Source organism: Puccinia triticina, chromosome 12A (genome assembly GCF_026914185.1).
Source record: "Puccinia triticina chromosome 12A, complete sequence".
NCBI classification, from domain to species: Eukaryota; Fungi; Basidiomycota; class Pucciniomycetes; order Pucciniales; family Pucciniaceae; genus Puccinia; species Puccinia triticina.
Window position 1 is genome coordinate 1,076,668 of NC_070569.1, and position 71,718 is coordinate 1,148,385.

The 71,718-nt window shown below is 46.5% G+C and overlaps 6 protein-coding genes across 6 annotated transcripts; 4 read left to right on the forward strand and 2 right to left on the reverse strand.

The window, feature by feature from the left end:
* Positions 1–910: 910 nt before the first annotated feature.
* PtA15_12A106 (uncharacterized protein) lies at positions 911–1,348 on the forward strand (the record flags this gene model as incomplete). The annotated part of the gene is made up of 3 exons (XM_053161683.1): positions 911–1,013; positions 1,087–1,231; positions 1,312–1,348. The coding sequence occupies 3 exons, from the start codon at positions 911–913 to the stop codon at positions 1,346–1,348; spliced, it is 285 nt and encodes a 94-aa protein (XP_053025676.1).
* A 16,913-nt stretch (positions 1,349–18,261) lies between these two features.
* PtA15_12A107 (uncharacterized protein) lies at positions 18,262–22,717 on the forward strand (the record flags this gene model as incomplete). Its single annotated transcript, XM_053161684.1, has 8 exons — positions 18,262–18,285; positions 18,358–18,447; positions 18,535–18,752; positions 19,799–19,899; positions 21,968–22,266; positions 22,373–22,382; positions 22,471–22,604; positions 22,661–22,717. The coding sequence occupies 8 exons, from the start codon at positions 18,262–18,264 to the stop codon at positions 22,715–22,717; spliced, it is 933 nt and encodes a 310-aa protein (XP_053025677.1).
* Positions 22,718–26,259: 3,542 nt separating this feature from the next.
* PtA15_12A108 (uncharacterized protein) lies at positions 26,260–26,615 on the forward strand (the record flags this gene model as incomplete). The annotated part of the gene is made up of 2 exons (XM_053161685.1): positions 26,260–26,353; positions 26,518–26,615. The coding sequence occupies 2 exons, from the start codon at positions 26,260–26,262 to the stop codon at positions 26,613–26,615; spliced, it is 192 nt and encodes a 63-aa protein (XP_053025678.1).
* A 136-nt stretch (positions 26,616–26,751) lies between these two features.
* Positions 26,752–27,263, reverse strand: PtA15_12A109 (uncharacterized protein; the record flags this gene model as incomplete). The annotated part of the gene is made up of 3 exons (XM_053161686.1): positions 26,752–26,860; positions 26,988–27,058; positions 27,132–27,263. 3 exons carry the CDS (start codon positions 27,261–27,263, stop codon positions 26,752–26,754), a joined length of 312 nt encoding a protein of 103 aa, XP_053025679.1.
* A 13,238-nt stretch (positions 27,264–40,501) lies between these two features.
* Positions 40,502–40,829, forward strand: PtA15_12A110 (uncharacterized protein; the record flags this gene model as incomplete). The annotated part of the gene is made up of 2 exons (XM_053161688.1): positions 40,502–40,609; positions 40,665–40,829. 2 exons carry the CDS (start codon positions 40,502–40,504, stop codon positions 40,827–40,829), a joined length of 273 nt encoding a protein of 90 aa, XP_053025680.1.
* Positions 40,830–69,427: 28,598 nt separating this feature from the next.
* Positions 69,428–71,145, reverse strand: PtA15_12A112 (uncharacterized protein; the record flags this gene model as incomplete). The annotated part of the gene is made up of 3 exons (XM_053161689.1): positions 69,428–69,537; positions 69,658–70,815; positions 70,923–71,145. 3 exons carry the CDS (start codon positions 71,143–71,145, stop codon positions 69,428–69,430), a joined length of 1,491 nt encoding a protein of 496 aa, XP_053025681.1.
* Positions 71,146–71,718: the final 573 nt, after the last annotated feature.

The window sequence follows — 71,718 nt, forward strand, 5'->3', positions numbered from 1 at the left end:
TCGCAGGAGTATCAGGCCATTCTTTCCGGGTGGGAGGCGCATCTCTGCATCACGCGAAAGGAGTGAGACTAGAAAGCATAATCAACTTGGGAAGGTGGACCTCAGACTGCTACAAACTATACATCAGGGAATACTCCGAGCAAGAGGTGGCCGAAGCAAGGTCCCTATTTGGCGAGATGAAGAAGTTCTGGAAAGTGTAGAATAGAGTACATACCCACATTCCTAGGAAAAGGCCATGCCCGTACTTCTCACTCTCTCAAGTTCTAGAGAACCTAACCAAAGAGCCATACCGGTGAGCATGCCAGTCTCCCGGCTCCCGCATCCGTGCGTGAGTTGTGGGTCTAGCGCCTGGCCCTCACACCCCTGGGTGTGTGCCTGCTCCCGGAAGGCCCGCTCCGCGATCCTCCCTCCCTCACGTGCACAGCCCGGCCTGGGAATCCCCTCCCGGGATCCATGGCCGAGGCACGGCACGGAGGAGAGGCTGGAAAAGTGGATCGGGGATCACCCCCTTCCCCCGACCCACACGTGGGAGCCTTGGGAAGCCGGTACTCGGCTTCCGGGGCTCCCTAGGCACCTAAAAGGTGCTGAACACGTGAGCAGTGTCCAGTAGGACGACAGTAAAGGCTCGCGCCTCCCGCGCGGGAGAAAGCGCAAACCGCGCCGCAGTCGTGAGACGAGGCCGGAGCCGCACCAGAGGGTCCTCCCTAGGCACCTAGGTAGAATGGATAGATCAAACACGACACGAAAGTCCCACTTAAGAGACGACTGGCAGATAAAATGACATTCATAAGTATGATCACACCCGTCAAGCCCCCTGATTTCTTCGCACAGATTTCTCATCTTCTGCACCTTTGGCCTTCATCAACCGAGTGTGACGCTTACAAATTTAATAATGAAGCTTGCTATTTACATGCGCTGGCTCTTCGTCCTCGCCGTTCAACTCTCTTGCTTGTATTCCGGTCTGAGTGCTGCACCGGCTATCGGAAAAGCGATTGACGGGTTGGGCTCTGAGGGTACTGTGGATTGTTCTGGTCTCAAAGTTGGTTCTAAACACTCGACTGATTGATTTTTAAGTTGCACTTGCAGAATATGATCCATCACTCTTCAGACTGAGCGATCCACCTGCGATTCCGGGGGCAATACCGACGCATCCGAAGCCCTCTGCCAAACCATTGACGTCTGACCCGCCATTACTGTCTATCAGGCCATTACCTTCTGCTCCGCCATTACCGTCATCCAGCACATCAGATAGTGCCTTATCACCGATTCACTCTGGCTCGGATCTAATATTTGGTGACCTATCTATGGCAGGAACAGCCCCTACGGGCCTGTGGCAGAGGCCTATTAGTGAGTAAAAGCCATTGGATTTTTTCACTCTCCGGATCTATGCTCATTGCGAATCCCATCTCTACGGATTTGATGCAACCTGACTGATAAAAATTCCCTTCAATCAACATAAATCAGTTAATCCTTCCATAGAATCAAATATTGCACCAATCCAAGCTATTCCCACCTCACATTATCCGCCTGATCCTTACATCTAGTTTTCAAATGCCGGATATGGACATGATACACATGTAGCAGGACCCCCATATTCCTCCTTTCCTGCGCATTCAGGAACATGAAATGGTTTGTATTTTGGGATTCATTTTTTCTTCTACACCTCTGAATAAGCTCCAGGCTGATCAATAAATCTTACTTTTGATTCATATCTGCCAGCTCCAGCAGGTTGGGCTCAAACTGATTCCCATCTCTGTGCATTAATATGTGCCAACTGACTTATAAATCTCCCCTTAAATCAAAACGTATCAGTGTATCTTCCCATGGCCCCGTACATGGCGCCAAACCAAGTTACTCCCAGTTTATATTATCAGCTTAATACTTACTTCCCAATTCCAAATGCTGGTTATGGACATGACACACCTGTAGCAGGACACCCGTATTCATCCTTTGCCCCACAGGCAGGAACAGAACATGGTTTGTAATTTGGGGCTTATTTCATTCCATACACACATCAAATCTGAGCAAGCTTCAAATTGACCAATCAATTTCACTTTTAATGAATAATTACTAGCTCAAGGATATTGGCACCCACCTTCTCACAACCCAGCCTTAATTCTATATCCTAGCTATCACAATCCCAGTGAAACTCAGGCACATTCTTCTTATCCAATGGGATCATCAAATCAGCACCAACCCAACTTTCAAGACTTATTCCTTCCAGGAGATCCATCAGACCCAAAATATGGTACTAGTAGGTTTCAGCTTTTCTCCCTCATTCACATGATGGCATGAATACTCTAAATGCAAAATATTGAATATTTCTGTTGTTCCAATGATTAGGTTGGAGCAGAGCCTCATCAACACCGTATGTGCTGCTCTCCATCATCAGAATTCATGTGTCACAATCTAATGGCCCTGTCCTCTTATCCTTACGTTTTCTTAAATAACCTCAGGAAGTAACACATGCATTGGATTTTTCATTTTCCTTCATTTACCCCTTTTCATTCTCACTCCTGAAGGTTAAATTCAAGCTGCCAAATAGCCATTTTGAAATCAAATATCAGCATCAATTTGAATTTCAAATGGTCAGGATCCCAATGGCCCATCATAGCCTATTTTATAAATTCTCCAAGGAACTCCTCCATTTTGAACCACACCCAATAGGGGGTTTCAAAGTTTCAAATCAGGTGGCGCAGGTTCCAGGAATCAGGAAAAAAATGGACCTGGAACCTCTCCTGCAGACCTGATTTCCTCCTTTGAAAAAGGCTCCAGAAGCAGGAAAAAGGTCAGAAACACTCCCTTGAGGGTGTTTTCACCCATCCCCAATCACAAACGCATACCAGTCATCAAGTGTGAGCCAGCACACACTCAACCAGTCATCATGTGATTACACACGTAACTCAATTACAGGTCATGTCTGTACCGGCCATTGAGTGATACAACACTCAATGGCTGGTGTGAGAAATCCTGTTGGGAAGGTGTTGAGGTTTTACTTGGGAAAGATGAGGTTGAGAGGCGAGTAGGAGGGGTTGAACAAGGAGCTATGATTTTGAGGACTTGGGGACAGTGGACCTTGGATGTTTGTGAAAACCCCAGCTCCACTGAGGTTTCACAAGGCCTCACGGGCCATGTCACATGACAGTGACTGTAGTTCACCCTGTTCCCCTTGCCCCATCTAGTCCGGCAGAGACTCCGGACCCCACTCTCTCTCTGCTTGGGCTAGGTAAGGATTTCCCTTTCTCTCTCTCCCTCTCTTTCTCCTTCCACTCTCTTTCTCTAGTACATAGACTAACAAGAGACTCCGGACCCCACTCTCTCTCTGCTTGGGCTAGCTCCTGCAATTCAAGCTCCCCAACCGTTGGTTTTAGAACCGCTAGGCCTCTGAGCCCTTTCCAACAAGCCTCTCCAACCTCTGAGCAGTGAAGGGTCTCCCAACCCTTACACTTTTTTTTCTAGATCCACCAACCCCTCCCGGCATTCTGACACAAATTTTTTGGATCACTGTTTCTTACCGGGAGCTTAGTGGGAGGTGGGTTGAGTCCATGGGGACCGCCCAGCTAGGTCCTGTACATACCAAGCCCCTGCATTGCACGCAAGGAGGCAACAAGCGGCATCACGCAGCACTGACAGGAAGGCGTATGATACAGGACAAAAGGGGATGCGAGGGGGCAAACTCCCACTTGAGTCCTTTCTCCCCCTCTTACCCAGAACTGCCTTCCCACAGCAAACTTGGGCCTACCTCCTTTGCCATCCTCCTCTTTCCAACCATCCTTACTCACTTACCGGCGCTTGCCTCATAACCTCCCATCCCGATTTTTCTCGAATTTCTGAATTACCCTACCCTTCTCCTTGAAATATCCCCTGTTCTCCAAAAAAAGTTCTATCCTTTAGACTCTTGATCCCCAGACTCCAAATTCAGAACTTCATTCCAAACAACAACACAAACACAGCAAATCCTCCAACTTAGTTAGATTTCCTTTCAACACGACTCTCACACTTCCAAATACATGATTTCAGGCTTGAATATCCAAGACTCTAGCAATAGTGTTAAAGCCGCGGCTCACCAAAGCGCTCAAGCAGCCGGAGAGACCAGCCAAATGGCGACCACAAACCCCAACCCAACCATTGAAATAGACACAGATGTTAATTCGTCGTCACAACCGGCATGTGAAGCCCCCCTCGACAACAGGGCTCCACACAAAGGGTCACGGGATTACGTAACCCCCCACGCACAGAACACTTAGCCTGAGCCACTCGCTTCCCTAGTCCGGCAGAGAGTCCTTCCTCTCTCCCGGCTAGGTAAGCCCGATTTTGATTCTCATTCTCTTTTGTCTGCCTCCACTCTTGTCTTGTATTTAGACTAACCAGAGAGTTCTTCCTCTCTCCCGGCTAGCCCCTTGAAAGGAAATTAGAGACCGTTTGGACCTAGAATCACGAAGGCGTAGCGCCTCGTCCCCCTGTGCCCCCCTTTTCAAGCCATCTCCAGTGAGGGTCCACGTGACCCTTACACGTTTTTTTTCTTGTTCCAAACAAACCGACCATCGTGGTCTTATCACAGACTTCGCACACACTTGTCGACCTCGCCAGTTTTTGATCCATCATCCAGCTCCACCACCCTCTGACCTCGCCTTCGCCCTCGCTATCGTCTTCTGCCCTTGCCTTCGCCCTTGCTCTTTGGAGCCTCAACCTCTGCCTTCGACCTCGCGACCCTAGTACCTTCTTGTACTCGATCTCGTAACCTGACACCCTTCGAACTTCTATCTGGTTCTCGTGCTCGTCTTCTTCTCCCTCTACCCTTTTGGACCCATACGCCCCCGCCACTTGCTCCTGCACCAAGGCCCTTTGCCCCTCTCATCCCCGCCGACCGACCGTCTACGCACTCGTCATTGGTTAATTACCACAAGGAGAGCTAACGAGCCCCTCCTCCCGGCCGCAGACCCAGAAGAAATCCTCCGCGCAGCCCGTCGACGTGCTCGACTAGACGCCCTCCGCACAAATCCCAACCCAATCTCGGTCCCATTACCGCCATCCCCGACACTAGACGTTACAACACAAGTTCTTCCTCACGTCCCAATGGCAGACCCAAATCCCCCGGCCCAGGAGACCGGAGAGATGTCAATAGCTGATTGCTTCAAAGCCTTGATGGCAATTCAGAAGACTACGGCCTTGCAACTCCAGACCGTACAACAACAAGCGGAGAAGGCTCAAGCAAGAGCAGACAAACAGCGCCGCTCCGACCGGGAGCAAACTAAAGCCTTGGAAAAGGCCATTCTGTCCTTGTCTATAAAGAGGGAAGCTTCCATCTCCCCTTTGGCTCCAGCGGATGACTGCATCGACCTCGCGAAGTTCAGGACCTCTGACGGACCCCGTTTCAAAGGCCCCATTCAAGAGGCAGAACTTTTCTTGACCTGGATGCGCAGCGTCTCGATTTTCTTCTTGACCAAGGGAATCAAACACTCCGACGACAAGATCCTAGTACTTGGCTCTCTCATTGACGACACCATTCTACTTGCATTCTACGAAAGCGAGTCACCTAAGTTTATAGGCAAGACTTGGGACGAGTTTAAGTCTAGACTCTTTGGGTTCTGTCTACCGGAGGACTGGCGTGCCGATGTTTGCCAATTGATTGTTCGCCTCGAGATGCCAAACACCAAAAGTTTTCAAGAGTATAGCAATTGAGCTCGTACCCTCCAAAGCCTGATCAACTTTGATATGATCATATTCAACGACTTCTCCATAGCTGAATTCGTCGTCCTCGGCCTACCCCACGCACTCCGGGTGAAGGTCAAGGATTTCCAACTCCTGAAGCAAAAACCGTTCAACTACGGCGATTTCAAGAGCCGAACGAACGGATTCTATGCTGATCTCCCAAAGACCCGTCAGCCCTCCTATCGATCTGTTGCCACGGGTGCAAATGCCACTCCTCTCGGCTCAAATCGACTCGAACCCGACTTATACCTCTGGCGAATGCATGCGTACCTCGATTCAGTAGGGAAATGTCACTTCTGCAAGAAACACTGCGGTAACCCTGCCGGAGCATGCCCCGCCCCCCCGGACCGATCAAAAGTCTACATCCCACCGGCATTCCAAGTCCCACTGAAACCAGCCAATTACGTGGCCCCACGGGCCTGGTCAAGCGCACACCAAAAGCAGCCCGGCCCTACAACTGCGGGCAGACCCACTGGCAAACCGGCAGGAGTAGCAGGCATGGATGAAGCCCCTCCATTTGAACAATCTCAAGTATCCCTGATCTCGGCGATCGACGGCCAACTCAAAGCGACCGCTCTGGCTTATGGTGATCATCCACTCAGTGAAATCAAGAAGGAGGACCAGCTAGCCCCGAAGTCGGACAATGGTTCCTACCTGCTCCCAGAAGAGCCCTCCGACACATCCGACCTTATTGATGTGCATGCGGTCAACAACGAAGTTGAATCAATCCTTGACAAGTGGTTCCTGGTGGACAACGACGGGACCACAGAGTATGTGCCCATTTCCACTGCTCATCCTTCCCATTCCCCCACCCGGAGACTCCATGAATTCCATGCTGGGTGACGCTTACGCGTGCTCACTCCCGCAGGACCTCGATCACAACTGAAGATTTTTTGAACGACATCACCGGTGGCTCCGTTGCAAACCAAGACTCCTGAAACCATTCACCTTCCCCTTCACTCGTCCGTTCCCGGCTTCTTGATATGCCCAATTTTTCCCACTCCCACCCCCCAGTTCTTGGTTGTCTCAAAACGACAAGAAGTGAGAGAGACGCAGGCGACGCAACCCGAACAAGATCAGTCTTGCAGACTTCTGTTCAAGAGGCCAACGACTCATCGCCACGACTCTCATGGCCGGACCGCGTTCCCCTGATTTTTCCGTCATTGTTCCTTTTGCCCCCGTTTTCCTTCTCACAAGATTCCATTTCCTCAAGCTCATTTCTACCGGTTTCCCCCCTTCCTTCGCTCATCCCAACTCGGCCCACAATGTTATCCTCATTCTTCCTCCCCTTATCTTCCTCTTCATATAGGAGGGGAGACTGTGAAGCCCCCCTTAACAACAGGGCTCAACACAAAGGGTCACGGGATTACGTAACCCCCCACGCACTGAACACTTAGCCCGAGCCACTCGCTTCCCTAGTCCGGCAGAGAGTTCTTCCTCTCTCCCGGCTAGGTAAGCCCAATTTCAATTCTCATTCTCTTTTGTCTGTCTCCACTCTTGTCTTGTATTTAGACTAACCAGAGAGTTCTTCCTCTCTCCCGGCTAGCCCCTTGAAAGGAAATTAGAGACCGTTTGGACCTAGAATCACGAAGGCGTAGCACCTTGTCCCCCTGTGCCCCCCTTTTTGAGCCATCTCCAGTGAGGGTCCACGTGACCCTTACACGGCAGTCCCTGACTCAAAAAACCCAAAAGGTGAGCCAAACACAGACATCTTCCAACAAGTCGTAGACAGCAAATCCTATCTGTCAGAAACTCTGCAGGTTCAAAAACTGCTAAAGGCGGGAAGCCAGTTACTCGCTCCGCGAGCCAGAACCTGTTACCCGCAAGCGCGTCATGCCCAGACTCAGAGGAGACGCCCAGAGGGTTGATTAAAGATCCAGAGATAGCGGAGATCTTTGGTAACCCAAGCAGTAAGAGAGCAGTCACTATCTAAAGAGACGCAGCACGTGCCTCAAGAATCGTAAGAAGATGCCAACCAAGATGCACGGAGGTTCCTAATGGAAAAGATCATGAAAGCTGAAAGAGCCAGCAATGACGTTAAAGCCGTGCGTTACACATTGATGTACGAGGCGGTCCTGGCCAATCAAACACCAAAGATGAAGAAAGTTGCAATCAACAATGACGTCACACTTTTGGCAACAAATCTGGTGATCCCACGGAAGAGGCCCGCAACGGTTGAGGAGTTGACCCAAGTAAGAACCATCAAATAAATAGGAAGTCATACGAACTCTCACGACAACGGCGGTTCCACCCCGTACTTCCACAAACTTCTCCTGGAGTGCAAGGGCCCACTCTCCTTGACAATCTTCAACCAAATATGGCAAGAAAACTCCCTATCCTATCATTCAAAGAACCAAAAAAAGACTGATGAAACGGCAGCCAAAAAGGGACTCTGTTACCACATATACCCGGTCCCAGACGTTCTCCGATTGGACACTCAACCACTGATGTTTCCACACCACAATGCAAGATAGATATAATTACCCCCAACTTGCAGAATGGATCTTAGTCCACAAAGATCACTGCGACCAACGGTGGGCCGCTACGCTACATTTAGTCCGTAGTTCAGCGCAGCGTAGCGGATCTAAACTACAAATGACAGGGTTTTCCGTTAGCGGGCAGTGATTGCCCACTACCGCTAACAGGCACCCCTTGAAACTACAGGGCCTCTATCGCCACTTTCAGCACTAGCAGTGCTATTCAACCCCTAAAAAAGCTGATAGCGCTGTTAGCGCCCGTTAGCGTAGCGTAGCGGCCCGTAGCGGGCGCTACAACTAACGGCAATGTGTCAGGAACTACGCAACGCTAAAATAGCGGATAGAACACGCTACGGATAGTTTAGCGTAGCAGCCCACTGTTTCTGCGACCGCCTCCACAGGAAACACAGTTTCATGGTGGCTCTCTGTTACGATGTTTGTATCCGGAACAATGCCTTTGCATTCAGGGTGGAAGAAAACGGTGAAGAATTGTTCTCAGACTGTGGGGATTTCGACAGAAGACCGCAGCACAACACACAAAGATGAGCCTTTGGGCTCAAGAGGGGACAATGAGGTGGAGAAAGCTCACCGGATTGGCTCAAATAAGAGGCGCGGACAGATAGAAGGAAGAACCATCAGGTTGATTGCCCTGAACTAGACTATGGCAGATATAGGCTAAATACACAGGGCAGACTTGTGGTTTGGAACACAATGAATATGCAAAGAAAATAATGGAAGGTGATGGAAGGTGATGGAACTTGGTTGAAGGAAACAGGTGACATTCTCACTATCACAGACAGAGCGTGCGCGCATATAACAGACACAGTAGATCAGGAAAGCTAGACAACAAATCAGAACAGGGATCAAGGTCACAGGCTGAGGTAGGAGGACGGCATGAGTTGAGCTAAAAGGAGAGCATGTGGTTGACAGGAAGTGAGGATAGGAGTAACAGCTGAATTGAGGATCATGAGGTAGAAGGAAGTGAGATAGAAATCCAACACAAACATATTGAAATTCAAGCGAGAAACGGTAGATGAAGCAATATCAACATGCCAAGACTTTAACGAGATAGGTCTTGCGGAAAACCCCTATGCCATTGGCGATAGCAAGGTTGGAGGAGACCCAATCAAGGGTATCAGACCACAAAGAGCCAGCCGTCCAGTCCAACAAAATCAAACGGTGTCAGCAAAGCCAAAACCAACCGGCAAGCCCAGCTCGGAAGAAACCCCTACCTTATCCCTCCCTCCCAAGCCAAGCCAAGGTCCCCCGGGAAGCGGTTACAGAGGAAATAACTTCAACCCCAACCACATCGGCGGAAGCGTTAAGAACTGCAACCAAGACCAGTAAGTACAACTCTCCCACTTAATCAGGCCCAACCTATTTTCCTACAACCCCCTGATAAGAATCTCCCCCCTAACCATCACCTCCACCCAGGACATCTCCCTTCTGAATATTGGCCAAGCCATCAGAACATAGTCCAAAAACCTTGCCAAGACTCCGTTCTATTTCCCTGCCTCCTTTTGTTCCTCTTTTTTCTTCTTGTTTTTCCCCCCCCGCTCAAACTACCCCTCCCAAACTCCCAATCCAAAATTGTTTCCTCCTCTTTCAGCCTTATTTCCCCAAAACACAAGACAAACTATTTATGTGACATAGATATGAAATGGAAATGATAGATGAAATCTAACATGGGCCTCTTGTGTCTTCAGGGAGACAGAATGTGAGAACTCAATACCCTATGAGCCAGAACAACCTCAGAGCTCCAGAGAGATAGTAAAGGAGCTGTGAAGACCTGGAGGTTTCACGAGAAGATCACAGGCAGATTACATCAGCAACTCGAGAGTACTTAGTTCAACTCTCCCCGCGCCCCACCTAACTCAGCAGAGAGAAGCTGAACTTCTCTCCTGGGTTAGGTGAGCACCTTCTTTCCTATCTTTCTTTCTCAAGAGTGTACATAGTCAGCAGAGAGAAGCTGAACTTCTCTCCTGGGTTAGGAATATAAAACACAAGTGGTTCCTAGAATTTGAGCCACGTTGGCATTGCGCCAACCCTCGTGTCTGCCCAGTGAAGAGTCCTATTGAAGGACGCTTACACTTTTTTTTTCTCGAATCCACTTTGCGCCGGTCCCTTTGTAATGGACCACTCGAATTCTTCGCTTCGCATAGCCCCGACTCTCGTTTCGGTCTTGGCTACATCGTCTATCTTGTCTTCAAAGAGCACTTTGGCTCATCTACGTTCATCGCCAAATCACCTTTCCGACTCTTTTGACCCCTCTCTAACATCTGTCAGACGGGCCCGCATTGTCATCCAATTCAAACTCGCGGGTATCTTTGTGAAGGCCCTTATTGATACGGGTTCGGAAATTGAAATCATTTCCAATAAAGCATTGACGACGCTGCCCTCGAACGCCGCGAACTCGCACGCCCCACAAGGGTCAGGTTGGCTCTCGGAAATGGCACCGACATACCAGTACCCATCCAACAGTATGCGGTAGCGACCTTGTGGACACTCAAACCACCGAAAGCCTTTGAGAACGTAGCCCTGCGGATTGGACCAATCCTAGGCGACTACGACATTATCCTTGGGACCCCCTTTCTCGCACGTTTTGGACTCTCAGTGTCTATCAAAGATCAAGCGCTCAAATGTAAACGTTCGAATCTGTCCATCCCAGCCTATCGACCGCTCGCCTCGGATCCAGACGGGACCGCGGCTATCGAAGCAGATCGACAAAGCAACAACTACCCATGTGAAGCATCCGAGAAGCAAGTACTACAAGACTTTGCCAATCTCTTCCCAGACGACATCCCAGCGGTCACGGACGACATCAATGCTCCAGAGCTCCCAGTGTCCTGCTCCTTCCCGACCAAGATGCAGTCGATGGCATCTAAGACTTAACACAAGATAATTCTGACCTTGCCGGATGTGGTCATCAACGAGCGCCAATCCCCATACCCCCAAAAACACCTGACCGCCTGGCAAACACTCCTGCAAAAACACCTCGACGCGGGCCGCATCCAACGCTCGACTAGCCAGTACGCTTCGCCCAGTTTGATTATCCCAAAAAAGGATCCGACGGCACTTCCGCGGTGGGTCTGTGATTACCGCAAACTCAACAGCCTTACGGTTTGGGACCGCTCGCCCCTACCCAATGTCGACGAGCTGGTGCGGATAGTGGCGTTGGGTAAGGTCTTCTCTGTATTGGATCAGACGAATGCCTTCTTCCAGACGCGCATGCGGGAAGCTGACATACCGTTAACGGCAGTAAAAACGCCGTGGGGATTGATGGAGTGGGTGGTCATGCCCATGGGACTCACAAATGCCCCAGCAACCCATCAGGCCCGACTCAAGGAGGCTTTGGGGGACATCCTCAACAGGTTCTGTGTGGTTTACTTGGACGACATCGTCATCTTCTCGGATTCATTTGAAGAACACGAGAAGCACGTCCGCGCGGTATTGTCCAGACTACGCGATGCAGCCCTGTACTGCAGTTCAAAAAAGACAAAACTTTTTTGACAACGTATCAAATTCCTGGGTCATTGGATCTCGGAGGAAGGGATTGAAGCAGATGACGAGAAAATCACGGATATCCTATCCTGGCCTTCCCCCCAGTCACCAAAGGGAGTCAAGAAGTTTCTGGGGACAGTACAGTGGATGAAGAAATTCATCTGGGGCCTGCAACAATATGTTGGCACTCTGACCCCTTTAACGAGCTCAAAGCTTGATCCGAAGCAGTTTAAGTGGGGCGAGAGAGAAGAGGCCGCCTTTCAAAACATCAAGCAAATTATGACATCTCTACCTTGCCTCAAGAACATCAACTACGAATCAAACAACCCCATGTGGCTTTTTACGGACGCCAGTGGATTGGGACTGGGCGCGGCACTCTTTCAGGGTGAAGAGTGGAAAATGGCGGCCCCGATAGCTTACAAATCGCATCTCATGACTCCCGCCGAGCGCAACTACCCGGTACATGAGCAGGAATTGCTGGCAGTGGTACACGCCCTACAAAAGTGGCAAATGCTTCTCCTTGGCATGAAGATCAATGTGATGTCGGATCATCACTCACTTGTCCACCTCCCGAAACAGCGCACGCTCAGCAAGCAACAAGCCAGGTGGACGGAATTGCTTGCCGACTTCGACCTTACTTTCAACTACATCCGCGGCGAAGACAACACCGTCGCAGATGCACTATCGCGGAAGGATCTCGTGGACGATGAAACAAACCAACGCCACCAGATCGCCTGTGTAGCAGCGCTGATCGAATTCAGCACAGTTCTTTCATCCTCTCTTAAACGGCTTGTGCAGGACGGCTACCCCCACGACCAGTTCTGCATGGCCCTACGGGACGCGCTTCCACTACGGGACAACTGCCGTGAGGAAGAAGGTCTTCTGTTCATCGATGACCGGCTGGTGATACCAGCGAACCTCGCCCTGCGCAGGGAGCTGGTGGAAGAGGCCCATCAACGGCTGGGCCACCTCGTTTACCTGAAAACAATAAAAGAGCTAAGGCGCGATTTCTTCTGGCCACGCATGTCTGCCAACATCAATAAACTCGTGGAACATTGTGAGACCTGCCAGCGCACCAAGGCGCCAACAACATTACCGGTGGGAAAGATGCTCACGCCTTCCTTCCCACGTAAGCCATTGACCGACTTGGCTATTGACTTTGTCGGCCCCCTCCGGCAGGCCACACATTATGATATGATCTTGACGATCACGTGCCGCCTGTCGGGTTTCATTCAAATCATTCCGGTACTTCAATCAGATTTGGCGGAGAAAACAGCAACTCGTTTTTTTAACGGATGGATCACAAAATTTGTCCCACCCGCCTCGATCATTAGCGACAGAGACAAGACTTGGACTTCCCGGTTTTGGAAAGCGCTCATGAGCAGATTGAACATCGACTTTCATATGTCCACGGCTTTTCATCCTCAAGCGGATGGACGGCCGGAACGCTCCAACAAAACAATTGGGCAAATCCTTTGCACATTCACATCAAAGCGTCAAAGCCGTTGGCTGGAGTCCCTGCCAGCGGTTGAATACGCAATTAATTCAGCGATTAACGTGGCGACCGGGACTAGCCCCTTTGAACTCCTTTTTGGTCGCAAACCATCCCTCTTCACTTCACAACCCCAGGCGGATCTTGGAGAGAACGCGGTACCGGCGCTGGAGAAATGGATCAAGTCCAGGGAGATGGCCTGGAAAGAGGCGCGGGACACACTAATTGCGAGCCAAATCCGACAGGCAACACAACACAATAAGCATTGGTCAGGAACACCGACTCTCAGGGTGGGCGACCCGGTCTTTCTCAATTCGGCGGATTGGCGGGGAAAACATCAAGGTGGCGTGGACAAGCTCAAGGAGCGCTTCGAAGGGCCGTACGACGTGGTGAAGATCTTCAATGATGGGATTAACGTGGCCCTATCCTTGCCAACAAACAACAAACGGCACCCTGTCTTCCACATCTCGAAACTCAAGAAATTCCAACGACCGGTGTGGTATACAAAATGGGAAAAATCAAAAGTTTTTCTCTCATTTGCGTAATTAGTCATAGAATGCCTCATGGTACGACCATATGGACCCCAGAAATGGAATCTACGGCCAAATTACCCCCTAGTATCCACTGAAAGTGTAACTGTAGCCCCACTGCACTGGAAGTTAGACCCTCCGGACAACCTGTAGCACCCTGTTGACCCCTGTCACGCACCTCAAGCCACCTTTCCCTACTCCATGGTATCTCCACTGCATATATTATTTTGCCTTTGTTTTCTAGCTGCATGACATCATCCAGCACTGCCACTGCAGTCTGTGCCATTGTTCTCCGCATTCTAGAACTTTCACCTCCACTTTTGTTTGGTTTTATTGCATCACATGCCATTGTTCCCTGCATCATGCATGCACCCCTCGCATAAATTGTACACAGCGCAGGCCAGCTAAAATCCCTCACTGGGGCTGCCCTGGAGCTAAAATCCCTCACATTTGTCTATATAAGGGGCTCTCTCCCCCTCATTTGTAGCTCCTCAGTTTATTACTCATCAGTGATTCACTCACCACCTTGTACTCTCAACACTTACAACTATACTCATAACAACCCTTATATATCAATAACAAATCTTTATAAAGTGTATCGAATAAACTCATCTTGAGCATTCACTCCTATCACCTAATTAAAGCTTGCCAAGCTGAGCTTGGTGGGTCTTGTAGCTGGTAGTATAGAAGGGCAGAGCTTGCAACTCCTTCATCCCCTTCTCCATTCAGCAAAAGGGTTTCACAACCACTTTTGAGTCTTACACCGGAGGATGCCTTGACGGAAGAGCCCGACACCCCTGACGGGTGATCTCCCCTTCCGTCTCATTATAGGGGGGGAGACTGTGAAGACCTGGAGGTTTCACGAGAAGATCACAGGCAGATTACATCAGCAACTCGAGAGTACTTAGTTCAACTCTCCCCGCGCCCCACCTAACTCAGCAGAGAGAAGCTGAACTTCTCTCCTGGGTTAGGTGAGCACCTTCTTTCCTATCTTTCTTTCTCAAGAGTGTACATAGTCAGCAGAGAGAAGCTGAACTTCTCTCCTGGGTTAGGAATATAAAACACAAGTGGTTCCTAGAATTTGAGCCACGTTGGCATTGCGCCAACCCTCGTGTCTGCCCAGTGAAGAGTCCTTTCGAAGGACGCTTACAGGAGCACCCAAGGTGGCCAACCAAGGTGGTCTGCGAAATGAATATTGAGGAATGGGAGAGAGCCTTAACCAAAGCAGGACTCCTACAAGATTACAGCAATGTGATCAGAGGTTTCAAGAGAGGTTTTCACCAAGGTATACCGGAACACAATTTAGGACCAGACATCCCATACTATACCCCACTGAACCACCAAGGTGCCCTCCTAGCCAGAGAAAAGATTGAAGCAACCATTGCAAAAGAGATAGCGGCAGGGAGGATGTTTGGCCTGTACACGCACAAACAACTGATGACAAGATACGAGTTTTTTTTGGTCCAACCCCCTAGAGGCAGCGGTCAACGGAGATGGATCAGTAAGACCAATTAACGACTTATTGTTCCCGCGGAACGACCCCAACGTGCCCTCTGTGAATTAATTCGTAGACAAACTAGACTACTTAACAACTTGGGACGACTTCGAGAAAACCTCTAAATATTTTAGAAGTCAAACCCAACCACTCCTGCTTGCTATCTTCAACTGGGAGAAAGCCTATAGGCAAATTCTAATGGCGTTATCTCATGGTGAGAGACTTCAACGGCGGCATCTTGATTGACACCAGGATCACATTTGGCGGCGTAGCAGGATGTGGCTCATTTGGGAGGCCAGCTGATGCCTGGAAAGACCTCATGAAAAAGGAATTCAACCTAGTGGAAGTTTTTTGGTGGGTTGACAATAACCCATTGGTGAAGACACTCCAATCAACGGTAGAAATGAGTCACATTGTAAAAAGATCAGAACAATTAGGAGTCAAGACGAATGCAACCAAATTCTCCCCCTTTAAGGAAGAACAAAAATATATTGGATTTATCTGGAAGGCAACGAAGAAAACAGTCTGGCTCCCAAGCAACAAGAAATTCCAACGTGTCCAACAGGTTAAAGCATTCCTAGTCCCAGAAGCAGAATTCTCTTTTGCACAAGTCAAACAGCTAGTGGGTTGTCTAAATCACGTCTCATACATCCTCCCCCAGCTCCGCTGCTACCTAAACAGTTTATATAGATGGATGAACAACTGGGTGCACCGGAACAAGAAACGGACTCTCCCAAAAGACGCAAAAACCAACCTAGAATATTGGCTATCAACATTGCTTCACTACAAGGACACAAGAATGATCCAGAACCCAGACCCAGTCGAAATTGGGTGGGTGGGTGACGCATTTACTGGATTTGGAATAGGAATCCTCATTGGAAGAAGATGGGCCCAATTTGACTGACAGAAGAATGGGACAAAGGCCCAGAACCAAAAAGGGAAATAGCCTGGCTTGAAACAGTAGCGATCAGGCTTGGATTAATTGCCTTACAGCAACTGGGCATTAGACCAGGGAGAACTTTGATAGTCTGGACCAACAATACAACGACTGAAGACACAATACGGAAACGGAAATCAAAACACCACGCGGTCAATGAGGAATGGAAAATTATCAAAAAGACTCTAGTAGAGATGGAGATTGATATTGTTTCCAGACGTGTAACATCAAAGGAAAACGCCGCCAATGCTTTATCAAGAGGGGATAGATCCAAACATGACCTACAGTTTCAGGTTGTTATCACAGTCCCCTGGGACCTGGAAAACAGACTTTTTCAGGTCTGATAAACATTTTCCCAAGATTATTTTTGTTTCAATTAGACTCAATGAGCAACTACTTTGTATCCCAATGCAACTTCCCCCTTTTCCGCGGGTTAATAAGAAGACTCCCATCCTCTCTCTTCTATTTTGTGCCTCCCCGCCTCCTTGCAAAAGCCCCTTACCCAGATGGCAACAGCAGACACCTTATTGAGTTTAACTGCCCTAGCCAAGAGAGGCTCATTCCCTCAAGAGTTATCTACCAAGTTATCTACCCAAGACAAACACTTTCTACTGGGCTATAAATGGAATACCCTCAAATGCTACAACTCGGCCGTAAAGAAGTATGTCAAATTTGCAGAGAGCAACGAGCGCACTCCCTTTTCACTTTCCCTATCCAAGCAAGACATATACGCTTTCTGTTGCTGGGCAGGACAAACTTTTGAGTCCCCCGGCCCCCACAAAGTCTCTTTGGTAACCCTAGCCAAATACATTGCAGGCCTGCCAATGTGGCACACAATGCACGATGCAAAGTATCCCTACGCCTCCAAGTGCAAAGTTGCTACCTTCCTCAGATCGTCAGCCTACATAGATGCAGAATCCAAATCCAAAACCAAAAAGAAGGCAGTGATGATTAGACACTTGGAGATGATCACTAACACGTGGATCAACGGCATGGAATTCCAAAAGGCCCTCCTACACTTATTTTGAGTGGCTTTCTGGGGAGTAGCCCGCTTAGGTGAACTAGAGATGGAAAGAGGAGAATTACTTGAGATTAGTACAGAGGATCGGGGACATAACTTCCCCCCGACCCACACTCGGGAGCCTTGGGAAGCCACTCCCTGGCTTTTGGGACTCCCAAAAAGTGAGCAGTTAAGATGAGTTAGCAAAGCTAAGATATCTGAAAGGCCGGCGCAATACAGGTTTAGAGCAGTAGGGAGCCAGAGCTGCCGGAACTCTCACATGAAGGGGTGTGCGCAGCTGGAAAGAGAAGACCCAAAGACATCCTCGTGGCGTCTAGGTCAGAATGGACGTCTGTTCATCTGCCGTCAGTCTTCAATCTGTCCATCCGTCTGTCCTGTCCGTCCGTCCTCAATCCCTCCGTCCATCCTCAATCCGTCCGCCCGCCCTCCGTTCCATCCGTCCTGTCTTCCGGCTCAATCCGTTCCGTCCGCATCATCTATTCCTCCTCTCCCCTCTACTCAAGATTACTGGCCCTTCTCAAAGACTCCCACTTCCTCTGCAAGCTTTGTGAAGCCCCCCTTGACAACGGGGCTCCACACAAAGGGCCACGGGATTACGTGACCCCCGCGCGCCATGGTACTTAGTCTCAGCTCTTCACTCCCTAGTCCGGCAGAGAGTTCCTCCTCTCTCCTGGCTAGGTAAGCTTGATCTTGTTCCTTTTATCATTTCCCTTCCTTTGGTATTTAGAACTGATGAGAGAGTTCCTCCTATCTCCCGGCTAGTCGTGCAATCAAAATCCCACCAAGTTTGGACCTAGAAACCTCAGGCGCTCTGCCCAGTGGTTTATCATAGCACGGGGGGCTGTCAGGTTGTGGTTCTTCTACTCTTAGCTTTATCATACCTGCTGGTGTCACTCATTCATGACCTGTCATTTACAGGTCTTCCCCTCAATTAGGGATCTTCATGTGACACCAGTGGATGTTCATTGACCCACCTGCAGCTATTCATATCCAAGTGTCCTTAGTACAGTGGTTAGTACACTTGACATGGATATAAGAGACATGGGTTCAACTCCCATAGGACACATAATATTTTATGGAGCATCACATCAAAGTGATGCTCAAATTCAAATACTCCATTGTGCGTTCCCAACATCTCCTCTTGTTGACTGACTACCTCAGCCGACTAAACACTACTCTCACTGAATAAAAGGACAACCTATATGCGTACGGTTTCATAAAATCTGCTTTGCTCCAACAATTGAGAAAGCAGCAGCAAGGCGCGAAGTCCTGGGGGACCAAAGTGAGTCCGCGCCCGACCCCTTCCGGCCCCACAGGTGATCTGACAGGCCCTGCTTGCTTCCCCCTGCGTGTGTTTGTGTGTGTGAAGTATGGGAGGTTGGAGGACTCGGAAGAAGACAACAAGGGCGCCGGGTATGGGGCCCAGGAAGAGGACACCGGCTCGGACAAATCAGCAGCCGACGCAAGCAGCATTATGCAGCTGGAATCAATCCAGATCACAATTGCCATCCATTTGCGCCAGTTCACCGAGCTCAGGCTTGACATCATCTCCGCGCTCTCCACCCAACAAGACTGTAAACCCCCCCTGTACTTTCCTCCATCACACTTTCTGTGAGCCTCAGTATCCATAGTGACAACATGACACAAGAAAATTGGGGGCAATATTTGGATTTCTTTGGATGAAGAAAATACAAATATAAAAGAAAATACAAATATAAGAGAGAGAGAGAAAGAGAGAGAGAAACTGATCAGATTCAAGATAAGCAGATATTCAAGGTTATTCTGGTGGGAATGCACTTCCACTGGCAATGCTACCTCTTCAGAAGAGTGCTGCCAAGCTGTGCTTCAGAGTGCTACAGCCTCCTCTCACCAAAGAAACGTGGAGGGATCCTGGATTAGACAAGTTTAATCCAGCCACAATTTTTTAGCTTCCTTCTGGATAGTCAAGGTTCTTTGAAGGGAAACCTATGTGGTTTGTTTCTTGCAAAAACCACAGAAAAAGAATGATGTCAAGCAGAGACAGCCCTGTGATCAAGAATGAGGCAAAGGCCAGCAAAGAAGAGCAGATCAAGCAACACACAGAGTTGTACCTCTGAGATAAACAAGGTTCAGTGAAAGAGGTTACTTACTGTCAATACCCTAGGCGCCTGTGACGGTAGGTATACTGGGAGTGTTGTAAGCTCTTTGGTGGTGATCCTGGGGTTATCTGGGGTGTGATTCTGGTGTGCTGAAGTCTGTGTATCCGCCTCAGGAAAGGGGGATCCAGACTACGAAAATTTTCACAGTTTGCTTATGTAATTTACATATGTACATGTGGTTTGGCACGCCTGGTAGCGCTGACACGTCACAACTGCGCATGCGCGCCACAACTCAATAACTCAGGGAAGGAGTGTAGTTACAAAGAATTGGTAAGTTGTAACTAGGGTTAAAATTGCGTGAGGAAACAGAATATGAAGTCAAAACAAGGTTATCTCTTAAGATGAAAAATATATGAAGTAATTCATATGTAAAAAGTATATAAAGGCAGACTTTAGGTCAGCTGAGTTGACTCTAAGGCTGACACTTTCCACAATGCTCATCCATTGATTTTTTTGTTTTGCTCAGAAAGCTGACATGAAGTTCCTTGCTGCCAGACTCAACTTCTCCGTGTTCTGCATTCACACCACCAAGACCTCCTCCAATTTGCTGCCCTCATCTGCTGTGGTTGTGCCCCCGCCAGCCTTGCAGACGCCGGGTGCTCCAAGCAATCATCTGCTCTTGTCCCATCTCCATTGAACACTTGTCAGACTACGTGATGCCAAGGACAAACCCTTCTAGCTACATGTGGTGCAAGAATAAGATAAAAGAGTATAAGACAAAAGTATAAGGGATAATTCCAATGGACACATTGGTAATTATGGCGTAAAATATGTGAAAAAAATGGTGTAATTATATTAAAAAAATTAATCCAAGTTTATTAAAGACACAGTTTTTCCACAACTGAGAAAAAAAGATCAAGGGTTCCCCCTGTAAATACATAAAAACAGGGAAAAAAAAAACATCAAGGGTTTCCCCTTATTATAAAACACAAAAAAAATTACAAGGTTTCATCTAAATACAACAAAACTGGAAAAAAAATGAAACCTCAAATGCCCCCAAACAACACCAAAGGTGTTGTGAACAGCAATGGCTGTTGCGTCTGGGCCAACCTCCAGCCCGCGTCAAGCGCACAGGTCAAAAAGGAAGGGCGTTGAAGGTTCCCATCCCGCAGCAAAGGCTTCAGAACGCGGGGGGGCCCCACTCTTCAGCCCCTCAAACTGTGCAAGTGCAACAGCGGAGGGGGTTAAGGACAAACCACACGCTGGAAGTACAGCCGCAGAGGACGCCCTGCGGATCAATTTAACCCAAGAAGAGCTCCTTTTATATGTGATCCACCAGCAAGGTTGCCGCCTTGCCCTTGCCAATAACGCCACCGCCACACCACTGATGTATGTTTATCCCGCACGGCACTGACTTCATGTGTATTTATGTATTTATGTATGTAACCTAGCTGCATTGACCCTGGGCCATTTGGCTTGCTCGCCTCACTGACCTCACCCAATTCCCAAACAGCAGATCACTACCGGCCCAACATAAGCACTAACCAGTCCGTGATAGGGCAACTGTCTCTCAACAATTACTCCTCCAAAGCATGTAAGGTGTTGACCTAAGGATCTTTGGGAAAGCGCAGCTCCAGACCAGGCCAGGGGAACAATCTGGTAGCCCACGCCAGCTCACTCCGGCCCGCTCGCCCAATCTTTGCAAGAATCATCCAATACTGACCATGTCAGCCTTAGAGTCAACTCAGCTGACCTAAAGTCTGCCTTTATATACTTTTTACATATGAATTACTTCATATCTTTTTCATCTTAAGAGATAACCTTGTTTTGACTTCATATTCTGTTTCCTCATGCAATTTTAACCCTAGTTACAACTTACCAATTCTTTGTAACTACACTCCTTCCCTGAGTTATTGAGTTGTGGCGCGCATGCGCAGTTGTGACGTGTCAGCGCTACCAGGCGCGCCAAACCACATGCACATATGAAAATTACATAAGCAAACTGTGAAAATTTTTGTAGTCTGGATCCCCCTTGCCTGAGGCGGATACACAGACTTCAGCACACCAGAACCACACCCCAGATAACCCCAGGATCACCACCAAAGAGTTTACAACACTCCCAGTATACCTACCGTCACAGGCGCCTAGGATATTGACAGTAAGTAACCTTTTTCACTGAACCTTGTTTATCTCAGAGGTACAACTCTGTGTCTTGCTTGATCTGTTTTTTTCTGCTGGCCTTTGCCTTCTTTTGATCACAGGGCTGTCCCTCCATAACTGCTGGCCTTTGCCTTCTCTTGATCACAGGGCTGTCCCTCTATAACTGCTGGCCTTTGACTCTTATTGACCAAAGGGCTGTCCCTTCATAACTGTTGGCCTTTGCCTCATTCTTGGTCACAGGGCTGTCCCTTCATATCTGTCAGGATCCCTCCACGTTTCTTTGGTGAGAGGAGGCTGTAGCACCTTCTAGCACAGCTTGGCAGCACTCTTCTGAAGAGTTAGCATTGCCAGTGGACGTGCATTCCCACCAGAATAACCTTGAATATCTTCTTATCCTGATCCTGCTCTGTTTCTCTTTCTCTTTCTCTCTCTCTTTGATAATTGTATTTTCTTTATCCAAAGAAATCCAATTATTTCATCCTTCTTTCTTGTTTCCTGCTGTCACTATAGAGACTCAGGCTCACAGACCATCTTCACGCGCAGGGGAGAGCGGATGAAGACAAGCCAAGCAAAATCAAGGACAACCTGGCCTTTTGGTCCTCCAGGTCCGTCGCCTGGACCTCCATACTCCCGCCACCACCTTTGTCAAACTCATTGCCAGAGCTGACATCCTTGCCCTCCCGCCCATTTTCTCCATCAACTTTGTCCAGCGCTTCTTTGCCTACCATGTCGCCGCTGCCCTTGTCCTCCTCTTCGAGCACAACATGCATCCCCTCCCCGACTCACTTCTCGCCAGAACTCGCAGGCTCAAGCTCTGCTTGGACACGCCCTGGGAGACCTTGCAAGCTACCTTCCTCAAAGCTGTCAGTATCCAATGCTTGTAACAAGAAAACTAATTCCTCACCCTTCTCTCAATCACCGTTGAGTCCCATTGGCTGACCCTCTTTGGCCAGCCCATTTTCATCACAGGCTTGGTTTGGTTAGTTGACCCTAGAGGAGGAGACATAGTTGACAATGGGGGATGGATGGCAAATGGAGCTTGAACCATGCGCCAATGCTACTGCAAGCCCTGACCGCCAAGTATGACGGCGCAGCAGCAGCCTCCTTCTCCTTGTTGGAGGGGGATGGGGAGGAGAAAAAGATCTTCAACAAGATTGCCAAGATCTTCATCTGCCCTCACAGCTCCACCTGGCTCCTCGCTGTCCTACTTGGCCTTCTATCCTAGACCACGGGGCGCTGATCCTGGGCCTGTGCGAGTTGTTTTGGAGCGTGGTCAAGGGCTCCTATGCGCTCAAACGACTAGCCAAGAGCTGATCACAAATTCTGCTTCAGGCAGACCCCTCCGCATGGTCCCACGCCCACGTCCATCCAAATGACAAGATTCTGCAGAAAAAGGAGAGGGCTGAGAAGCTTGCTCATGATTCCCTTTGATGGCTCCAGCATTGGCTGATTCTCATTGTTGATGCGCATAAGCTCTGGCTCAGCAACAACCTCACTCACCATCTATCTGGGGAAGAGGAAGAAGATGGATACTCAGAAGAATAACACAAGAAGCTAACAGTCACCTGCATTTGTCCCCCATTCCCACAAGTTTTCCTTCCCAAATAAGAAGAAGACGCGAAGCCAAATGTTGAGCCAGACAAAGAACAGGAAAATAAGGGGCGCCCCAAGCCCCAAAAACAGCACGTGGGCATGGCTGTGCCCACCACCCAACAGACGCTCCTGCTAAATTTCAAGAAACGGCCCGCCAGACTCTCCCTGCCCTCCACGCTTCGCCGCCACTCCAAGTCTCTTGCCCCCAATCCCCTACTGGTTCTGGTAGGGTTTTGCAGAAGCCGTTGACAATCTGCAAGGATGCCTTTTCTTTGGTTTTTTCACTGTTTCCACATGTGTTTTTATCTGACTTGCAATTCTAAGATGAACTCTTTGCATTGAACTCTGTAGAAGACCCTCTTATGATTTAATAGGTGAAAAATAAAAGATCAAGAATAAGTTTACTAAAGACAAAATGATCCCCTTAGAGATAGGTCAATTTGATTTAATTGATAATCCGGTCAAACATCAACTAATTATTGTAAAGTTTGGCTAAACTAAGATCAAACTGAAATACTTGAGGGAGCATATTTACTTGGAATTTTGAGCTAAATAAGAAGAATGTCACTGCAAATTAGACATTGATCAAAATCCAAAGGGTGAACAGATTCTGAAGAGCAACGATATCCTTATCTTCTCTATGTTTGTACATTTGTATTGGGAAACCCCTTTTGTTTCTTGTGGCTTTTGAAAAGGGCAAACCCATGATGATTTTTGTGAGATTTCGATACTTTTGTAGGGGCCGGGGGATCCTAGAAATTTATTCTATGATTTACAGGATTTTAATCTACTTATTTGGAACTCATGCTGCGTTTTGGAGCAGCTGGGGAAATCAAGCAATGCACTACATGACTTCTCCAATTTCCCAAAACTTCATTTGACTAATAGCACATTAGAAATCTTGTAAGGGGTGGGTGGAAGGGATAAATCTTCCATGTTGCAAATGTTTTTAGGGATAGGACCAGGACAAGTCATGACTCATCTGGTCCTAGAATGTGCAGCGGCGCAGCCGCCTTGGCCTCTAGTGTAATTAAATAAAGAGGGGCCTGATAAAATCAGGGGTGTCCAATCCCTCAAAAGCAAACACTGGGGCCTATAAACAGGTGTGGTTTAAATCCCAGCAAGGAATGGCGGAGAATCTCAAGAGAAAGGGTTTAAACTTACTAGTAAAAAGCCCTTAAAGTCTTGAGGTTCTTCAGGGTAGAAACTGGGCAGTTGGAAGCGCTTGAAGAGGTTGATTCTGAAGGCTGGGTGGACACTGGGCAGTTTATGGCGAAAAAATAGGGCTAAGAACAACTACTAAGGGACTTACCAAACTAGAAACAGGCTATTGAGCACATGTTGAAGGCGGGTAAATTATACTAGGTATGTAAAAGCGTGAGGAAAAGCCTTTTGGGGCGGCCAGAGGGCCCTTTAAATACCTGTGGCAGCTCTCTGGGGCGCCTGGGGGAGCTACAGGGCCACTGGCCAACTTGTGGGCGCTTTTTGGCCAGGCTGATGACAGCTAATTCTTCTTTGGGAAGATTTACTAGCCTACTAGAGGCCAAGGCGGCTGTGCCGCTGCAGATTTCAGGGAAAGTTACCCACCTCACAACATACCAGCTTTTAGCCCCAATTAAAAGGTCACCAAATCCCCCCCACCAGGGGAAAACTTGGCTATTATTTTTTCTCCCTGTTTGTTATTTCTCATTGGCCACCCCTAGTGACTGGATTGCCATTAATTAATTTTGGAATATAATATTTTCTAGCAATGGCCTTGCGGTACTGGTTTGGGGGTGCCTGGACTCGGGTTGTGCTTGGGTACTCCAGTCCACTGGGGCCATCTCTAATATGTTGAGATTAGACCCAACCACTATAATTTTTCCCCAAACCAAATCTTCACACAGAACCTTTGTATTTTGGATTTTAATATAGCCAAACCTTTTCCCTTCCCAAATTCATACATGATGGTAGTGTTTGGTCATGTCCTGCCAAATTGACATTCCAACTCCCAAACTATGTTGAGGAATTCAACTTCTGACTTCCAACAGTTCTCTGGACCAATTTTTGTTCTTTTTTCTGCTCATGTTTTTTGGCACATTGAAGAGAGAAGATGTAAGCAGTGAACATGGAGGTTGCCTCTTTGAGTTCGTAGTAAAGCTTGTTGAAGCATTTGAAGAGAGAGAAAGTCCTAGATCCACATGTCTAACCTTCAGCTGCCCTTTGCCTCAGTATTTTGTGCTGAACTGAATTTGCCTGAAGTGAGTATCAACAGTTGAAATCTTTCAGAGCATGCTGCCCAAAAACTCCTAGTTCATGGTGTGGTTTACTTGGTAAGTTGCAATCTCAAGAACATAACAAAAAATACAGAAGTTTGATGGGAATTTTGTAAGGTTACAATACCAGGTCTACAACCAAAATTATTCAGTCACATTGGATAGAGCACATTTAGAACAGTGTAATCTACTTCTTGGTTTTTACCTACCTATCATCATGTGGGTACAGAGATCTGATGGGAAAATTTTTATGCAGCCAGCTCCCAAGACTATGTGAAAGTAAGACTCTAGCTTCCTTTGTTGCTGCGTTCATCAGCTTCCAGCCATGAATTAAAGGTCATTGGCCTACACATAAACCACGTATTTGTTTTTCAGAGTTGATTATTAAAGGGGGTGATGTCTGGCATCTTTGGGCAAGGGATCTTTGTTACTGATGGTGCAACTTGTAAAACAACAAGGCAGAATACTGCAAGAATGTTTAACACCAACAAAATCAATGTAAGCATACTGGCTATTCAAGAAAACAATCATACAGTTTCTTTTTGGCCAGTCCAGTCATTAATATCAGCAATTGCCCTTCCAATAAAAAAATAACATTATTAATCCAGCCATGCACAAGAATCTGGAAACTCTTATGGAAGTGCTTACATTACATTCAGAAACGCAGACTGCTATGGAGATTGACAGTCTACTTCACCAGTTTACCCTTGAGTCTGTAAATGGAAGTTTGATTTTGACAAATTAGTAAGCTAAATCCAGATGATTGGCACTGATGAAGGTCTGTTCTTTTAGATTTAGCCAGCATATGGTAGTATAAAGGCTGGACTCTTGTGCCAGAACACCGAACCTTTTGCCAAAGCATTTGACTACGTTCAGATTAGAAGCACCTGGATTTGAGATTAATCATGAAGGCCATATGGCAGACTGGGTTGTTTTTCAGGCAGCCAACCGAAGATTCTGGCGGCTTGTTGGAGGCTTGAGAACTACGCATATGAGCTGATCAGCTCAATGGCCGCAAAACCTAACAGAGACACGGAAGTTGACCAGGATCTGTTGGATCTTTTCATGAGCTCATACAAGAAAGGGGTGTTGATGTCGAGAAGTGAGCTGAAAGATTCAGCTCTCAACTTGATCATTGCTTAATCATGCCCCTGTTGTCTCACTATTTCTAATGTAGAATAGTTTTTGTAAAGATACAACGGTGCAAGCACTTTTGTGGGATATTTGTTTGACCCCATGCTGATGTGTCCGCTTGATCCTCTCCAGGTGTCACCGACCAGATCCACAAAGAGACCGACTTGATCTGCAAGGCCCGCAACGCCAAACGGATGGCAGAACTCGTGGCGAGCAATCCGAGCTTATGAGAACATATCTACGTCCTGTGAGTCTCTTTTTTGACACGCAGCTTAGCATTTGGTTGAGGCGGGGCGAGGAAGCTGACCAGGGAGAGGGATCCGCGGGCCTGGTCTTCCTCGAACAAGGACAGGATGGGGAGGATCATTATCCCACTACCTCGGGTTGGGGCGGGGCGACGAAGCTGATGAGGGAAAGGGATGTGTGGGCCTCTTCTTCCTTTAACAGGGACGGGTCGGGGAGGATCATCGTCTCGCTGATGCAAGGGAGCGTCAGTGTGCTGGTGAAGCTTGTGGGGAGGGGAGAGAGAGGACATGCGTACTTATCAAAGAGGGCAAAGTGTGTGGTCCGTCAGTGGCGGACCGGTGGGCCGGGGCACCAACTCGGAAGCCATCAGGTTAGCAAGCACGACTTTTTGGCGGCCGGGGTCAAGGGTGATTACTGGAATACCTGGCTACACAGGATTTCCCCCAAAGAGAGTCAGAGCGGAGATGTTGGTGTGTGTGGGAAGGAGAAGCGAGACAGACCAGTCTGGAAGAGACAGCGGCGGAGATCACGGGTTGAGTTGAGCTAATCCTTAACCTGATGACAACTTGAGAACAAGTTAATATGTACGACAGGTATTGATGAAACCGAGGAGGATTGAGCTGGTCAAGCATAAATGATATCATGTGTCAGGTTTTACAGATGGCAAGTCAGAAACCAAGATGAACAAAGACCTAAGACGAGCAAATACAACTTGACCAGCCCCAACACAACAGCCACTAAAACAATTTGCGCTACCAGGTCGACAACCTTGGGGTGCTGAGCTGGGGTATACCTTGGTATTTGGATAGGGTTTCAGTTGCGCGGCGTGTGTTTGATGTGGTTACCAAGGGGGGTTGTTGGAGGCGTTGGTCAGGTGAAGTTTGTGGCTTTATGCAGTCGGTGATGATGTGGGCCTGGCCTAGTGTGGTGGGTGTGGGGGTCGGAAAGACTATAAAAAGGGTGGGGTTGTAGTCGGGTTTGTTCCTCAGGCAACTCTTTGGCTGTACTTCCAGCTTGAGGGTCGCCTCACCCTCGTCCGCTGTTGCACTTGCGCAGTCCGGCGGGGGATATTCGGGGACCCCCCTGTGCTTTTGAGCTGGGGGTCTTCTTCTCATTGCTTTTTAACCCTGCTAGACAGGGATGGGCAATGGGCCACGGTGCGTCAGCTTGCTGCGCTAGGTGGTAGGGAGCGGGCCTTGTTTTTATCATTTTGTATGTAGGGCTTGTTTTTTTGTGTTAATTTCTGGGTTGTAAGGGGAATTAGACCTTCTGTTTGCTTGTTTTTGAAAGGGGGAAACCTTAGAATTTTTTTTTTGTGATTTGCTCAATTGTAGGGGGAACCCTTGAATTTTTTTTCTGCAAACCTGAAGCTTTAATATACTTCTAGCCTAACACAATCCCCTCGTTCCAGGGGCCGAAGGACCGGCGCGCCGGGGGCGCCTCGCGAAGCGAGCCTCTGGAAGAGGGGCTTGCAACTTAAGTGCCCGTCCTGGGGTGAGAGATTTCCCATTTTCGCTGTATTTTGGGTAATATTCACTTCAACCGTGGATGGCGTCTTCATCTGAGCTCCCCCTCGGATGAGATGCACATTTCCCAGCAGGCGGGCATCTTGCCTTCCTGCTGGTATTTTTTTTATTAAACATTCTTTAGAAAAATATCACTTTCCTGAGACTTGAAAGCTCTTGAAAGCTGGAGCTCAGCTCGGAGCAGGAAGGAATGGGAATCCACATGGAGCTGTACTCTAGAAGATACAGCCCATCAGTTTTTTTTTTCAGATCATTGACGGCCGCAATTCATGCAAGGATGGAATGCATCCGACTGGCGGGCTTCATACAGTGCAAGCCCTGAACAATCTGCCGGTCACTCGTCTCAAAAATGTAAAACTTCAAAGGGCCATGGCCACCGGATGGTTTGCTGGATTTTATCCATGCTTGGGCATGGGAAGGGCCGGATGTAGGCCTTTCAATTGGTGTAACAGGCCTCGGGAAATTCCCTCTGCAAGATAGGGAACAAGCGGAGGCAAATTCCTCCCACCTAAATTTGAAAACCGCTCACGCCAAAAGTCAGGGATACCCCACAAGCCCCTCTTTCAGAGGCTCGCTCCGCGAGAGGCGCCTGGCGGTGTTTCACCTGCCTCCCTCTGAAACGAGGGGCTTGTGTTAAGCTAGAATATACTTGGATGTGGGGCGCCTTCAGGAGGATTTCCAGCCTGGCTGATGGCGCCATAGAAGCTAGTCTTCTTTGGGAATAAGTACTGGCCATTTGTGGGCGCCTACAGTTCAAGATTCACTCATCCAGGCAGATGAGCTGTTACGTGTCTCATATTTATTCAATTGGGCCACAGTGCTTCCCAATTGGTCTGTACTGTGTATGCATTAGGTATTGAATTGTTACAATGCGTCAGGAATATTCTGTTTACATCCATGTGACATCATTACATATGTAAAGCTTATGCAATGTGTGTAGTGTTTCATGTGGAGGGGCAGAATTGATGTCATTACTTCCCTGGTGGGCGTGCTGTGATGTACAGGTAGCCCTTTTTGGGGTTTCATTTATTTTAGAACTCTGCCCTGTCTTCAGGCGTAGGGGGCAGCACGTGGGTTGAGAGTTGACTCAACCTGAGTTGGGCTATCTTCTAAACTAAACATAACACTGCAGTTTTGTGGCTATTGCAGTGTTATAAGCATATGTACATATGTATACATGCATACAGGTTGCTCAATTCGAGGGTAACTTGTAAATGCTAATTGGGTGATTACACAATGAAGCAGTGAGAATTAAGGGTAGCTGTAAGTGGGGTAACCTAGGTTAATTTAGGCGTAGATTAAGAATATAAAATCAGCTTTACCTCGCGCACGGAGGGAAACTTGTTGCGCACGGGAATTTCCGTTGCGTCGACGTCACGTGACGTTGGGCCCCCTCCGTGCGCGCCACCAGCTCCCTTCAAAAGACTATCCTCACACAGGGGTTCCGTGCGGTGACAGGTGGCCGGGGTGAAGCACTCCGGCCATCCGGAGGAAACAATCCCCTTGATGAACGGCACAGACCGGTCATTGAGAGGGTATATCACATCTTTCTTGATGACCGGCATTCTGGTCATCAAGAGGACACATCCCCCTCAATGACCGGTCTGTACCGGTCATTGAGGGGACACATCCCTCTCAATGACCGGTCTATGCCAGTCATGGAGAGGGGTGTGTTCCCTCAATGACCGGAATGCCGGTCATTGAGAGAGATGTATTTTCTCGATGACCGGAATGCTGGTCATTGAGAGAGATGTGTTCTCTTGATGACCAGAATGCCGGTCATTGAGAGAGATGTATCCTCTTGGTGACCGGTCTACTCCGGTCATCGGGAGGGATGTAACCTCCTGATGACCTGTCTATTCCGGTAATCGAGAGGGATGTAGCCTCTTGATGGCCGGTCTATGCCGGTCATCAAGAGGGATGTAGCCTCCCAATGACCGGTCTGTACCAGTCATTGAGAGGGATGTAGCCTCCCGATGACAGGTCTGTACCAGTCGTCAAGGGGGATGTGTCCTCTTGATGACCGGAGTGCCGGTCATTGAGAGAGATGTGATATACCCTCTTGATGACCGGTCTATTCCGGTCATCAAGATGGATGTAGCCTCTTGATGACCGGTCTGTGCCAGTCATCGAGGATTTTGTTTCCTCCGGATGGCCGGAGTGTCTCAACCTGGCCACCTGTGACTGCACGGCCCCCCCGTGTGCAGATAGCTTTTTGAGGGGAGCTGGTGGCGCGCACGGAGGGGGGCCCGACTTCACGTGACGTCAAGTCAACAAAAATTCCGGTGCGCAACAAGTTTCCCGCCGTGCGCAAAGTAAACCCATATAAAATAATATTCAGATTTTTACTCATGTAAGAGACAGTAATAATGTCTCTTTCATAGGTGATTATTTTTATGTTTTATTTTATGGTATTACATGTGTAATAGTGTAATAATATCTCTTTCATATGTAATACTACTTTTTATTTTCATGTTACAGTGGCTCTGCTATAGTAGCCAGCTGAAACAACTTGCCTCACAATCAAAGAAATCTTCACATTGATCCTCCCCTACATTGCCCCCCTCCTTATCCTTCCAGCCTCTCTTTGTCCCACAAGGCTGTCTGGTTGCCTGTTTGTGCTGGAATTTCACTTGATTCTGCTCTCCATCTCTTTTTCTCCTTGTCACAACCATGTCATTCACTTGTTTATGCATGTAGATTTTTCTTATTCATTGTGTTTCTTCAAACTTGTGCCCACATGTTGAACACCTTGCAGTTATTCCTTTTAAGCCCTGAGACTCCTAAGTAAATGATCATCAGTCCAGACCAACTGTTCCTGTGTGCACACATTAGCCCGTCCACTGTCTTAGCTGTGAAGCCGCATTAGCCCCTTCGAGTAAGTTACATTGGTTCCAGAATTAAAAAAATAGAGTCTGAGGAAATCAGTGAAGGCCCCTGGGAGCATGCAGGCTAAATCAGTAGCAGCATCTCCATGGGAACTCAGCCAACATGCTTCTCTGTAGTGCATTATGGTTAAATCAAGGAGTTTCACAATAAGGATACCCAGGGAAGAGTCTGAGTGCTTGCAAGTATTGCTAAGTGGTTGCTTGGGGTCCTTCTTGGCTTGTATTTCAGGCCAAATTTTAAGCAAGTATGTCACCCGCAAGTAACCAAATTTGGTGCCCCAGAAATTGGGAATTCTTTTCATGAAAACCTCTATTATCATCATTCCCAAACCTGCTGGGAAGGCCGGCCTGTGACTTGGGGATTGCAGTGGCAAAGCCGCCTTAGCCTCTATAGTGTTCTATCAAAAACAGTTGAATACAAATAAATTTTGACTGGTTGGAGTTAGCCTAGTAGTTCAAGTGAGTCACTAGGGGTTAAATGCCCTGTAGAATCTAATTTTGCAATAATACATTCAAGAATATGCATCCCTCTCAAACAGTGAACCAAGACTTTATGCAATTTGATACTTGAAACAGATTTGGCACACCACACCGGTTGGGTCTGTACCAGGCATTGAGTGACACAACACTTGATGGCTGGGTTTTTACCAGCCATCTGTTGGATTTTATGCATCACGGAAAATCATGACTTCAAATTATGCATATGCAGTCTCAAAGTTCAATTCTCACTTGCATCAAAAGTATAACCATCTGTAACCTAACCTAATCAAGATTCCCCCGCCAAGAAAACCAACATCATCCCGCCAGAGCTTGCTGGGATTTTCTTGGTGTGTTTACATCATTTTAACCCGTGTAGAAGAGACTAGTAAGTAATTTTCATCCTCACCCAAACAAAATCAACCACCAAATCAAACTAACAACATCCCCCTTTTCTTTTTTCTCTATCATTGAAATGTACATAGAACATCATCTCTTTACACATCCTTCACCCAAACCCCACCTAAAACCCAAAAACCAAAATCACATTCCCTTGCGCAATCACAGGTGTGTTGCTGAGAGTCCGTTGCTGTTGTTTTAGTTGTCTAACACTAAGTCTTGTTTCACTAAGGTGTGTTTCTGAGAGTCGTCGTTGTCACTGTTGTTTGAGTTTTCTACATCAAGCCTTGTTTCACTAAGGTTTTCTTGCCACGTCTCCCTGAGCCAATTCTATCTAAAATTTACACCATTGAGTGAAACAACACTTGATGGCTGGTCAGGTCTGTACCGGTCATCAAGTGAGTACTCACAACACTTGATGGCCGGGACAGACCTGTTATCAAAGAGTATTGAGAGTTTGAGTGCTGTGTGTACCCACTCAATGACTGGTACTGTCAGACACTGAGAAACGAAGTCCATGTGTCTACAATGCAGAGTACATGTCTTACAGCTTAATGGTTAAAGACTTCTTTAATGATTGACTCATGTACATAAAGTCAAGAGTTCAATTCCCTGTCATTACATTAATTATGTACCTTTTATTTCAATGTACTATTATTATGTATTTAATACATATTTCACACTCTTTTGAGTATGTAATTAAGCTTATTTCACATTGATTACATATCTGTTTATACAGAGAGAGATAATCTTATCTCTCTGTGTATTTATCCTGATTAAGCTTAATATATGTACAAATAGGGTGATTACATACCTATTTGTGTAAATCCCCTTCTGAATTCCGTGTTCACTCCTCCTTGGAGTTAAGGATCCCTCAGGACCTTGACTCGAAGGAGGGAGCTGATCCTGTAATATAAAAGGGGGGATCTTTCCCCTGGAGAGATTTCCCCCCTAAGATTATTACACATACAAACCTGCTAACCTTACTTTGAAACATAAAGTGAGTGGGGTTTTATATAATCTACTAACCTTTTTACTTTACAGCTTTTTCCTCCTTTGTGTATTTTTCCCCTAGGTACAGGTGGGTGTTATAACACCTGTATCCTAGAAGACAAGAGGCTCATTCCTTGTGTAGCCACGGCGCCCGGCTCGAGTAAACTCGCCGTGTCCCCTTATTACATAAGGGTGCTAGCCCCTCTGCTGTCCAGCGTCGAGGCGTGTTTTATTCCCATTGGCCTTTAAGGTTATAGTGTGGCCTTTTTTCCGCTGGCCGCTACATTAGCCGCTACAGCGTGTATTCAAAATCCCATCAACTCCGTGTCACTTAAGAGACCAGAGCTGACAGGTACATACCAGTCATTGATTTGTGTGCGCACACTGAAGGACTGGTCCGGAATCTGGGAGGTGAACTTGTTACAGACAAAAGGTACCTACCTAATATTCTGCAGGTTGGAAACTCCTGATGCAATATCAGAAGTTTTTTGCACTTTGGGCCAAGGTTGGTGTTTTTGGAAGTGAAATTTTTTCCTGGAAATTGGACCTGCGCAAGGTCTTTTGCAAACTGATTTCAATTTTGAAACCCCCTAATGTTGTTGCATGGTACAACCACCAATTCACCAATATTCATTGGCTATCTCAAAGGCCTCCACCATTACAGCACTTTTAAGTTTGAGGGAAGCATATATCCTGCTCCTCAGATATCTCTAAACTGGTTTAGATTTAGAGGTTAGGTTGTCAGCAATCAGATACCACATTCATAATGGTTTTATTATTATTTTTGCAATAGAAAACTATACAGTTATGATGAATCCAAACAGGGGCTAAATACTTCTTGATTGTTGATATTTGCAACATAATCAAAGGATGGGTCAATCCACAATATCCATCTCAGTGGCAGGATAGCATTCATCAACTTGGAGGAAAATAATTTCGATCTGAGAGCTTGAAATCACAGTACAATTTGTGAATATGTACTTGGGCAGCCTAAGAACAAGCACTTTTGTGACTGGTTGAGTGAAAATTGTGGTACAAAATTGTACATCCACAGGCAAAGCAATACCAAGATGAATCATGGAGGTTCAAATACTACTCCTCAACAAGCAAATTTCATTAGGTAATCTTGGCGTGAGCCGTACTGCCAATTCAAACATGATTGAGTGGGGACTGGGAAGGAGAAAGCAACATCAATTGGCTTGGGACGCGTTGCAAAAATATAATTTATAATCATTGGTACCCATTGGCATGATTGACCTCCATGCTACCATACAGTAGCAGAGGTATCTGAACTCAGGTTATCTGACACAGTAAAAATATGAATATTGCCTTTGGTAGGCCTGTATACAGATTTCCTCTTAGTGCTATCCCTATAGCAGTTCTTCTAGCCATGTCCAGCCCCCCCCCCCCCTCAATTGACCAATGACAGTTAAAAACCCTTAATCATACTATCCAACCGCCATAAAATTTCTTGTCCATATTTCCTGTCCTCTGGTACACTTCTTTCTTCCATCAACTCTTCAATTAGCCAAGTCTTATTTACAGTTTCAATTGAAAAAAAATGAAACTTGTTACTTCAATGCGCTGGTTGATTGTCATTGCCATTCAACTGTCTTGCTTATATTGCAGTGTGAGTGCTGCACCGGCTTTCAGAAATATGTTTGGCCGCACTGGCTCTGAAGGTACTGTGGATCAATCAGCTCTTAAATTTGGTGCTAAACACCCGACTGATTAAGTTTTATTTTGAACTTGATGATCATCACAAAACAGTCTTCAGACCGGAAGAAGTAGATGTGTCTGCTCCGCCTGTGACTCAGCGTGGAAGACAGGGCCAGGCAAGTTATGAGCCATCGGCCCCGCCCTTACCGTCCTCCGGCACATCAGGTAGTGCTTTTTCACCATCTCTTTCCAGTTCATTTCTAACATGTTGTGACACGTCTGTGGCAGGAACAGCTCAAGTGTCCGTTAGGAGGCCTAATAGCGATTCAAGGCCCTCAGGTTGTTCTAATTTTAAGATCTATGTGCTTATTCACGTCTCTTTGGGCTTTCTGTCACCTGATCAATAAATCTTCCCTTCGATAAAAATGCATCAGTGTATCCCCCCTTAGCTCCGAATCACGCGCCAATGCAAGCTTTTCCCACTTTACATGATCAGACCGCTTATTACACCCTGGTTACAAATGCTGGTTATAGAGCTGAACATCTACGCATATATAAAAATTGGCCAATGGTAAAACCCTCAGAAACAGGAAATGGTTTGTACTTTGTGATTTATTTATTTTTTCAATCTACACCTCCGAAAAGCTCCAGGTTAATCAACAAATTTCACCTTTGATTCAGACATAGTTCCGGCGTATTTTGCTCAACATACTAACAACCCAAGTTGGAGTATGACTCCTTGCTATCTTTCAGCTCTCAAATATGATGCTAAACACCCGACTGATCAAATTCTATTTTGAAATGGAAGATCATCATCCATCAGGCTTGAGACCAAGTGATGTAGCTGCATCTAATCCAGCTCCAATTGCAAGACCGGCACAGCCAAGTTATAAGCCATTTTCCAAGACAGAACTAGGTAACTATTACTTTTTAACTGATTCATTCTGGTTTAGATCTATAATTAACTGATGCCTCTATGACAGGAACAGCTCAAATGCCCATTCAGAGTTCTAATAGTGAGTAATTAAGGTCATCAGGCTTTCTGTATTTTCAGGTCTATGTCTAATCTCTATGAACTTTCTGCCTCCTGAATATTTTTTTTGCTCAATCAAATACATCAGTGTATCCCTCTATATCAAATATCCCTCCAATACAAGCTGCTCCCACTACATATTATCAGCCTGACCACCACAACCTATTTCCAAATGCTGGTTATAGACATGATATGAATGTTGCAGGACCCCCATATTCTTTATTTTCTGCAGAGGAAGGAATTACAGGAAATGGTTTGTCTCTTGGGATTCATTTTTTTTTTATCCACAACTCTCAAAAAGCTCCAGGTTAATCAATAATTTTCACTTTTGATTCAAAATTACTATTTCCAGGAGGTTGGACTCAAGCTACTAACAGCCCACCATGGGTTATGAATCCTGGATATAACAATCTTGGTGAGCACCCTTATCCACAGGAGCCATCAAATCAGCCATCCAACTTTGCTGCAAAAGCTGGACTTGTTCCAATGAATCCATCAGACCCAAGATATGGTAAATTTGAGATTCTTTCCATCATTCTCAAATTTATTGATCAGCTAAATGCTAAAAGTTGAATATTTATGCCTCTCCAATGATTAGGAGTGGAGCCTTATCAACCACGTAAATATATGCTATTTTTCATCATTAGAATTCATTTTTATTGATCTAATGGTCATGTTACATGTACTCTTGTCTTTGAATCTTACTAAACCAACTCAGGAAGTCAAGCATACAGTGAGTTTTTCCTTGTTCATTCATTATCTGTTTTTTTCCTTCCCACTCCTGAAGTTTAGATTCAAGCTGAAAAATAAACATTCTGAAATCAAATATCAGCATTACTAAGAATCAAAAATGGTCAGCATCCCAATGGCCCCTTATAGATTGATGGAACAATATCCTATTTTGTGAACTCTGTGATGTATTCCTACATCTTAAACCATGCATCAATTTTGATGTTATTAAATTGTGAATATTGCATGAAGTATTCATTTTCCATATCAAATTCAAAGAGTTATTATCATGCTAGATTGAGTCCTATTTTTAAACCTTAGTCACATTCATTATATTCCTCTCAATCAATCAATTATAAGATACATTGAGCTATTAATTTTTTTTTTTCTTGAGCTATCAAATATATTTTTTCTTCACCTCATTGCACGTGAATGGCTTGTGACTCAGAATTTATCTTTTTTAACTTTGAAACTTACTTATTGGATTCCCTTTTATCATAAGATAAAGTTTCTCCACTGGATACAAAAAGATGGAATATACTAAATGCAAGAGAAAAATGACAGAATCCATGAAGACTAAATATGGCAATAAGTACCTGGGTACCACCTGCTTTTTTGCTCAAAACAGATGCCTGTACCCGTAATTGGCACCCGGGTCTTTTTGGTTGTTTTTTTTAGGATGTGCCTGCTATGTCTCAGCTTCTACTGGACAGTAGCAACTTCCTGCTCTGGTCAGCTTTGGTCAACAATGTTTCCAAGGGTTTAACTCAGAATTCTAAGTTCTCTGACAACAATACCTCTGCAACTGTGTCAAATAGAAAGTGGGACGTGTAGGTAAAGTTGAGTGTCCGCCTTCCTTCTAGAATAGTTCAGGGCTTTTTTTGTAGTCGGCACTGAAACTCTGCAACGTAAAAATCCCTTGAGCACTCCTCCATGAGTCTGATACAATCTGCCTGGTCTACAAAGGGTTCAACTGCACCCGCTTCTGCACGCAAGAACTCCTCAAAGGTATGATTTTAATGTAGGTAAAAACTCTCTGCACACTTTCAATCCGTAAAGTAACACACAAGAAAACAGCTACTACAATTTTGGTACCGTAAGAGTAGTAAGTAGAATGCTAGAATAGTGAGAGAAAAGCTGTCCCCCTAAATTTTCCTATCCCCCCACTCTGGAGGCCCCGCCGTCCTCCATTCCCACCCGACGTCGTCCCCATTCCCCCTTTCCCGCACTAACAAACTCCGCCTGCATTGCCTCCCAGCCTAGCTCATCTCCAACGCTTGTCCTCCCGCACCCTGCGACTAGCCTCCGGAGATAGTCTCTACCCAGTGCTTTTACCCCAATATCATCTGCTTATGACGTCTGCTTCCGCTGCCCCGGTTCACGTAACTCCACGCCGCTACCAGGCCGTCCATGCGCTCAATACCCCGCAGTCCTACTCTGACTCTCAGCTAAATATCCTTCTAGGCTGTGGCTTGAACCCCGGTTCCCTGCACCCGTGTCAGTCCCCCGGTCCGCGCCCGCCTCCACCCATTGAATTTCCCCGTGCTTTTGTTTAGTTGTACATTCAAGGTTCCCTCAGCAGCATATAAGCACACATGCTTTTCTCCTCTCTCAGGAATGCACAAGCTTTCCAATGAGCTCAGCCGCCCGCGCTTTCCGGCCATGCTGCTTTGTGGGCATTCTCTGACGGCCCACCTATTTATACCACCACAAAGGAGCCGGGAAATTCAAACAGTTTTCTGGCAATTCTTCAGAAATCAATTGATCCAATGCTGCTTTCCTCCCTCAAAGAGTTGTCAGTGTATGTGTCAGCCTGTGGGTAACTAACCGTGTCTGAGAGGTTTGTAACTAGCCAGTTGATAGTATAAGATGCCAAGGATAGGCCAATGGGTTTGTGAAAAGACCTGTGAAAGGTTTCACTCTATCAGTAATACTAGAGTTTAAGGCGGCTTCGCCGCCGCACCCACAAAGCTTGGCACACACAGCCCTCCAGTAGCCCTCCTCAAAGGAATGGCTACTGGTACTCGTACACACCCCCAGTAGATCACAACGTGCAAAGCGTGGTGGGTAGAGGCCAAAGCACTGCAACCGCTGAGCGGGAAGGCTACCAGAAATGTATGAAGGATGTGATGTGATACTTTTTCCCAGTTTGCATAGTAACCTCACACAGCTAACAAAAATTTCTACACAAACAGAAGCCAAGACTTTCTACCCTAAAGTAAAACACCAACTCATCAATCAGCCTACAGATTTATGGGTGAAGAAGTGCCTGAATGGGCCAGTCAGAAATCAACGTTCAATGAGCTGGAGCTGCCGTTGGAATTATTGTTGAGTAGATCCTCCGACGAGACCTTTGCATGGGCTACCTCAAGGGAGTGAAGGTTTAAAACCGGAGGATGGGCATCTGATTCACCAATTAAGAGAGTCACTCACCTCAATGACCATTTGACGGGATCTCCTACCAAACCCGTCCAATAAACCCTTATATTTGATCTTTCTGCTTTTGAATAAAAGAATCCCTCGCGGAAACTTGGTGGAAGCCAACCCTGAAACACAATGGACGCAAACGACTCCATTGTTGGCAAGCTATTCAAATTACTGGTATAACTCAGCATACAATTCCTGAGCAAATTGAGTCCAACACCCACCCCGCCTAAATGTTCCACTGTTATGTCAACTGAAATCTCATTTCTATCTGGCCAGGCAGTTTTGGTCTCAATCTTAATTACCCTGCTAACACCGGAAACACGGACCTGTTCCCACTCAGAGTAATGTTTGCTTAGATTGGACTGCCTCTTGTCACCCGCACTCCATGTAAATTTAGGCACCCGCATGAAGTTCACACCTTTTATTTCCCCTTGAATCACATACAATTTGCCCGTTTTGAGAGGTGTGTCCAAGTAGTCTGTTGTTGTCAAGTTCACAGGACAAACTTTTATCCCACAAGTTCATCTTCCTGACAAAGTAATGTAGCTTTTACTTGCAAGCGGAGTACTACCATTCTGCAACCTGAAAAATTGGCGGTAGAGAATGTCAACCAGTACCCGGCACCCGCGGGCGGGTACCGCCGCGCACCTGCCAGGTGGTGCCGGATGCGGTGCTGGGTGCCTGTTTTTTCGGAAAAAGCGGCGCGGTACCCGGGTACCGCCCCCAAGTACCGCTTTTCCCCGCCGGGTTAATTGGGTAACCCCCCGACCCCCGGCCCTTGGCCCGCTCTGAGCTGCCCTCAATGACAGACAATCAACCAGTCATTGGCCAGTACCGGTCATCAAGGATGGTCCCTGGTGCAATCATTGAGGGGAGTTGTCACTTCCCTCAATGAAAAGTGCTTGCTGGTCGTTGGAGGAGCACCCTCAATGACCATGACCAACCTGTTTGATGACCGGAACAGGTCGGTCATTGCTTTTCTGGTCATTGAGAGGTCCTCCCCTCAATGACCAACCTGTTGCGGTCATTGAGGGGAGGACCTCATTCAGGTCATCAAGGACACCTCTTGGTGACCTTTTTGACCGCTGGTACCCGCCAGGCGGTGCCGGATGCAGTGCCAGGTGCCTGTTTTTGGAAAAAAACACGCGGGTACCGGCGGTGTAAATTATACCCGGGTCCGTTTTGACATTCTCTAATTGGCGGGCCTGAAACATTGTAGTAGTCTCTGTTGAGAGAGAAATATAAAGATGACTTACCCCGGTGACCGCCATGAACTTCCCAACAAAGCGTAATCTGTTCTCCTCCTCAGTGAACGTACCGTTTGAGGCAAATATCATCTTTGTCTTTAGGAGAATTTTGGTGAGGTTGAAGCAAAGAAGATTAAAATTCAGTTAGTCTGATTTGTGGTATCAAAGTTGAAGGCCAGACTACGGATTGTACTCAGTGTTTGTTGTGGTTCAAGGTGGTAGCTACTTAAGGCAATAAAATTAGTTGAACAACCAACCACACCACCTCATTGCGTTGGGCAAAAACCCTCCTCAAGCAGCCGTTGCCCTCAGGTTTAACAACAATCCAAATGCCACGCTCCCCGTGGTGCCTTGTTGGAAAGGGTACCCCACAATAAAGATTTGATGACGGTCCCATGATTCTGAGTTGCTGAGAGTTTCACTTACCATAGGGGAAGTCTGCCAGAGGCGCTGGCAGACTTGAATGGGGGGGTTTGACTGTCAGTTGTACATATGCTGCACCGTCATTCCGCGGAGTTTCACTCAAATCGGTTTGCACCGTTGAAGAGGTTCCTGCCGACGCTTGCGAGTGTAGGGGGTGTTGATGAAGTTGCTAGTATAGTACGACAACCACGCCTCCCCTATCCTTTCCCCGGGTCCTGGTGGCTGACACGAGAGGAAGGCCCCCCGACCGTCTCCCCGGGTCGAGCCGGCGGGAGTTTGGCTCACTTCTAAAGCCCAAAAAGAGCGGTCTCGCGACCGATCCACTTTGGCCTCAGGTGAAGGGAGGAGCCATGGAGTCCCGAGCCTGTGTTTAAAAGGCGCGAGTGTCACCGCGTAGTGCACAGGGTGCAGGGGTTAGAGTATGCTGCAGAACATGTTTGATACCTTGCAGTATCTAGGAGATCCTGGGAAACGGGAGTGGCCCCCCAAGATCCCCGTGTACGGGTCATAGGAGAGGAATGCCGCTTGTGGGTGGCTGGAGGGACTCCACCTCTCTCTTTTAACCACCCAGAGGTTGCGAGAGGGCTTGTGAGTATCAGGTAGAGAAGCCCAGCGCCTCGTGGCAACTCAAGGGGAAAAGATGGGAGCGGAGGTACCTTCCTCTCTGGAGCAGCACACACAGCAGTGTGTTGGCAAGAGTGTAAAACTCTCACCCTATCTAAATACATCTTTGGATTCAATCTGATCGGAAAGGGGACAAATCAAGCCTGGGGGTGTAGAGCGGATTGGAGCCGAGTGGGGGGGAAGGGAAGCAGGGACAATAGAGAGAACTGGACCATGTTCAAGCTTGAGTCCGGACTCTCTTAGGAGGCTCCTCCCTGTACTTGCCGTGTCGCTGCCTCTTGCTAGATAGGCGAGGCGTGCCCCTGTATTGTTGGAATATCGCGCGCGCGCGCTCTCGTTTCCGCTCCCTGTCCTCCGGTCTCTGCCTCGCCAGACTTGCCTCATCGCTCTCCTCAAAACTTCTCTTATCTCTTATCTCCAACTTCTCAATCTTCAAACATGTCTCAACAGCCTCAAGAACCATTCTCCATCGCAACCACATTCTAGCCACATTTCGCAACTCCTTCAACCACAAGTTGGCCCCTCAATCAAGACTATAAAAGGACCCTCCCTTCACCACCTCATTCTCTCCCTCAGCAGTCTCAGCGATCTCGATCTCTATCCTGTCGCCCTCACCTCAAAATCTTCAGCCTCAACTGCTCGGCCTCCGCTCCTCAACCACCACAACCATCAACATTCCCGTCCTCAATCTATCAATTCGATTCCGACTATTCCCTTCCTTTTTTCTTTACTTTCTATCCCTATTCTCACTACTCATCCAATCCAACCGCTTTCGCCATCGGCTCGACTCTCCATCATCATCTCCACAGTTGATTCTAGTCGCGCCTACTCTCTCGTTGGAACTCATCAATTGGCTTCTTCCAATTTGGTGAGAAAACACTAACCACCTGACTCCTCGATATCATCACCTTCTCACCGACTTCAATCCATTAACCTCTATTTGACTTCTTTTTTCTCACAGTGTCTACTATTTCTCCTTGTTTGATATTGTCTATCTCAGTCTTTCTGTTCTGATTCCCTCTAAAACTCACTCCTATCGTGGTATGCTCATTCTCTTCAAAAATTCAATTTGTTTTCTTTATCAAATTCTAACCTTGTTTTTCATCCAGTTCTGGTTCTAGTTTCAATTATAAAAACTGTTTTTTCTCATGTATGCTTCAACCGCCTTGGTGCTTGGCTGTACCGGCGCTTAGGTGGTGGGACTTACTTCTGCCAGCTTGTTGTGGTGATCCAGATCTGTTGCGTGCAACAAAACTGCCAAAACCTCAACTCACAGCCTACAATACTAGCATATGATAGAATATTATTAGAGAAATAGATTCTACATACAAACTTAACCCTAGTCACTCACTTCAACTACCCAGCTAGCTCTTTTAGTTTAAAAGTTAGTTACAATTATAGGTTAAGGACAGGCCATACCCAGGTGGAAAGTCATATAAATCATAAAAGGCATGCATATATAGAAGACTATAGTTAGATTTACTAGTTAGGCAGGCCTCCACTATTAGCTACAGATCACCTCACGCAACAGGCACATTGGAAACTGCATCAACTAGGCCTCCACTCAACAACTCAACAGATTTGCGCGGACCTTACATCAATGAATGTGGTCAGAAAGCCTCCACTTTGGCAGTGCAACCAACCTAGGCGGCCTTTGCCTTAAAAAGTACAAATCACACATTATCATGCAGAACATCAGTTTAAGTTATGCACCCCTTACAAAAGGCAGTGCAATCCACAGGGTCACCACCAGCAGCAATGCCTTGAGTGCAGCCCTCACCAGAAAAAATAACTCAGAAAAGAATATATAAGGAGGCCCTCCTCCCACCATTTTTCCATCATCACCCAGGCACCCCAGCTCAGTGGTCACCAGTCATCATTTTGCCATCATCACGGAAGACACAGTCATCATACATTAACATAGAAATCTCATACCACACTCCATCAACATTTCCCTCTGCTGAAACCATTAAAAACCCAACAAAACATATTCTCACTTGATTATATTCTTTGCCCATCTCGCCATATAGAGGTTGTATACGCATCTTGTACTTGTTAAAACTGATCTAGGTCTGATAGAGACTACTACATACAAGTTTTCTCCGTCATAAAAGTCACGCCACAACAATAAATAAGACCCTGTTTGGCTGCCGTGTTATACATCATAAATTGTTGAATTTATGACACTACGACCCAAAGTTCGCCCCCCGTTGCCACCAAAAATTTGAAACCCCCGGGGGTTGCGCGTCATAAATTCGACCATTTATGACGTATAACGTGGCAGCCAAACGGGGCCTAAATTTGTTGTCAGAATTCTGTAGTATAATAGAGGGGCAGGTCTTTCAAACCACCCGTAACAGTAGTATTACTTAGCTGGAATATCATATTGTTATTTCCCCCTCAAAGGACTGCCAACCCATCCCAAAGGAGTTCTCACATTGTACGGGGTAACGGCCCCGTGGACCAATCCAAACTTGTGTTTCACTCCCGGTAAAAGAACATTCCAGGTTAAGGAAGGTTTGCACGCATGCACTCCTGTTTGGAGGGCGCATTGAAATGGGAGCCGCTAATTAAACTGTGGGTTGGGAGGGCAGTCTGAAGCGGGAGCCCCTGGTTCCCGAATTGGGCAAAGGACACAGAATGCAGGTTTACATGCTCCTACAGAGAGTTTCCTGCCAGAAACATTTTTTTGGTGGAGTAAGTAAACAAATATATATTGACCCCCCCCCCCCCCCCCCCCTTGCCAACTGTTTTCCCCTTGACGGGTCAAGCTCTGCTGTTGCATTTTCACAGCTTGAGCAGAACTTGTCCTGTTCCCCTCCGCCTCTGTAGTTGCATTAGGCCCAGGGGGGGACATAACCACTTTTACTGCCCTGTCGCGTTTGCGCAGGTTTTCAGCCCCGCTCCCCCTTCATTTGCAGTTGCAATTGACCAAGGGAGGTTCTTTACTCATTTTGGCGCTGGGCACATTTAACTTTTGCCCCCCTCCTGCCCTTGCATTTGCGACAGGCACAAGGGGGTTGAATCCTGCCCCTTTTCATTTCTGGTTCAGGAATTGGGAGGCAAGTCCAAGGCATTTATGTTTGGGGACTTTAAATTTATTTTCTTGCGGTATTAAGCGTAATTTGCTGGTACCTGAGAAAATTGGAGGTTGGAAAGGAGTTCCAATTTTCCATTTGTGGGCGTGGGGCTAATTTTTTAGCCCCTTTTCAGAAAAATTCAGGGAGAACCCATTATCCCAATTTCCACAAAAGTGTGGATTTAATATACTTGGATTGACTGAAGGCTTGCTCAATGAGGGTGCATCCAGATCAACACAGGGTGTTGATAGACATCCAAGGAATAAGTCAACTTGGGTTTGGGGTTTTACCTACATAAAGCTAAGTGTAATCAAGAGTTGATGTTATTCCTGAATTGAATGATGGGTGAGAATGAAAGAACTTTTTAACTATGGTATGGGTTAGACTTTGCTGTAATAATATTCTGAGTGATAACCAGTCCTGGGGGGATTGTTCATATAGAGGGGGTAAAGAGAAGAAGGGGATTTGAGGCACTTGGAGGTGCTTCAGGACCAGGGGGGAACTGGAAGCGCTCAAGGGAAGCAGAGCCTCAAGAGGATCAAAATTGGAAATGATTGGGGCTGTGTAATGATCAGTGCAGATCAAAAGACTACAGATCAGTACTGTGTGCACTAGTTGATCATTGGAATCAAGGATTGCATTCATTGCTCTTTGAATTAGATTAAATCATATATTGGTTATGTATTTGTATCATAATCAATAGTTTATGTGTTTAGGGAATGAGGTATAACAGGGGAAAAATGAGTGATACCTACCTTAAGGGTATTTCACATGTAAAGTAATTTTAGGTATATGGTAATATTACTGTTGCACGTAACTTAAATTCTATAACAACAGTACATTGGAGTAAATATATTCAACTATGGTTACATTTGTAATTTCTAACAAGAGTACATTCTTAAGCTTGTATCTAATGATGTGTAAATTTAATAGATAAGTAAAAGGGAATGTACTATCTGAAATGGTTGAATAGATACTTAACAATACAGTATCTTCAAATAATTGTGTATTGTATCTGTTGAAAAATACAAAGTTGCAAATACAAATGTATTGTATCTGCCTGAAGATACAATCCAAGTTTATTAAAATCACAGAAAAAGGCAAGATCAAAGCTTTTGCCTCTGCTCATTAGCAAAAATCCCATAAAAGTTTAAATTAATCCCCAAACACCCCAGAGGGCACCTTGGATTGACCCTCCAGCCCGTGCCAAAGCAACAGGCAAAAAAAGGTTGGTCAAAAATGTAATCAAGGAGGCCCCAATCAAGTGATTAGTGGGCTCCACGGAGGGGGTGGGACAAAACCAGATCCCCTGGGGGGACAAACAGCTCCCCTCACACCCTTCAAGTATCTGACTCAGCTGCACAAGACCTGGGTCCTCATGCTTTGCACCCTGAACACCTCAAATTTGGTTTCCAGGGCCCTGCGCCTGGGCAGACACAATGCTGCCCTGTACAAACTTGTTCAAGTGGTTACAGGTCAGCTGGAGGGTAAAGAGGACTCAGTTGTTAGTACATATGCAGTACAGTATTTCTATGACCAATCTGGACCGGTCATCAAGGGGACTCACATTTCCGCTTGATGACCGGTCTTTACTGGTGATCAGGACTCACATCTCCTCTCCATGAACGGCCTTTGCCGGTCATTGAGGGGACTCACATCTCTGCTCCATGACCGGTCTTTGCCAGTCATTGAGGGGACTCACATCTCTGGATGACCGGTCTTTGCCGGTCATTGAGGGGACTCACACCTCCGCTCAATGAACAGTCAGACCGGTCATTGGAGGGACTCACATCTCCTCTTGATGACTGGTTAGACCGGTCATCAAGGGGACTCACATCTCTGCTTGATGACCGGTCAGACCGGTCATTGAGGGGACTCACATCTCCTCTCAATGACCGGTCTGTTCCGGTCATCAAAGGGACTCACATCTCCTCTCAATGACTGGTCAGACCGGTCATTGAGGGGACTCACATCTCCTCTTGATGACCGGTCAGACCGGTCATCAAGAGTAGATGTGAGAATTTGACCCCCCCACCCTGCCATACCGCTTGCGAGTTGAAGGCCCCCTCCCAAACTTAGGTACACAAATCCCTCCTGGGAGCTTCGCGCCCGCCTCCAAAGGGGGGACTTCTCAATCAGTGGAAATTTCTGGTGTGACAAATATTTCAGATTTTGCAGAGAAAATCCTAAGTTTGCAATAAATTTTTCAAAACAATAGCTATTGTACTGGCACCGTAAAGACCATGATGAAGGTCTACACTTGGCCTACCATCTCACACAATTTTGGGGATGTACCACCCCTCCTTCAACAAAAAACAGCATCAGAAGATGACCTGTGAGACACTCCGCCAGGTACCCCAAAACAGTGAAGTACACACAGTTCCTTTGAGGCAAAAAAGTGACACATCTGTCTGGTTTTTTCCATCTTAGGGGGCTTAGTACAATGTGACCAGAATGCACTCTTGCAACTTGGTGTTCAAGAATACACTTGAACACTGACTTGCAAAAGTGCATGCAAGTTGCACTTGGCCAACTTTGAAACCCCCTATTAAAACTTGATTTTTTTTTTTGGCCACAGTGGACTGTATACAGAAAAACTATCAAAAAACATGAAAATACAGTATCTTGTATTGGGCTGTATTTGCAACAAGATACCAAATTTTGAATACATTTGTATAGTATTGGTCCTTGAATATGATACAAATAAATAGCATTGGATGCAAAACAGATACAAATACAGGCAGATACAGATACATGTATTGTATTTTTTTCACCATTGCTATGTGTAATATGAACAATTGCAGGTACTTGGTACGTGTAAGGTACTGTGGCATGTAATCTGTGGCTGAAAGTATGGGGCCTAACACTCTTTGAAAAGGGTGATTTGCAAGAACTGTTGTAGCCTGAGGGGCTATGCATCCCAAGACTCGCCGCAGTCGCGGTATCAGCTCTACCTTAGACTCTGGTCCAAGGAGTTTTCCATTTTTTGTTATCATCAATACTATTATTGTGCATGAGACCCTCTGTGCCACAATAGGTTATATGCCCCAGAGGCTCTTAAAAATTCTCTTGATCACACCAATACTCTACTAATCATTGTGGAACTACTCAAAGGTGAGAATAGAGCTTGGAAGAGAGATGGATAGCAACACTAGTACTAATTTAAGCTATGCAAAGGTGCTGATGAGGCTGCCTTCCTGACTAATGCTGAGGGAATGAGACTAACACTAAGAAAAAGAAAGAAAAGGTGTGGCTGATTTCTACTTGATCTTAGGAGCTAGTACTATGAGCTTTAACTACTATTTGTCTACTGAGGATGAGAGGGTTGGGGCAATGATTGAAGAGGGGGAAGCTTTCAGGGCGCTTCTCTAAAGTGGCGACGCCCTGAATAGAAGAGAAGAATATGTGAGTTCCTAAAGAGGAAAACGCTCTCAACTCAACCGCGGTGCGGGAGGAGAAAGCCGCGCCTCCAGAGGAGGGGCTGGTAGATCTTATTTGTACCTGAACCTTTAAGGTGGTTCATGAAACTCTAGCTTACCTTGAAAGGAAGCGAGTGGAAGAAAACCAGATGAGGTGAGTTTGGAGGTTGGTACGGAAGCGGATGGTGGAGGATGAGCGTAGTAAAAGAGAAAAGATATAAAAGGATATGAGATGCTAATAGAAGTAAAGCCCCGGTCGTTTGTATCAAACAAGATGGACAGGGGTAGTATTCTAATAATGATCTGAGGAACCTCCTTTTGCTTGAAGGTTCCAGGTCTTTATAGCCTAGGAAACTGGACACTTGTAGGCTTCATGTCCTCACGATCTTCTTGTTTGATCACAATCCACGCGTAGAACATTCGCGTGTTTGTGCTCACTCAAGCACAACAACCGGTGAGAATCACCTAGCCAAGCGTGACAACCAACAGCAGGGATTCACATCTGGTTGAATCCCCAGCTTGTTTGCGCTTATGTGCGCACGCGTCATCTGTGGTGCGTGTTGTGCCTGGAATGGCATTTGGCGCGCACCCGTCTTCTGTGGCGCGTGTCGTGTCAGCATTGGCACTGTCTGGACTAGCCAATGGCTGACAGAAGCAATGGCAATGGGAATTTCAGAGGTTCAATGGGTAATTTTCAATAGCAATGGGTTCAATGACAATAGCAATGATTTCAATAATCAATGGGGTGATGAGGAATTTCCACTATAATTTTCTGCATAAATCCCTGTTATAATTAATTCTGCTCTTATGCAGCCTGTCACCCAAAGACAACTGAGCTTGACCCTGGTAACATGACAAGCAATGTAAAAACATGTAAGACTTGATCCCAGGATATATGTCAAATGCGCAAACTTTGGTAACTGTACAGTGAATTGAGCACCAGATGCAACAGCGCACTCAGCTTAGTTGGTAAAAAGCATCACTCATGAAGTTTGAGGACATGGGTTCGAATCCCATAGTGCACAACTTAAATTTTGGTTTCTGACAATCCCTCCATCAGGTAGTACAAGTGAGGGGGGAAGGACAGTTCTTATGTTAAGGAGAGATGAGCACAGACAATGAGTAATTCTGGCTATGGGAATAAAGACTGTTCAAATGGGGAAGGGTTCTGGATATAGGAAAAAAAGACTGTACAAATGGGGAAGGTGATGTGAACATAGTAACAACTTGTAATGATGAGCACTACTGAAAGAGGTAAGCACAGATCCAATGATTTAATGTGTACAATAGCCATAGTAAATAATGAACAATGTATGTAAAGGGTTAAATATGTGAGAAAATATCTGTAAGAGGAATGTGCTGTAATGATTTAAGTAAGTTACTACTGAAATGAGTGTTGTAACTAATGAAGACTGTAGGTTTTCTGTAAATCTTATATCCTCTATAACTATTGAACCATTGAAGATAAAGGGGTATAATGTATGAGTGACTATAGGTGAAATGAGGTTTAGAATCTGAATATGCAATAATAATAAGGTATTTGTGAATTTTCATGAAGTAATAGACAGTGTAATGATGAATATATGTAAAAGAAGATAATAATATACTACTTGTGGTTTGGAATGGAGCACCACATCATATATTGGTAGTTACCGTCCTAACTGTTTGGATATCCTTTAACCTTCTCTCTGTGTTTGTTGAATCACCCATCCAACCTTCAAGATTAACCGTCTTGTCTATCCAATCCACCAACACTGCATTGGAAGGTTGGCTTTCTCAGTCTTCACACTTAACAAACTTAATCCATTGGTTTTTTTTGGAATATCAAGCTTTCCAACCAAGATCCGCAACTCTTGTGTGTTTCGAGTTGGAATTTGAAGGTTACTGATGGCTAGAGGGACCAGCCATCTTTTCAAAAACAAGACTGTGGCCCAGTCTTGCCTGCCGTAGGTAATTTTCAGGTTCTGATTTTGATCAGCATTGGGGTTTTTTGGTGTTTTTCCTCCTTCTCCAACTCTTTTGGCCAACTTGGATCGTCAACCTTCCTCTCCTCAACATCTGTTTATCCTTTTCTCTACACGGCGGGAGCAATCAAGGACAATCCAGCTCGTCCAGCCGACGGGCGGGTCGGATTGACGCCAAAATGTCCCCAGATGAGGGCAAATTGCCTGATCAGGGCCCTGCAGACGACGCGCTGCCCCATCTCTGACGGCCAGGACGTGAGGTTGGACCCAACCCTGGCAAAACCATGTCTGCTTTTCTAGGGACCGGTATCATGACCAAATATTATCGGTCATCATTCCAGACCTGTTGGGAGCTTCTCAACTTGGTCAGTTTCCCGGGCAGATGGTGGTCTGTCCTGTGCACAAGTCCTTGGGGCAACTTTGAACAGCAGGGGTGATGTCACCTGCTTCAGAAATTCTTGACTTTGAGAGCCTCACTGCTCCTGTCTTCTTGAGTCTCAAGTCCCCCCTCATCATCTCCCCCATCCGCCTCCCTTCCTTGCTCTTCCCTCCATCCGCCTCCCTTCCTTGCTCCTCCATCCAGCTCCCTTCCTTGCTCCTCCTCCTTCCCTCGCTCCTCCATCCTCCCTTCCTTGCTCTTCCCCCCCTCCCTCCCTTGCTCCTTCCCCCTCTCTCCCTTGCTCCTCTCTCCATTGCTCCTCTCTCCCTTGCTCCTCCCTTGTCTCTTGATCCCTACTTTGTTCTCTTCTTGTTTGCCTTTTGGCCCGTTTATTGCGGATAATCAGCTCAAATCATTGTAATAGTAGTCTATGTGAAATGTTTGTAGTTGTATCAGCTCGGTGTACATATATCTTGCTGCTTGTTTATTCTTTTAACAAAACCATTCTGCTAATGTAAATATTGTTGCTGTCTATCAATAATATTGCCAATTGGGCCGGCGGCCCACCTGGGTCTGAACGCCAGCATTCTGCCGCCTCAATGGCCAACCTGGTTGGGTCGGTGTACAAAGTTATGGCGTGGTGGGCTGGTTACAATGTCACACATGTTGTTGTCTTCAACAGGGCCCAGGTTGGATGGACAATCTGCTTGCTGTCATTGGCACTGCTATTACACCGGCCATCCGACCGGTGTGCTTGCCAGCTCTTTGGCAGACATTGTGCTCCCTGCCATGATGTTTTCAACCACTGGTCAAACAGAGTCCCAAGTACGGGAAATCTCTGTCCTCTTGACAGAGAAACGCGCCCGCCATGTACTCACAACTCCACAAATCCTGTTGATCCCAGCCTGTTTTATTTTTTATTTTTTCACTCTCTCTGTCCAAACCTTTTCTTGAACATCCTTTTTTTTTCCACCTATTTCCCTATCCTCTCTCGTCCTTGTATATCAAAGCCAAAATTGCCATCCAACCCTATTTATTCTCTTCTCACCGATCTCACATACTTCCCTTCCTTTCTTCTTTTTCTTCCCCTCCCAAACCCCACACCTTTACCTCCCAATTTTTCCAATTTCTCCATTTCACCTCCTCAACAAACAACCTCTGCCGGAACCACCAACCGAACTGGCAAATCAAAGACTCCTCTGATCATGACAGGTTGGCTGAAGACATTGCAGTACTTCAATCTCAACTGGACAACCAACTCCCGAGTCCAGAAACAACGGACGGTACAGTAAAGGGCAAAGAAAAGTTTTTGGTTTCTTGTGCCCCCAAGCCAGACACTCAAACCTACAGATTGGCACCTCCACACATGGACCACCGCCTACCAGTAGCCCCTAACTTACAACAAGTCTCTAATTCTGAACAGGTGTTTCCTTCCCAACGCCCTGATAACTGGATCACTGCCAAGGATGCCCGACAACAAAAGGAAATGGTCAATTTCGAGGAAGCGGAATTTCTCCTGCAACAAAGCAAGCTGGTGGCAGGCCAAGAGTCTTTTCCAATAAGAGAATCTCCTGAAAGCTGATGGGAGGAATTTCAGCAATTGGTACCGCAACCTGTTGGAAGTTGGGAGGGCGTTCTTGACTAGCGCAACCTTCTTTTTCAAGGAATGCAGCAACTCCACTTTTGAGAAGATAGGCCGGGCCGTCCTAATCTCCAGCATTGACCAGTCGCTTGTGGCGGAGATGCAGGAATTTGTCACCTGCTATGAGATGTACATTGCCCTTTTCAACAAGTTCAAGACGGCGTCCCGAGCAGCCCAGATGAACATCTGGTACAAATTCAAGAACTTCAAGATCGACCCGGAGGGACACAACGCGGGATCTTGTTGTCTCTAAAAAATCTCCTCGCCAAATGGACCTCAGTAAGTGTCACGTTCAGCGCGGATAATTTTCTTGGATTCATTGTTCAAGCCACCGTTATAGAGTCTGGGGCGCCGTACAGTTCAAATTTTGAGCTACGAGTCAAAAACTTGGTCCAAGCTGATAAAAAGGGGACCTGTCCAACTTTTGACGCAATCATGAATGCGCTGGATGTGTGTAAGGAGAAAAATAGGAACGCCGCCAAAATTGCCTTGTCTGGCACTACCAAGATGGATGAATTTGCGATGTTGCATATTGATCAATATGGCATATATTGATCAATTTATATTGATCAATTTTTTTTTATTCCTCTTGATACCTTTGTCTGTGTTCCGTGTCTCCTTAATACTCTTCTATAATCTCTTTCCTTCCCCCTGTATTTGCTTCAAGCCACAGGAATCTTTTTTTTTGTCTGGTAACATTCATAAATTTCTACATACACCATTCAATTCTTCATGAAAAAAAGACATTGCAAGTTTTAGGATTAATCCAGAGTGGCTGAGAGGGATCAATTTTTTTCTTCTTTTTTTTTACTTCAACAATTTATGTTATCAGAAGTCTCCAAATCTACTTTTTTTCAAAAAAGGAAAAACATTGACCCCTGACCTCCCTCCCTGATGATACCATACTGCAGACATTGTTAATTTGGTTGGTTGAACTTCCTGAATATATTGCACATCATACTTCAAGTGCTGCATGCATAGATGACCTTTTTGAAATTAGTTTACCATGGTTTAGCATATTTTTGTCAGGTTCTTTTTTTTATATACTTTTGTTGTCAACCACAGATTAATGAGGAATATTTCCACATAAAATTTCAACGGAAAATTTTTCTGCGTAGAAAACCCAGAAATATTGTGTTTGGGGTCACATCCATTATGCAGCAGCTACAATCTGATCAGTTCCCAAATATCACTACTTTGGTAGTTTCTTGGTGTTTCTGCCACTATATCTCATCCCAGCGTGGGAATCCTTCTGCCATATGGTTACCAAAATATTTAGAGGCCCCCAAAGATTTATTATGTACCTTTACTGACCACAAAACCATCCAAATGTAGCAGCTACAGTCTGATCAGTTCCCAAATATCACTACTTTGGTAGTTTCTTGCTGTTTCTGCCACTGTATCTCATCCCAGCGGAGAAATGATTCTCCCATATGGTAACCAAAATATTTAAAGGCCCCCAAAGATTCATTGTGTACCTTTACTGACCACAAAACCCCCAAATGTAGCAGCTACAGTCTGATCAGTTCCCAAATATCCCTACTTTGGTAGTTTCTTGGTGTTTCTGCCACTATATCTCATCCCAGCGTGGGAATGCTTCTGCCATATGGTTACCAAAATGTTTACAGGCCCCCAAAGATTCATTATTTACTTTAAACAACCACAAAACCCCCAAATGTAGAAGCTACAGTCTGATCAGTTTGCAAATATCACTACTTTGGTAGTTTCTTGGTGTTTCTGCCACTATATCTCATCCCAGTGTGGGAATCCTTCTGCCATATGGTTACCAAAATCTTTAAAATCCTCCAAAGATTCATTATGCACCTTTACTGACCACAAAACCCCCAAATGTAGCAGCTACAGTCTGATCAGTTCCCAAATATCACTACTTTGGCAGTTTCTTGGTGTTTCTGCCACTATATCTCATCCCAGCATGGGAATACTTCTGCCATATGGTTACCAAACCGTTTACAGGCCCCCTTAGATTCATTATGTTCCTTTAATGAACACAAAACCCCCAAATGTTGAAGCACAGTCTGATCAGTTCCCAAACACCACTACTTTGATAGTTTCTTGGTGTTTCAGCCACTATATCTCATCCCGGCGTGGGAATCCTTCTATCATATGGTTACCAAAATGTTTACAGGCCCCCAAAGATTCATTGTGTACCTTTAACAACCACAAAACCCCCAATGGAGAAGCTACAGTCTGATTGTTTCGCAAATATCACTACTTTGGCAGTTTCCTGGTGTTTCTGCAACTATATCTCATCCCAGTGTGGGAATCCTTCTGCCATATGGTTACCAAAATCTTTAAAATCCCCCAAAGATTCATTATGTACCTTTACTGACCACAAAACCTCCAAATTTAGCAGCTAAAGTCTGATCAGTTCCCAAATATCACTACTTTGGTAGTTTCTTGGTGTTTCTGCCACTATATCTCATTATAACGTGGGAATACTTCTGCCATATGGTTATCAAAATGTTTAGAGGCCCCCAAAGATTCATTATGTACCTTTTATGACCACAAAACCCCCAAATGTAGAAGCTACAGTCTGATCAGTTCCCAAATATCACTGATTTGATACTTTCTTGGGGTTTCTGCCACTATATCTCAAAACTACCAAAGTAGTGATGTTTGGGAACCAATAAGACTGCAGCTGCTACACTTGGGGGTTTGGTGGTTGGTAAAGGTACACCATGAATCTTTGGGGGCTGGTCAACATTTTGGTCATCATATGGCAATAGGATTCCCACACTGGGATGGGATATAGTGGGAGAATTGAAACACCAAGAAACTGCAAAAGTAGTGATATTTGAGAACTGATCAGACTGTTGCTTCTACATTTGGGGGTTTTGTGGTCATTAAAGGTACTCAAAGAATCTTTGGGGGCCTGTAAATATTTTGGTAATCATATGGCAGAAGGATTCCCACGCTGGGATGAGATATAGTGGCAGAAACACCAAGAAACTACCAAAGTAGTGATATTTGGGAAGTGATCAGACTATAGCTGCTACATTTGGAGGTTTTGTGGTCAATAGAGGTACTTAATGAATCTTTGGGGGCTTGTCAACATTTTGGTCACCGTATGGCAACAGGATTCCCACGCTGGGATGAGATATAGTGGCAGAAACACCAAGAAACTACCAAAGTAGTGATATTTGGGAACCGATCGGACTGTAGCTGCTACATTTTGAGGTTTTGTGGTCAGTAAAGGTACATAATGAAACGTTGAGGGCCTGTCAACATTTTGGCACCCATATGGTAGAAGGATTTTCACGCTGCTGGGATGACATATAGTGGCAGAAACACCAAGAAACTATCAAAGTAGTTATATTTGTGAACTGATCAGACTGTAGCTGCTACATTTGGGGGTTTTGTGGTCAGTAAAGGTACATAATGAATCTTTGGGGGCCTCTAAACATTTTTGTAACCATATGGCAGAAGGATTCCCATGCTGGGATGAGATATAGTGGCAGAAACCCCAAGAAACTATCAAAGTAGTGATATTTGGGAACTGATCAGACTGTAGCTGCTACATTTGGGGGTTTTGTGGTCAGTAAAGGTACACAATGAAACTTTGGGGGCTCGTAAACATTTTGGTAACCATATGGCAGAAGGATTCACACGCTGGGATGAGATATAGTGGCAGAAATACCATCCAATCCTACTGCTACCGTTCCGCATAGGGTTGGGCTGAGTACCAGAATAGTACTCAGCCTGTGTGAGTTTCTCTTTGCAGCCTTTGTTGCCTAGGGTTGCCTAGGTGACCCGGAAGTTGTACCTACAACTCCCCAAGCCGCCTGAGTGTGGGAAAGGTCCTCCTCTCATCTTCCTGCAATTTGCCGCGCTTCTCTTCTCTGTGCCGGAGAGAATGGGGCGACGGACAGATGAGCTGGGGGAATGGCCACTGCTCCCTGTGGAGTGTGACCCCTCCTCCTCTGTGAGCACTAAGATGTGGGGGTCTGAGCCCGACCCGCTACTCCAGGTGGCCTGGAGCCTGCTCAGACCCACCACTCCAGGAAGCCTGGTCCTAGTGGAGGCTAGATGCCTCCCCTTTCTTCTTGTATTGCAATGGAACTTGGATTCATTGCAGACCGTCCCTCTTCGCCCTAACATGCTGCCTACACAATTTCAAGCCTCCGTTACTTGCTCAATTAGTTCTTCCAGGTCATGAGGGACCTCAACTTGTAGCTGATAGCGGGTCCGGTGGTTCCGCCTGATCCCTCTTGATAGCTCGTCGGCCCGATTCTTGGCCAAGGTGACGCGTTTTGCAACGAGGTTGATCTGGTGTTTGATCAGTGCCGCTTGGATCTTCTTCCATTCGGCGTTGACAAACCGGTCCTTTGACTTCCGCTTAGTGACAACACTCTCTGTTGTAGTGTTGTCCGTCCAGACAATGAAAGTCTTCCCTCCCCTTGCCCCAAGTTTTATTAACATCAGCAGGCCTAGTTGTACCGCTACGGTTTCCAGGAGTGATGTTCTCTCCTCTTCTTTCTTCTCTTCATCGATGTTCTTATCCAGCTCTACCATGGACTGCAGGCGGAATTGTGCCCATTGTTTACCAATGAGTACACCTATTCCGAATCCGGTCGACGCGTCGCCAACCCATCCTACTTCTGTTGGTTCCTGTCTTGCAATCAGCCTTGTGGGTTTGAAGTTAGAAAGTGTTGTAAGCCATGTGTGTAGATCTTCTTCAGCCTCGGGGGGTAGCGGGCGGGCCGTCTCGCGGTGCACCCAGTCTTTGAGCCATTGATACAGCCCACATAAGTAACATCTCAGTTGTGGCAAGATGTAAGCCACGTGATTCAACCTGCCTGCAATGACCTCCATGTCGTTGTATGTGAAGGTTGCGCCTATCTTGAGAAATTCCCGGATCTGGTTGATCCTTTTGGTTAGCTTTGCCTCTGGAAGCCGTACCGTCTGGTTGGTTTTGTTCCAAATGAACCCAACGTATTTCTGCTCTTCTAGGAAGGGCAAGTACTTTTCTTTATTTGTTTCTACGCCTAGTTCGTCGGATCTCTTCACAATATTGGCCATCAGGGTAGCAGAGCTTGGTCTCTTGACAAATAAATTGTCATCCACCCACCAAAAAACATTTAAAACGTCAAATTTGGCAATCATGAGTTCCTTCCATGCGTCTGCTGGCCGGCCAAAAGATCCGCAGCCTGCTACACCCCCAAAGGTTATTTGGGTATCTAAAAGGAGCCGATTGTCAAAGTCCCGTACCATGAGGTACGGCCATTGATCCGTCGCTGTGGGGATCTGGCGGTATGCCTTTTTCCAGTCAAAGAGAGCTAACAGGACTGGTTCCTTTTGCTCTTTGAGGAAGTTGGCGACTGTGTTGAAGTCGTCCCACAACGTTTTGAATTTGTCAGCGTCAACAAAGGAGTTCACAGAAGGGATCCCTGTCTCCCCGTGTGGGAACAAAAGGTCGTTGATTGGTTGGAGGGAGCCGTCACCATTGATCACTGCTCCTAGGGGATTCGTTCTGAAGAAAGCGAACCGCTTTTGGACTTGGTTGTACGTGAACGGCCCAAACATCCTGCCTGCCTCCAGTTCCTTACGGATGGAGGCCTCTATTTTGCTCTTCGCCAGCAGCCCTGATGTGTGATTTGGGGGCGTGAAGTAGGGTAGATCTTCTGCCAGCGTGTGTTCCGGGATTCCTTGGTTGAAGCCGTCTTGGAAGCCGTCTAATACGTCCTGGAATCTTGGGAGGAGGTCTGCCTCCCGTAGCGTGATCTCCCAGGCGCCGATATTCATCTCACAGGAGACTCCTGTTGGCCATTTTTTCCTGTGCGACCCACGGTTATTGGTTTACTCAAACCTGTACCTTGGGTGCTCTTTCAGCTCCTCTGGTTTACCATTTGCCCTGTAGCTGTTTTTCTCTCTGCTCTCATTACTTCTCACACAGGCTCACAAAAAGTTTCTGAAGTCAGGTTATGCTCCCCAATTATGTATTCCATTCAATTACACCAATAAGAGCGCTGCTCTCATGGGCATGGTGCTGAGCGTACAGGAAGGCATAATAGTGAATGTATGTAGAAAGGAGAGCGCTAACTAATAACCTTTCCCTTTTCCGTAACCGCCTCCTGCTCCTCCTCCCCCTCCACCACCGCTACTTGAGCCCCCTCCGTCGCGGTCGTAGCTTGGTCCCCATTTACTCCCTTTGAAACCGCCGTCCTTGCTTCCAGTCCCCTTCTGGTTGCTAGGGCCTCGGGGGGTTTCTGGTCCTGGTTTGTTGGTGGGGTTGATCGCCTTACCCGGTTGCTGTAGGTGGAGGGGTGTTCTGTTCACTTGTTCATCCTTCTTCCGGGCCGGTTGTCCGGTTGTTGGGTCCCAACCAAACCGGCAGCCTCCAGCAGCGTAGGGGTTGTTGGTGAATTCGGTCTCACCAAACCTAACCACTTTGGCGTGTACCTCCTGTACAATCTTGGTTCGGAAAATCAAGATGTTCGCGACTGAGAGTCGCCCACCTGGGACCGGTACCTGATGGCACAAGGTGTTCATCCGTACGTGGATGTCGTACCAAAGTGCTGTCATAAAGCCTTCCCTCCTTAAGATGCCATCTGCGTTCCTTTTGTGCATCACCAGCCAGTTCACCAGGTTCTTGTGAGAAGGAATCTTGCTGACTGCCCGGAGGAAACCTTGGTGGTTGACGGACCACTCCTGGTACGTCTGTAGATACTTGTTCAGATATGGAAAGCCAGTGTAGCGCAACCAATCTCCACTGGCGTCGCCGGACTTGTTCCATTTCTCGGCGTGGTGGAGGAACGCCTGCTCCTGCCACCACTCGTTGAAAATAGTCAACGGCAGGGGGGGCCGAAATTCCAAGAGGTTCTTTGTGAAGAATAAGGGAAGGCCGATGTCGTCATTGTTTGGAATTGCGGCGTCATTGAAAAGGACTACCGTTTCCGGCCCGGTGGAGAGGGCCATCTCGTCATAATCTCTGACTCTTGGGGTGACTGCCGTTGCTGGGGTCGGAATCTTGAATCTATGGTGTTGGTCTAAGGTCGCTGGATTGAATAAGGCTGTGGCCGGCGACGGGATTGAGGCCGTGGCGATCGGCTGAGTCAAAGCTGTGGGCACTTGTGTTGCCAAGGTCGAGGGTCGTGGTAACAAGGTCGCCGGGTTGCTAGTGATGGTGTTGCCCAGGCTTTCGCAGATCTTGAAGAGCATGGTTGCTTTGCCCGACTGCCCTGCTGCCTTGGCCGCCAACGCTCTCCCTATCACCTCCAGCATAGTTCCCTGTAGGTCCACCTTCTCCTTCGCCTCCCCTATCACCCTAATCTCTTCCTCTGCATCTACCCGGTTCCCAGCTAAGCAAAGTAAAAAGCCACCATCTGTCAGTATCGACCCTCTACTCTGCCCGTTCCCCAGCCCTATCCTCCTCCTTCCTTGTACTTACCGGTTCCTTCCTGGTCCCCCTGTTCCCCAATACCTTCCCCCACTAACTCCCTGAATCCTTCTAGCCCCGTCCCCCTTTCCCCTTCTCGATCCTCCCCACTTCCCCGTTTGTCGTCCTTCTCCTGCTCCCCTGGACGTTTTGAAGTCACCCGGGTCGATCTTCTTGTTGGTCCCTTGACGGTAACCTTTTTCGGCTTCTTTGGAGGGGCTGGTGCCGGTTTGTTTTCTGTGCCCCCGCCGGTTTGTTCCTCCTCTGGTGCCGCCGGCCCTTCCACCTTGTCCTGCGTCCCCGTGACCTCTTTTGAATGATCCTCCGCCTGTCCGCTTGTATCTCCTATTGACAAGCCTGCCGCCACCTTCACCACCGAAGTTGCTGCTGCGATTGAGTTGAACATTTTGATTAGTCCGGTTGATTTAAATCAGAGACCACTTAGTTTGCGCGGAATTTTCCCGGGAAAGCTTGGCGTTGTTTTGCTCGGCGTGTTGTGCTCTATTGCCGGTTTCTGGGTGCTAGATCTCGGCCGGTACCGGTCGCTCCTTGACCAACTAGGTTTGGTCTGCCCTGGCGCGCCTTGACTGCGCGCTGCGGGTGCCTTTGCGCCCGCGCCACGCCGGTGCTCCACTGCCGCCCTACCTTGAACTTGGCCCACCTCCCGCTGCACTCCCGGTAAACGCACAAGAAACTACCAAAGCAGTGATATTTGGGAACTGATCAGACTGTTGCTGCTACATTTGGGGGTTTTGTGGTCATCAAAGGTACATGATGAATCTTTGGGGGCCTCTAAACATTTTTGTAACCATATGGCAGAAGGATTCCCACGCTGGGATGAGATATAGTGGCAGAAACCCCAAGAAACTATCAAATTAGTGATATTTGGGAACTGATCAGACTGTAGCAGCTACATTTGGGGGTTTTGTGGTCGGTAAAGTTACACCATGAATCTTTGGGGGCTTTTCAACATTTTGGTCACCATATGGCAATAGGATTCCCACACTGGGATGAAATATAGTGGCAGAAACACCAAGAAACTACCAAAGTAGTGGTATTTGGGAACTGATCAGACTATAGCTGCTACATTTGGAGGTTTTGTGGTCAGTAAAGGTACTTAATGAATCTTTGGGGGCCTGTAAACATTTGGGTAACCATATAGCAGAAGGATTACCACGCTGGGATGAGATAAAGAGGCAGAAACACCCAGAAACTACTCAAGTAGTGATATTTGGGAACTGATGAAACTGTAGCTGCTACATTTGGGGTTTTGGTGGTTGGTAAAGGTATACCATATATCTTTGGGGGCTTGCAAACATTTTTTTCACCATCTGGCAAAAGCATTCCCACGCTGGGATGAGATATAGTGGCAGAAACACCAAGAAACTACCAAAGTAGTGATATTTGGGAACTGATCAGACTATTGCTGATACATTTGGAGCTTTTGTGGTCAGTCAAGGTACATAATGAAACTTTGGGGGCTTGTAAAAATTTTGGTCACCATCTGGAAGCAGGATTCCCACGCTGGGATGAGATATAGTGGCGGAAACACAAGAAACTACCAAAGTACACCACCAACCGCGGCCAACCGCGGGTTGACGTGGGACCTGATGTCAAGACAACCCCCCCCCCCCCCGACCCCGCCCTGAAATTTGGCTGTCACTCCGAGCGGGAGTGATCACGAGCCGCGGGCGGGCCTCTGTTGGCGCAAACCCCCACGTGGGGCCCACGTTTGTGGCCGCGGTCGGAGAACTCCCCAACGTTGGCCTGCCGTGGGTCTTTTGTCCCACATGGGGCCGTTGGCAAACTCTCAACGGTGGCCTCCCGTCGGGGCCCGGCCACGTGAGGACGTTCCGGCAAAAATGCTTTGCGCCAGGCAGGCTCGAACCCAGGCCTGCAACCAGCCCAACTGCCCCTGAGAGGGAATCCACTAGCAGCTGCACAAGCAAGCCTTCAATGGTAATCCCTGTGAAAATAAACGATATAGTCCAATTTTTCTGAATCTTGTTAGACGCAAGATTTTGAAATATCACAAAGACCTGTTTTTTTCTTTTGTTTTTTTTGCAATTTCTCACCTATGTAGCCTCTTTCCAAACATGGAGAGAGACTCAGAAAATCTGTTTTTAAAAAAACATTTTAATTTATTTCTTGGTTGGCCTGACGCAGGCTCAACCAGAGTGCAACGTTGGCGCGCTGCTCAGCGCCAGCCATGATCGGCTTGGCCCACCCGCTGAGTGAAGCTGGTTGGGCTCTTGTTATGCCCAACCAGCTTCTGCCGTGGGCATGCTGATCAGAGCCGGGATGGGTTGGCTGGGTTAGCCACGGCTGACCCAGGTGAAGCCGCCTCTCCTGACACAACATGCTGGCTGAGTTGGCCAGCCCGCGGTGCTAGATGGGGTGGGTCAAGGGCGGCCCGACCAATCTTCAACGGAATCCAATCCCGCGGTTGAACTCTGGGCGGGCAGGTTGGCACCCACCCGGGCCAACCTTTTGCCGACCGCGAAGTTGGGCCATTGTCAACCCGGGCTCAAATTCGAGCGGTGGTGTAGTGAAATTTGGGAACTTATCAGACTGTAGCTGCTACAATCGGGGGTTTTGTGGTCAGTAAAGGTACAAAATGATACTTTGGGGGCTTGTAAAAATTTTGGTCACCATCTTTAGAGACTGTAAAATGAAGATGTGTCTGGTGAGAGTCAAACTCACAACCTCAGCTTTGCTGAGACACATACTAGAGTGCTGCCTTTACCAACTAGGCTACAGCACTGCCAGCATATTTGGCTGGGTTGAAGTCATCCCAGTTTAACTGGGATGCACTCAACCAATTTAAAGCTGGTTGATCTCAACCAATTTAATATAAACCCAAGGGGGGTACCTTGGATTTGTATTTCATCAGCTGAGATCACCCAAGTTTGAATTGGTTGAGTGCATCCCAGTTTAACTGGGATGACCTCAACCCAGCCAATTATGCTGGCAGTGCAGACACTTGTGGCTGCCAGCTGGGTGGTTGGTTGGTAGTGCTCATGGGTCGATCCAACAGCCCTCCATACTGTGGTGATACATCATGGTAGCAGACTAACAGACAACTCAACACCATCTGGCAGAAGGATTCCCACGCTGGGATGAGATATAGTGGCAGAAACCCCAAGAAACTATCAAAGCAGTGATATTTGGGAACTGATCAGACTGTAGCTGCTACATTTGGAGGTTTTGTGGTGAGTAAAGGTACATAATGAAACTTTGTGGGCTTTTTAACATTTTGGTCACCATCTGGTAGAAGGATTCCCACGCTGGGATTAGATATAGTGGCAGAAACACCAAGAAACTACCAAAGTAGTAATATTTGGGAACTGATCAGACTGTAGCTGCTGCATTTGGGGGTTTTGTGGTCAGGAAAGGTACATAATGAAATTTTGGGCGCTTGTTGACATTTTAGTAATCATATGGCAGAAGAATTCCCAAGATGCAATGAGATATTGTGGCAGAAAAAGAAACTACCAAATTAGTGATATTTGGAAACTGATCAGACTGTAGGTGCTCCATTTGGGGGTTTTGTTGTCAGTAAAGGTACATAATGACACTTTGAGGGCTTTTTAACATTTTGGTCACCGTCTGGAAGAAGGATTCCCATGCTGGGATGAGATATAGTGGCAGAAACACCAAGAAACTACCAAAGTAGTGATATTTGGGAATTGATCAGACTGTAGCTGCTACATTTGGAGGTTTTGTGGTCAGCAAAGGGACATAATGAATCTTTGGGGGCTTGTAAACATTTTTTTCACCATCTGGAAAGAGGATTCCCACGCTGGGATGAGATATAGTGGCAGAAACACCAAGAAACTACCAAAGTAGTGATATTTGGGAACTGATCATACTGTACTTGCTGCATTTGGGGGATTTTGTGGTCAGTAAAGGTACATAATGAAACTTTGGGGGCTTGTCAACATTTTGGTTACAACATCTTGGAAGAATTCCCACGCTGGGATGAGATATAGTGGTAGAAAGACCAAGAAACTACCAAAGTAGTGATATTTGGCAACTGATTAGTTTTGCTGCTGCATAATGGATGTGACCCAAAACACAATATTTCTGGGTTTTATATGCAGAACAATTCTCCAATGAAATTTCATGTTGAAATATTCCTCATTAATCTGTGATTGATAACAAAAGTAGATAAAAAAAAGAACCTGAGAAAAATATGCTAAACCATGGTAAACTAATTTCAAAAAGGCCTTCTATGCATGTAGCACTTCAAGTATGATGTGCACTATCTTCAGGAAGTTCAACCAACAAAATTAACAATGTATGCAGGATGATATCATGAGAGCGGTCAGGGGTCAATGTTTTTCCTTTTTTGAAAAAAAGTAGATTTGGAGAATTCTAAGGAAAAAAAGTTCCAATCTAACCTCAATGACATTGCGACCACAGGCGCAGTAAGATCCCTGGATCAGAACTTCAAAAAGTGAGGCATATTGAAGTTTTTCACTCAAAGCCTTGGATTGAACATTGCCTCTAGATCAGTATCAATTATTTACACAGTCCAAACTTTTGATGGCACCCAGCTGCTTAAATCCACCCAAACACGAAAACTCAACTGCAATATCAAAAAGGGTGCAGATTTCTATCACATGAGTCTGGTCCACTTGAGTCTACACCCCTTTTTTTTAAACAGCCTTGCTGCCAAAAGATTTTTATTTCAGCTGAATCAATGAAGCCTGCTACTTCAGTCCAACTTGTTATTTTTCTTGCTGTTCATCTATCCTTGCATGCTTGCCTTGTGGAAGGAGCCCCCATGATGGAAAAAATCCGCAGTATAGTCAGCTGTCAGTGTTCACAGGGTTATTCTACCAGCTTGGGGTGCCAAATTTAATCTCAAAATCCTGACTAATCAATTCATGTTATGCATTTCTACAGGTGGTAAACCAGCAAGAGCAGACAAATTTGATGGAGGTCTTGTGGGTCAGGGTGCAAAAACAAAACAATCTGGATCAAAAATGGGTGAGTTAATCATGTAGATAGAAAACTCACTTGTAGATACAAATCTGACTAATGTTATAAAAGTCAAGGATCCATCAATCCCAGTGCAAAAAACATCTGAAGAGTCACGTATTGAAAGATTGGCTGTTTTGCAGAGTATGGCAGAGGCCAAGGACAAAATATTACAGCAGTTAAAGGCTAATCTGGTGAATTTGGAAGTGGGTGGGATACAGTCTGCTGGTGGATCACAACCCATTTTGGGTAAGGCAAATATCAACCAAAAATTTATTCATGAAAAAAATTACTATGGAAAACAATTTGCTGATGATAATTGGTTGAATACTTTTCTCCTGGATGATAGAATCATCCATGGGGAAAACTGAAGATAGGGCCAATAGCATAGTTTCTGATTAGAAACCACAATGGGGGATGTGTTGCACTCTCTAGAGAGTGCCAGACCATAATTTATTTCTGGAAGCCTGCCAGATATGAACCATTGCCTCATGTTTGACTCAATTTTGGGCCAGCCAGATTTCTATACTCAACCAATAGTTATTTTTTATGTATTTAATATTTTTTCATCTGGTGAGTTCACCTCAACCAATGGGTTTCTTGACTCAATTGCTGGTACACACTGTCACAGGGAATCTCCACTGAATGATGTGTATTTGCCATCAAATGGATACACCCTCCAACTACATTAATGTTCTGTATATTTTTCAATGAGTGGGGACACCATCCACTCAATTTCTGTTTTGGATGGCCCTTTCAATGATCCTCTGTATCTCCCATGGATTGAAGACATCCTCCACTTGATGACCATGTATATCAGCCATTGAGTAGAAACATCCTTCACTTGATGAAAAAAATTTTGGTCATTGAATGGAGGTAGAGATTCAAATAGGCACACACCGGCGGGTAAATTTCACCCTTTAGCAGGTGCCTTTATGCCCTTGCTCTTCCAGCAGTGGAGGGGTGTTCAAATTTAGTAAAAATCCAATCTGGTAGCTGTGCGCCCACAAAGGGTACCCACAAGGGCAGACAGTTACATCCTGAATGGCAATGGGCACACGCCGGTGAATGCTGATTGCCATCTCTAAGTGGAGGCATTCTCATCTCAATAACTGGTGTGTACTGGCCATTGATCTGACACACCCTCCAGTTCATTGAATTTTACTGTGCTGTGAAAAGACCAGTTCAATGACCATTACATTTTGTCCATTGATCCAGGCCTTTCTTAGATTGATGGACCAGCAAATGGAGGACTTCCAGTTGATCTGGAAGGCCTTCCCAGATCTCTCCATATTTTTTTTTCTGTCGCTAGCACCCCTCAGACTTACAATTCACTCCAAAATCACTAGCCTTGGAACATCACCAGAGGCCAAGCCTTCACTTACTGTCACTCCAATCAACTCACTTCAACTTCATGACTCCACAGAATCATCAATAAATCTGTGCTTGTTGGTTCAATGGAAAACTCTGTTGAGTTTTTGACCAAAGAGACCAAATAGGGGGTGGCGAATTTGCAAGGATACATAGGACAGTGAGAAGAGTTTTTTTCACTCATGGCCTAGGACATAGAATATAGACTAGATACATGTTTCAAAAATGTGGCTGAGAATAAACTGAATAAGAAACTTCTCAAACTATTTTTGACACGTCAAAATGTACATCAATATCCCCATCAGGGTTTTGTTGGTAGCTGCACACTCAGTGCTACCAGGCGGCTGACAATGTCAGTCTCAATTTTTGGCGCACATGGCCAATAGACTTTACTGACAGACAGCTGCTGTATTAAACTCCCAAGGTCTTTCTTCAAAATTTGCTTTTCTCTGGGCTATTCAGTGTGGAGTCAGCTGACCAGGCAAATTTCCATGAGATCTGTGCCATAAGCTACTGTGGGGATTGGTTGTGTCTCCCAAAGCACCAACTTCATTGCTGCCATCAGAAGCACTTGGCAATCTGTTGGATTGCTTGACACAACCTTCTCATTAAAAAAAATCAAGGTCAGTATACTCCAATATATCAATATTTTTTTTGTGCTAATTTTCCGCCATCTGTTTTTTTGTGTGCTAATTTTTTGTCATCTTTTTTTGTGAGCTGAACCCTTTGACAGCTGAATTTTTGTTAGCTGATTTTTTTTTCAGCTTATTTGTTTCAGTCTCCCTCTTCGCCTCCTTGGTGGTTGTCCCTGTTGTCTCTGCTTCTCACATTTCCTCATGTGACTGGCAGGGTGGCGGCGGCGCCAACCCCAGTAGCGGCCACAGCGGTGGCAGCAGTTGCAGTACTGTGTTATGCACTCCAACATGCCACTGTGTTTGATTGATGCTGGGAAAGAAGTTGAGGTGTGGAAAAACAGAACAGGTGAGCCCCTTCACAAAAAATCAGCACACAAAAAGTTGTCCCACAAAATCCCAATGACAAAAAGTTGGCCCACAAAATCTGATGTGCACAGATTTTTCTATAGGCATATATTATTTGTGTGCGCCACAAAGGTTAGTTTTGTAGGCTGGGTGCGCATTTATGGTGTTCAAAATTGCATAAGATTTTTTTACATAAAATCATAAACTGCAATTTTGTCTGGGAGATGTCACTTTAAGTTTTATGCACGCTGACATCTCCCAGCCAAAATTGGCTTTATGATTTTATGTAAATAGTGTCATATGCAATTTTGAACACCATAATTGTGCTACAAAGCCTGAGTTGCCAGATTCATAGCCTAACACCCACAATGGGTTTGTTGGGGCCATCTCTAATTGCCGCTAGAGGTTAGTAGAAATGTTTCAATCTTTGGCACCAGGGGACACTACAACTTTGTGGGCTTCTACACAACCAATTAATTTCTGCCCTTGTAGTATGTTGCCACCATGCAGACTTCACCTGCGTACACGATTTCAATTTTTTTGTGAGCCTAGCCATGGAGCAGATTATTGGGTGTGTTTGAATCCCACATGGAAGGTAGGTTGTATCTGATTCTATCAATGGCCAGTGGCAGAACAGAGCAGCCATGAAGGAGAGGCAATGCTGCTTGATCATATATGCTTGATGGCTGACAGAGCATAACACATCAAATTGAATCGATTCAAGTATTTGTATTGAATTTGATTTGAGTTGAATAATGCCTGGGCAAATTTAAGATCAAATATTTGAAAAAATTCAAATAATGCCTCAAAGGGGCGCATAGAGGGCCAATGCAAGCTTATCTGGGACCCAAAGGCCCCAGATGAGTTTGAACAGGCCCTCTACCAACCCCTTTGGTGCAACACAAAGAAAAATCTGCCTCTGGCACTTTGAGAAGTGCGTCTGCCACTACAAAAAGTGCGTCTGCCACTATGAAAAGTGCGTCCACCACTTTGAAAAGTGTATCTGCCACTATGAAAAGTGTGTCCGCCACTATGAAAAGTGATTCCACCGCTTTCAAAAGTGCGTCTGGCACTATGAAAAGTGTGTCTACCACTATGAAAAGTGCATCCGCCACTATGAAAATTGCGTCTGGCACTATCAAAAGTGCGTCAGGCACTCTTAATAGTGAGTCTGCCACTATCAAAAGTGCGTCCGCCACTATAAAAAGTGCGTCCGGCACTATTAAAAGTGCGTCCGGCACTCTGAAAAGTGCGTCCACCACTATGAGATATGCCTCTAGCAATATTATAAGCGCCTTTGGCACCATGATATTTTTGATGGATGACCCCTTCAAAATTATATTGATGAGTCAAAAACACAAAAAATGTAATTTTTTGATGTTTTTAATGTATTTTGGAAGTATTTTGGTCAAATATCTCCAAATACTCGAATATTTGACAAATCAGTATTTGAGGGGCCCAAAAAACATGTTGAGTACCACCGTGCTATGCTCTGATGGCTGATGCTATTACTAACTGACCATGGAGTGCAGAGCACCGCACCGCTCAATGGGCTATTGAGTGCAACACACTCCCCTCAATGGTCAGCCAGTACCGGCGACCAAGAGGGTGATGTTACTCTCTTGATTGGCGGTACCAGCCGGCCATCAAAGGAGTGTGTTGCCCTTGACAAATGATGCTAACTGACCATGAGCAAAGCACTCTTCAATGGCCTGCACAAAGCACCTATCCAGGGTAAGGTAGTCCTCGATGGCCAACCAGTACCGCCAATTGAGAGAATGATATCACTCTTTTGGTTGCCGGTACTGGCCGGCGATTTAGGGGAGTGTGTTGCTCTCAATGGCTGGTGCCAACTGATCATTGAGAGTAGAGCAGCGCACTCCTCAATGGACGGGCCAACCCAGCTATCAAGGGTAAGGGTAATACACTCGGCTCCCCTTGTTGGCCTTCCAGTATCAGTGATCAAGAGAAATGCATCACCCTCTTGTTGCCAGCACAGACAGGGACAGGCCATTGAAAGGACTACATAATAGCACTGTTCACGTAAGAAATCTATGACCATGGTGAGAGATATACATCAGCATACTTTCCCAGCCAAATTGGCTGGCACAATGGGATAAACTTTATTTCAATCTTGCTGATGTTTAGCTTACGTGAAGAGTGCTAATTCCCTCAAAGGCATGGAGTTTAAGAAGTAAGATGGGGCTGGCTAAGTCCAGCCATTGTGAGCAGAGCAACAGCCTCCCCTTAATGGCCGGTGATTACCAGCCATTGAGGAGGAATTTTGTACTCTTGTTGAAAAATGGTCGTGCCAATCACCAAAAGGGTAGCACTTCGTGAATTGCACTCAATGTCTGGTGCCAACCAACCATTAAGCGCAGTTTGTAATCCTCCCCAATCCCAGTCTCCGCCGGCCACGGTGAGGAGTGTGTATTTGAGTCTTATGTAGCAAGTTGTTGTGTACATGTGCTCAAAGTGCGAGCGATGTGAGGAGTCAAACTGGAGCTGGGGGATTTGGCAGGACGGGATGCGGGATGGTCAGGTGGGCGAGACGGATGCTAAAGAATAGGTGTACAATGCAGTTAAGACCCGCGTTCCCAGACATCTCTGGAACGCGGTCTTAGCTGTATACATTCATGTAACTGTAGGAAATTCAGATCAAAGCACTTTATTGCAGCTAATACCAAATGCTAGTAGAAGTACATAACTGAGGAATAAAGGGAATGAAATAAAAAATAAGTAGAAAAACATAATGAGAGAAAAGAGGGAATTCATGATGTACCTGCAGATGATCTAGTCCAGGCTACGACTCAAAATTTAGATAACGTAAGATTTTAATTGGGGAGAGAAATAACAAAAGCCTAAGGGGGAGAAACAAGTCAACCAGGGATAATGAGAAAGAGATAGAAGGGAAAAACCAGATGTCGGGGATTGATTGTACCTCCACTTGGTTATCTCGGAGCTCCTCCTGAATCTGGTTGGTCTGAAACGAGGGGTGAGATCGGATCTAGGGACAGGCAGGTAGGATGGGATCGACAGTGAATTAAGGGCTTTCGGGTTCGATGATGGACAGCGGCCGTGGTTCTTCTCGAGTCTGGGGTTCGCACAGTTTCGGAGCGAACGTCTGCAATATGCATAACACCGCTGACACCGGTCACCTATCATAGACATTGGCCCGGAATCTAATGTTGGAGATCAAATCGATGTGTGCACATGCCCCTCGGGCTTTACACGCTGCCTCGACCACTTCCCGAGTCGTGCCATCTAAAAACATCATTATAAGTAAAGAAAAAAAAAATGAATCCAATGTGAGCAAATATCACACATTTCTTTTGAACATTCCGCGGTTAGAATTGCGCTCTTATTGAGGTAAAAGTTACTGACATCCAAAACTGTGGATTGAGCAACACTTGAGGTTAGGCAATATCTCCTTGTCCTCTCTTGTGCTCGAGAGTATATCAGAGAACTGGTAGAGGGTTATACAGTCGCCTGACCAGGCAATTTTGACGATTGAATCAGGCAAGCGTTCAAACAACTTGGGTGTTGCAATCTTGCCAGCGAAGGACAACGACTTGAGATTCCTGAGAGCTGAGGGGGACTTGAAGATAATATCTAGTAGGCCGGGGTTGGTCTCTGGGTCATCAGACTCAAGATCCTCAAAGTCGCGCCTGCCCTCATAGCAGTTGACACACCAGTAAAGTTTTAAGCATTCTAGCTCCGGGTTCGTACACTCTTTCAATATCCGACATATCCCGGCGCGGCCGATCGCCCAACATGGGCCGTCGATTTCAAGAGTCCGCAGGCTGTCTCGGAAGCTGTTCAGCAGCACCGAGAGCTCATCCGCGTTTATCTTAGGATCATGTAAGATCATCGATTGGATTGCGCAATTGAGCTTCGGCTTCTGGGCGGTCCCAATCTGGCTCTTCTCCTTCTTCGACTCACCAACAAGCTCGCGTAATTCGACCGTCTCGAGGAAGTCCCATTTCGGGAACAATCGGCCAAGCAGGTCATCAAGGCTCCATTGGAATGTCGAGCTGCGCTCATCAATGTCGCTGTCGTCTCGCAGGATGACAAACTCTTTGATCAATTGTCGACTCGCGAGGGCGTCCAGGAGTGGCTCTCTACATTCTTTCGAGAAGGTAGGTTGGATCGCGACATTTTTGAGCAACGGGCAGCTCCGGATGATGTCGCAAAACAAAGAGCATCCACCTTTCGTTCCGTTGTGCATTGAACGGAGACCACGCCATCTCAGTTGTAAGGTGCGAACATGTTGGGCCAGCCTGCTCAAGTGAGGATGGGGGTTGGTTCCCGACGGTCGCATCTCTTCTGAGTCGCACTCCTCACGGGTGTTCGGCTTGTCTGAACTGTCCATACGCGCACCGGTCAATTGATCGTCCGAGGATGAACGCGTAAGCGCCCGGAGTAATAAGCCCGCCCGGCGTCTGCTCATCAGCGGCACGTTCTTGAAGAGTATCTCCTGGGCACATGCTTGGAAGGTACGGTTGATTAATGAGAGCGGCAAGAGTGGATTGGACGAAACATCTGGAGAGACAGATTATGGGAGATGGATTATGGGAGATGGATTATGGGAGATGGATTGACTGTCAGCTCCCGTATTCACGTCTAGATGTGAGAACACAAGTGCTCGCCTTGCCGGAAGTACCAGAAGCCACCGGGTGTGGCTTGACCGAGGGGCCTCCCAAGAGGATACAGCAACTCGTGAGGTCTTAGTTTTCGTTGGCCTGCTTCGATTGCGTTGGGGTCCAACACTTTAGGATGATCGCTTTTGTAAACCTCGCCGAATTCAGGCAGGATGATGTACCCGATTATCCTGTGGACTATTTCGGCTGGTAGGTCGGATAATGTGGCCATGGTCGGTTGTGAGCTGTTGTGAGATGGGCAGTGGCGGCCGTTCTGCCAAACTTAACGAAGTCCGAAGGTGGCGGCGCTTCGAGGTGGAGGCGGGAGGGACTGATGCGGTATTGGTGATTTAGGACTGAGGGCAATGCCCAAAACCACCATGCCCCACAAATGTTGCTGAAGCTCCCCAACCTCCCATGAATCCATTAATATTTCTTGATAAGCTGAAAGCTGTGCATCTTTCCTAATTTTTGATGCACTAAAATCAACATAGGTCCTCCTGCTTTGCTCAGAATACCATCTTGAAGAATATAGTGGACTGCAAAAGCCAACCCCGAGCTCCTTAAAACAGCATCTTAGGTGTCAGGTGACATTCAGTCACATATGCTGAAATTCCAGTGGTAATCCAACATTACTCCCCTTGAAAGACAATGGCCCCTTTGTCATCATCAGGGGGTTCTACCCCTTGTCCATAATTTTATGGTTAAAGTTAAGGCTGGAGTTGGCTTCACATCACCTACCACCTAGTACCCTCAGTTTTTTCATGGTGGATCTCTATATGGTGTTGCAAGCGCGTCTGGGCAC